At 37.6% G+C, this 54,797-nt stretch overlaps 1 protein-coding gene across 1 annotated transcript; it reads left to right on the plus strand.

Annotated features, from left to right (window-relative positions):
- The first annotated feature begins 4,061 nt into the window (after positions 1-4,061).
- On the plus strand, positions 4,062-21,977 carry LOC124268044. Its single transcript, XM_046703050.1, has 3 exons — positions 4,062-4,153; positions 17,493-18,370; positions 21,322-21,977. Exons 2-3 carry the CDS (start codon positions 17,569-17,571, stop codon positions 21,876-21,878), a joined length of 1,359 nt encoding a protein of 452 aa, XP_046559006.1. The 5' UTR covers positions 4,062-4,153; positions 17,493-17,568; the 3' UTR covers positions 21,879-21,977.
- The last annotated feature ends 32,820 nt before the right edge of the window (positions 21,978-54,797 follow it).

The raw sequence follows: 54,797 nt of genomic DNA on the forward strand, positions 1-54,797 counted from the left end.
AACTTCTTTAATATAATATGAGCGACGTTTCGGTGTAGCTACTAACACCGTTATCAAGCAAATGATGTGTTGAGTTTGTTGATGGCTGACACTGCCACGCCTCTATGTGCCCTTTTCAAAACGTAAAAAATGAGTCACCCCATTTTCAACGCTTATGTGTGTGTTGATATTTCGTGTTAACTTGCTGTTGTCACGAAATTGCACACGCGGTATATGGAACTGAATGGCCAGATGAAAACAGTGTGTTACTGTTAACATGACGCCCATGATTCGACAACAAAGCAACACATACCAGCCAGTCATTGACCGAGACCAGGGCCAGTGTATGAAATCAGGCCCGTCTAGATTTCTAACAGACGGTTTTACAGCTAGCCAGCCCTATGGTCTGGTAAACAATTTATATGTTCCATACCATCTCAGTCAATCAATCAATCTTAATTCAGAACTGAAGGCCACAGGCCTATAGTACAAGTATATACAAAGTTCAAAAGCAGAGTGGATTTCTCTTCAATATAGCATGATATATATACAAAGCAATATTTTCAATAAATATACGGTTAGAAGTTGACAACAGATGGATAAATTTATGTTTTGACGGTTGTTTCGTGAAATAACTGGGTATATATTTGCTTCTAATGTTTCTATAATAATCACAAATGAGCAGAACATGGTATTCATCAAAACCAGGGAGACTATATAACTGTATGATATCTTTCAGTGGCATTTAGAAGTTGTACATTGATGTCCAAGATATTTTTATGGATTAAACTTCTTTTTAATTTCTCTCACGACGTTTCGAGACCATTCCAGGTAGTTCGATTAGACAGAGATTCAGATGCTACATGGAAATCTATTGGAGGAGGTGTATGTATGTATATAAATGAAAAATGGTGTCGTAACTTTCTTGTGAGAGAAAGGATATGTTCACCAAACATCGAACTTCTATCAGTGTCTATGCGGCCTACTTATCTACCACGTGAATTCGGTCAGATCTTTGCTGTGAGTGTCTACATACCTCCCAGTGCCGATAACAAACAAGCAGCTGATGTAGTTCATAATCATGTTCAATCCCTAGAGCTGATTTGTCCTGATGCGCCGAAATTCATACTTGGAGATTTTAATGGATGTACCCTGAAGTCTGTGCTCCCCACCTACAATCAGTATGTAACATGTTGTACACGGAAAGACAAGATCCTTGACTTATGTTATGGTAACATCAAAAACGCCTACAAATCATATAGTAAACCACCCCTAGGAGCTTCGGACCATAATTCTGTGTATTTGCTGCCCACATATCGTCAAAAGGTAAAAACAGAGAAGGCTATTGTTAAGACTGTCAAATCATGGAACAGAGAATCTATTGAAACTCTACAAGGATGTTTTGCGTGTACAGATTGGGACATGTTCTATGATGCAGAACAAACATTAGAAGGAATGTGTGACGTCATTACGGATTATATACATTTTTGTGTCAACAACATAATACCAGAAAAAGAAATCAGAATTTTCCCAAACACCAAGCCCTGGATCACAAAAGAAATGAAATCTTTATTAAACGAAAAGAAACTAGCATACATGAAGAAAGATAGAATAAAACTCAAATGCATACAGAAGGACATCAATCTTAAAGCTCGTGGATGTAAACTAGCGTACAAAGAGAAAGTTGAGAGACAGTTTCAGCAAAGCAATCTGCAACAAGCCTGGCAAGGCGTGAACACGATGATTGGCAAGAGCAGGCGACGACAGACAACCAACGCCGGGGATAATAAACCTTTGCTGAGGACCTCAACACTTTCTACGGCCGCTTTGATTGTCACGACTTTACCGATGAGAGAGCCCAAGTTAGTGAAGCCGTACAGGATGGTGAAAGTCGTATCCATATATCAGAAGCTGACATCATTCAAAGCTTCTCCAGAATTAACATCAGAAAAGCAAAAGGACCTGACAGCCTTGACGGCATTGTGTTGAAGGTGTGCAGACTTCAACTGTGTACAGTTTTCACTAGGTTGTTTCAATTCTCAGTGAATACACACGTTATTCCTTCGGTCTGGAAAACATCAGAAATTGTACCAGTTCCTAAAAAGACACAACCTAAAGAACTCAACGACTACAGGCCAGTTTCTCTCACATCTATAGCAATGAAGTCGCTGGAACGTATCTTGTTGAGACATCTCCGTCAGGAAGTTGCCGACATACTGGACCCGCTTCAGTTCGCCTACAGGTCAAGGAGAGGAGTTGTTGATGCCACACTGTCACTCCTGAATAATGTCTATAAACATCTAGAGACAACTAAGTCATACATCAGGATCCTCATCAAGTGGATCGAAAACTTTCTTGTGGACAGACAGCAGTACGTGAAAGTTAACGGGGCTGTATCGAGTAAACGTAGTGTAGAGGGGGAAAAGAACAGGAGTATTACACAGCCTTGTGGTGCACCAGTGTTGGTGGTCCGTTTACTCGATACAGTCCCGTTAACTTTCACGTACTGCTGTCTGTCCACAAGAAAGTTTTCGATCCACTTGATGAGGTATGAGTTAACGCCCATGCTTAACAGTTTCTGTATCATGATATGTGGCTGGATAGTGTTGAACGCAGATGAAAAGTCAACGAAGAGGAGTATAAGTATCTGGGAACCTTCATTGACTCTAAGCTGAACTGGAATTCAAACACTGAAGCCCTATACAAAAAGTGTCAACAACGTCTTCATCGCATGCGTTAACTGAGATCTTTTAATGTTAACCCATCTGTGATGTCATCTTTTCATGTAGCATTTATTCAGAGTATTTTAACATTTTTCTTCCATTGTTGGTACGGGTCTCTCTCAGTTCATCTCAAATCTAAAATAGACAAAATTGTTAACACTGCAAGTAAAATCGCTAGAGTCAGATTTGAATGTTTATCATCAATATATGAGCGGCAAATCGTGAATCAAGCTGTCAAAATCATATCTGACCGTACTCACTACTTAAATTCGGAATACAACCTTCTCCCTTCAGGCCGCCGATACAAAGTTCCAATTGTGAAAACTAAGAGAGCCCGTACATCCTTTATTCCAAGTACCATATCTCTCTTTAAACAAATGTGAAGATGCCTAAATCAAAGAATTTATGTAAATATGTTGGGTATCTCTCTAATGTGTCAGTAGCTCTGCTGATGTAACACAAATTCCTGAAAAGGCATTAAAGTATTATTGTAAACCAAAAGTCACTGTGTTCTTTAATCTGATTGGTTGAAAAACGTGATCAAATGGTATTCGATTCCCGGACATTTGCTGCGTATTAATACATACAAACATCGCTCACACCATTGTATTGTTACGTCGTCAGCTGAGATGACGTCATTCAAATCATATTGTGACGTAAAGTCCGAATGACGTCACAAATGAGCAGTTCCAGATGCTACCATGGGAGACAGCCGAAACGGCCGGCTGATGACATTGCACTGCTGTACCCGTACTCTATGTCAATGAGTGCAGACACAAAAACGTGTGTGGACCTTTTGGTTTACTTTTGTGTTTACAATGTCGATAAACATCATGTGTTGACGCCGTAGGTTCCAAATGAATTCCCGTGCTTCAAATACTCAATAACACCCGGAAATTGGCCAACACATGATGTTTATCTCCTAATTCTATTCTATTCATCAGGTGAACTGGCAGTTAGGACTATGACGTCGTCACTATGACGTCATAACTCAGTTATGACGTCACAATGCAAGTGACATGCCAGTTCACCTGATGAAGGGACCTGGAATGGTCTCGAAACGTCGTGAGAGAAATTAAAAAGAATTTTAATCCATAAAAATATCTTGGACATATATAACTGTATATTATACCTGGCAAAACATACCAGCCAGTCATTAACCGACACCAGGGCACCTGCCCATTTCTTTGCCCCGCCCCCATCGTTCTACGTTGTCAGTCCCATTAGCTTACATTTGCCCATTACTATCCCCCAATCAGTACCAAATCCAGATTGATAATCAATCCATGCCGCGCTTCTCATGAGCTTTAGTTCACCAGTTTTCTTTGGTAGGCCTGTTCACGTTCCCGAAAAGTATCGCTTCGCGCAAACGCACCAACAAATTGTCTAACGCTGAGGCCCCCGTCACACAATTCGGACGTACTGCGCGCTTGACTCCAACTGTTTATGAGGTGAGATGTGTTTCATTTATAAATGAGATTCTTTACACTATTAAGTGGATACTAACTACATGAAGGGTGATTTTCTTATGTTCAAGGATGGTAGTTCAAAACGAAATTGTTTCCGCTTATATAACAATAGTTTGAGTTGCATTTTTAAATCTGCATTGTGAACACATTCTCCAGCCTATATCCAGGCCGATATGATGACAACGGAAAAGTCTATTACCAGAGACCATATAATCTATTATGTGGTCTCTGCTATTACTAGAGTCCATCTGTAAATCAACTTCAGTATGACAAAGTCACAATCAACTCCATCGTCTAAACAATGGACTCTTTCAATCAACTATTTAATCAGCATTCAGTAAGCTTGTTTATCGCTTGTACAGCAAAGCGTCTATCACTCAATATAAGAAGTCATTATCGCTAACGCTGACATATCCCCGTACTGTTTATTTGCATGACATAAATGGCGGCAAGAAGCCCTCGGAGTTCTGCTTAAATATGTCAGTTGAGTATAACCGACATAAATCTACCTGTCCCAAGTTGAAGTTTCTGGTCATGCGTTAATTAACGTAGCTATTATATATTTCCCATCATAACATGTGATTAAAACAATATTTTATTTCCATCAATGTTTACATTTTACATGTTCCGTGATATAGCAAAATGGAAATAGGATAAGCAAACGGCAGGGCAAAAGGCCTATATCAACGCTCCTCCGCATATAGTACGTCATGCCTTATAATCAATTCTACTGAGCAAAGACATTAATGGATTTATCAAAGTAAAAATGAAATAAAAATAAAGAGCAGGACATCAAATGCATTTTATATCCTTAGGTTGTCACTTAAATTTCGTAAAGCGGTTAGTTCGAGGTATGTAATTTTGAACTGATTTTATAATGTTTTCATGGTCTGAAGGAGATGAATCGTCACTGCAGTGAAGTATACATGTAGTGTATTGGTAACCATTTGTAAACGCAGTTTGTAGTCATGTAATTAAATATATATACCACACTCCATTGTTGCTTACAAAGCTGTGGTATGTTATTTACTACTATCTGTTTTAGATATAATATAGTGCCTTGTGTCTCATAGGCCATATGGCCGGATGTTATATTTTATTGAATGTTTTAAAGTTTATGTATGTTTTATATATAACATGTGACACAAAAATAAAAATATTTTCTTCTTCTTCTTCTCATGTAGTATGTGTGATAAGTAGGCTTACTAGTACACTCAATGTTATTTGTAAATTCACATAGCCGAATTGACCGGAATGACGTCATATGGTCATTAGCGTTGTAAGGTCCATCTTATGTTGGTAAGTTAAATTGTTTGGTTTTGGGTTTTTTAAACCTGTACGTTTCTAATGTTATGAAATTGTCATAAGTGTACATGAATTGTCTAAACTATGTGAAAACTTTGAACTTTAACCGATCTGGTTTCTTTATACTTTCATTGGTTTGATATGGTTTCCGTCACATTTTGCCTTTTGCACCCGTAGGATCGTGTTTCGACAGATACCGACACTGATCGTTGGCAACAATGCTATTTCTTGGACGCATATTTCCACCTGCCCGACCATGTCTCCGCGTTCTCATGTTACCTCATTGTGTTTGGGCTTGCTACACACAACGCCCTATGTTGGATCCCCATGAGGGCAAACATCCCATTACTATCACCGGGCGCAGAACGTCTGGTTAGTGACGTTAGGCCACAGGAAAATAGTTTCTTGTTTCTCATTACCGACCGAACATAAAAATGGTCCAACCCTATTTTTTTGTTTCACTGGTAAATTTGCCTGTATAGGAAAGAGAGTATTTATGGATGTCATTTTCTTTATTATGAGGACTGACTGACTGACTGAGTTTGGTTTTACGCCGCTTCTAGCAATATTCCAGCAACATCACGGAGGACATTTTTACCTGTACTTTTTTCACCGAAAACGGCTAATGTACGGAGATATATTAATGATGAACAAAATCCGTTTAGTTACACAATGAGTGAGTGAGTTTAGTTTTACGCCAAGATTCCAGCAATATCACGGCGGGGGACACCAGAAATAGGCTTCACACATTGTACCCATGTGGGGAGTCGAACCCGGGTCTTCGGCGTGACGAGCCAACGCTTTACCCGCTAGGCTACCCCACCGCCCTTATTATGAGGAACACAGCGTTTCGGAGTATGTGTGTTGTGGTCCTCAAAATAAAGAAGATGACATCTCTAAAAACTCTCTTCCATATGTGTATCACTTCTAAATGCCATTCAAAGACCTTGCCTGTGTAAAGCTGGCAGAATTCCTAGATCCGTCTCAGCTTCCGACATTCCAAGTTTTCAACTAACATTGTATAGGAAGTCACAAAAAAACAAAAACGAAAAATCCGCCCTACCTATTTATAGGGGTGGGTATTGCAGAGAATATTCATATTGCGATATATTGCGATGCAAAGCATGTATTGCGATATGCATTGCAATATATTGCATGAAGTATTTTTAAACAAAAAACTACTTATAATCGAGTTACTGCTTGATTTATAGAGCAAAAACACAACAAAATCACTATGCTTGATTAAGCTTAAATGACAAATTTTAATCATGATAAAATAAAAATGTGAATAATATTTGGCACAAATGAAACAAGGAAATATCCGAAGATTTCCGAGTGTTACGATGTTTTCCGAATGCATGTCAAAATACCGGTTTTCGATCGGCGTATCGCAATACGTATTGTTTTCATGTCTGAACCGATAAATACCGGTAAACCGGTTATATTGCGCAGCCCTACCTATTTACTTTTTTTAAAAAAGTGATGAGAAACAAGACAATTATTTTATGTGGCCTTATGTTGTACAGCAGTGTTCAGTATATATTTGTCTTCCCACTTAGACGATTCATATTTGTGTCAGGTACGAGAACCCTAGATTATCCCTGGATAAACCACTCACCCGTTATGATTATTTTCACCCGAGTTTCAACTTTCAGAACAAAGGGACCCAACCCCCTCTGGATCCGCCTATGTAAACACCTGTGGACGAAAGCCCACTTGGACCTTGGACAAAACCCCGCCCATGTAGGACAAAACCCCCAAAAGCTCCAAATGCATATGGTTCAGGCTCATTTCTTCAGGCGTGAATGACACCCTTCAAGGTGAAGGTGGTTGTTTAAAGGGTTTAAAAGTGTGTGTGAGTGGGGTGTGGGTGTGGGTGTGGGTGTGGGGGGGGGGTTGTTAGGAAGCAGAGATGGCGAGTTGGCTTGGTTGGGTGGGTGAAGAAGATTGGGTGATTGGCCTTGAATATAAGTAACAAGTAAATAAAAGATTGTTGGTGAGAGTTATAAGTGAGTCGGGTCGAAATGGAGTGTTTTGGTAGGGGCGCGGACGTCGGAGAAGACAATGTGTGTTGAAGAGATGACGACGACGACGAATTAAATGGTTTAACGTCGGTTTCTGGCGGGCGCCAATTTCGCCGACGGGGCAGGTGGGAATAGGGAGTAAACCAGCATTGACGTAAACCACCATGCCCCAAAAAAATGTAAATGTAGGGGCTTTAACCTAGATGAATTTGGAATGAAAACGTTGAAAACATGAGATGAACAGAAAACTAAAAAGCCTAAGTTAAAAAGGGAAAGGGATGAAGAAAACAGTAGTATTTGTTAATAAATGAGAGATAGAGTGAAAACTAAAAATAGATGTAAATGGGGGCCATGCATGGGATGGGGGGTACTAAATAGGTATAGCAAAGTGGGACATATAAATGAGTGCAGGTAAGCTGCAGGGGCTTATAAGAGAAAGAAAATGGGGTTAAATTGGTGGGGGTGGGGGTATGGGGAGAGCGAAGAAGGCAGGGGGGCGTGGCTGTTGATATAAGGCTGCGACTGAGCTGGCTGGGGTGAGTGGCCTTGACCTTGTACTGGAGAGGTTGGACTGGTTTGTTTAATATTTAGTGGAGGCTGATTGAGTCCCAGGTCTAAATGAGTAGGCTTATATTGGTGATAGAGATATAGTATGGATAAGTGAAATTTTGAAGCCTGGTCTAAATGTATGAGCTAGTGAGCAGTGGTGTTGTGGAAATTTGTTTGGAGGTTCTAAATTTTATGAAGTGGGTTAGAGTTTTGTAGGAAGGTGGCTATGGCTTGGAAGATAATGTGCGGATTGTAGGGGTTGAGGAGTAGGTGTAAATTATTATGGTATTTGGGTGGTATATTGCTGTGAACCTGCCTAATGTTTGTTTGTTGTAGGTGGCATTGTGTGAATATGTGGTTAATGTCCTCTGGTGTGTTGCAGTGGGTGCATAGTCTATCTGGGTGTCTATTTTGTTTGTATAGTGTATAATTGAGATTTGTGATGCCTGTAATAAGCCGGTTTATGCATGTGTCAATGTTTTTGGTATTGGAGAATGTAGGACATTTCTTAATAGGTGTTTTGATGATGTTTTTAACCCATGTTGATTTGTTGGTGTTTATGTTGTGTTGGAAGTTTGATTTGGTTATATTTGTTTTAATGAGTTGTTTGATTTCTGTTTTGGATGTGTGGAAGTTGATACTAGGTGAGTTGTGTGTGGTGGCAAGCTTAGCAGCTGTGTCTGCAGTGTTGTTTCCTGGTATGTTAGTGTGGCTGGGTATCCATAGGAATGTTATGTTTTTATTTAAGCGTTTAAGTGAATCGGTTTGAATAGTGATATTGTGAATTAGATTCGGGCGAGATTTTGAGTACATATTATGTAGCTGTCTGATGGAGCTGAGCGAGTCAGAGAGTATGACGAAGTTTGTTTGCTGTAGAGTGGGGATTAAGTGCAGTGCAGTGAGGATTGCGGTTAGTTCTGCAGTATTGATGGTGGTATGGTTAGTATAGTGCAGGTTTGTTGTTAAAGGGGGAGTTTGCTGCACATGGATGCCTATGCCTGTTTTGTTGAATATGTTTATGGATGCATCTGTGTAGATGTGAGTGCGGGAAAGGTAGTATGTGTTGATGTGGTTGTCTATTATGTCTAATTTGGTGTGATTATCAGTGTTGTCTGGTAAGTTTTGTAGAGTGAAGGCTAGGGTGGTGTCTGTATTTAGTGGTGGTTTGTCATGGATGTAGCTTGTAATAGGAGGTGTGTGGTGTATAGTGTTTAGCTGTTGTGCATGTAGCAGACTGTTGAGGTGGGTGAGGCATGGAGCTTTGGATGGGTTACTTGGATTTTTTGAGTGTTGATTTTTTAGTGTTATTGTATTTGTTTGTGATTAGTTTGAAGATAGGGTTGTGTTGGGCCCCAGCCCTGTAAGTGAGTGTGGTTTGGTTGATTCTATGGGTGATTGAAGATGTGCCTGTGATGAGGAGAAGTGTATTGAGGGAGGTACCACTCCTCGTGCCCGTTGCAAGTTTGAGGGCCTTGAACTGCACTGAATTTAGTTTTATATATATACCAACACTGCATATGTTTTCCCCAATGTCAAGCTTCCAGGGGCGGTGGGGTAGCCTAGTGGTTAAAGCGTTGGCTCGTCACGCCGAAGGCCCGGGTTCGATTCCCCACATGGGCACAATGTGTTAAGCCCATTTCTGGTGTCCCCCGCCGTGATATTGCTGGAAAATTGCTAAAAGCGGCGTAAAACTAAACTCAGTCAGTCAGTCAAGCTTCCACTGTAAGTTGTACGTTGTATTATGTAATAATATGTTTAATTGTATTTAGGGAGAAGACGATCATAAGTGGTGCACTTGTGCCTAATCCCGTTGTCTTTTGGACAATAAAATATGTTTAAACCAATTTAATTTTTGAAGGTTATTAGGGGAGAAGTTATGGAGGACCGGGGCAGCATAATCCAGTTTCGACTGTATGAGCGTTTTATATATATTGGTAAGTGTGTGTTTGTCGCCACCCCAGTTTGTGCCGCTGATGGCTCGCATTAAGTTTAAATCTTTTTGACATGAGTTGACCAAGTTATGAATGTGGGGTGTCCATGTCATATGGTGGCCAAAGTTTACTCCTAGGAATTTAGCTTCTTTTTTTAACTCAATTTCTTGGTTATTTAGGTGTAGTTTGGGGGTGTAAATTCGCATACGCTGAGTTTTGAATAATATGCCCACGGGTTTTTTAACATTTATGTGGAACCCCCATTTTGGGGCCCAATTTTGTATATAATTTAGCATTTTTTTTATTTTTGTGGATGTCTGTTTTACTGCAGTGGACGAAGTCCAAAATGAGATATCATCAGCAAATTTAGCAGTTGAGATTTCAGGCCATTTATCTGGAAATATGTCGTTAATCATGAAGTTGAATAAAGTTGGGGATATTATGCTCCCCTGGGGGGTTCCATTCTCTAGAGGATAAGGGTCCGAGATGGTGTTGTGAGATTTGATTGTTATTTGTCTGTCGTTTAGGAAAGAGTGGTTGAAATTTAGAATTTGACCGTGTATGGCATGCTTTTGGAGTTTTTGTGCCAAACCATGTCGAATGTTTTGCTAAAATCAGTGAAAATGGCCATAGTGTATTGTTTCTGTGCCTGAGCTACTTTGATACCTTGTTCTAAATGTAAAATGTGGTCTAAAGTTTTTCGATTGGGAGTGAAGCCGCTCTGGTCTTCTTTAATGAGGTTTTTACTTAGGATTTGCTGTTTTAGCCTGTTATTAATGATGGGTTCAAGAGTTTTGCAAAGGTGGGATGTGAGGGAAATGGGGTGGAATGAATCGGGGATCGTTGTTAGGTTTGCCGGGTTTGAGGATTGGTACCACCCTGGCAGTTTTCCATGTTATAGGAATGTTTCCTGAGGTCCAGATGTGGTTGAAGAGTGAGAGCATGAGGTTTTGCATGTTTGGTGTGAGTTTGTTTAGTATGGTGTAGGTGATGGTATCTGGACCAGGGGCTGAGGCTGACTTTTTGTTTCTAAGTGCTGCTTGTAGTTCATATATGTTTATGATTTTGTTTATTGGGAGGTCTGTATGGGGGGGGGGGTTTGGGGAGAGTAGGGGTGGTGGTTTTTAATGGTGTTTTGAAAGTGTAGTTGGTAGTTGGTGGAGCTACTGATGGCCGAGAAGTGGGCAGCAACTGCGTTAGCCTTTTCTTTGTTTGTGGTGAGGTCTGGTAGGTTAGGTGAAATAGTTTTTTTGGAGATGCCCTTTATGGCTTTAAATTTATTCCACATTTTCCGGGTATTATTTTGTTTAGCCTCAGGGGTTGTACAGAATTTTTTCCACTGTTCAATTTTGCTGCCTTTATCATTTGTTTGGTTTTATTTCTTAGTTTTTTAGCCAAATGTAATTTGGAACGGTCTCTTTTGGATTTATTAAGAGCCTTTTTTCTTGCCTTTCTGGCATTAATAATTTTCACCAGGGGACTGATTTTAGTGCAGGGTTGGTCCGAATGGTGGGTATGCATTTTTTTGTGATATCTAGGATGGCGTTTGTGTGATTGTTGTTGAATATCTTGGTTGTGGAGGCTGTTTGTGTCAATTTGGTTGCAAAGTGTTTTGAATTTGTGCCAGTCTGCTTTTTTTTGTGGGTGTTGTTTATGTTGTTTGTTGGAGCGGTGGTGTCGTGTGTTGTAATTGTGATTTTGATGGGGCAGTGGTCGCTGCCCCAGATGTCATCGTGTACCTCCAATGTACAAGATTGTGTTAGTTTGGTGAATCCAGTGGCCATTCCATATATTTAAGCCAAAGATATGAGCAGTGTTCAATATTGGCATTCTGCTAAGTGTTATTGTAAACTTTTCAATCAATTGGAAGTGACATGTGCCACGAGTTCACCTTATCAAAACATCTACAGTAAACTATCCGCAACGCTAATTAAGCCTAATCAGAACCTAACCTTCAAAGGAAACCGCAGGTCGGCGTCCTGAGACTAGTGGAAAATCGAAAGGTCGGCGTCCTGAGACGACACCAAAAAGAGTTATAAATATTTGGAGCCATATTTTCATAAATATATGAACTATCAGCCAAAGTCATGCCATTTATATTCACTACAGTTCTCAATACTAAGTTGATTAATTAAACTTTTTATACTCTTTAAGTCAATTAATCCTCGTCAATAATAAAACTTCACCCTTAATAATGTTTACAGACAAAACATGAAGTTAATTAATGAAGGCTGTTAATCCCTGTCACTGATAGTCTCTTTTACTGATTCAATCAAAACATGTCACTTAAAGTCAATCACTCAGTAGTTGAAACATGTTTGGGAGTTTTGTCCAAAGGTCCTCATAGGGGTTTTTGTCCTAGGGGGCTTTCGTCCACAGGGTTTTTATCCTACAGTCTTTGATGAGTTGGTGGTCAGCTTGGGCTGTGTACCCTTGCCAGGGATGATTGATGGTCGAAAAACCTTAAATGTAGATGGCCTCTTAGAGTTTTCTAATTTTGAAGTCTTTGTGGTCATTAGTGAAGGCTTTGGTTTTGTTCAATGCTGTGATGGAGGCTGGTGCTGATATGGTCATATAAAGCGGATTTCGGGTTTCGACACTGAGCTGGGATGTTTCATTAATTCGGGTTTGGGGGATCTGGGCGTTTCACCCGTGCAAGGGTGTCCACAAGACTTCCCTTACTTAGTGCTCCAACGTCTATGTGCCTCTTAAAGAAAGTTATCTCCATTACAGTATCAACCATTACAATCCATCAGATCACATGGCATACTCCCAATCAGGTATGGTCATATCATTTGCATTTGTCAATGCCATATGGATCGGAAGATTGATGAATCCCATGCAATAATTTTGGTCATAGTATATTTGCACTGCAAAATCTTGAATATGAGCATGTGTACATATTTGAAAAAATAGTTCGTTCTCAAATTCATAAAACATGCTCATGACACCGATTTGTCTGCAAGTTAGTATTAATTATGAGTGAGTGAGTTTAGGTTTGCGCAACTTTTAGCAATATTCAAGCAATATCACGGTGGGGGACACCAGAAAAGAGCTTCACACATTGTACGCATGTGGGGAATCGAACCCGGATCAAAATTCGGCTTGACTAGTATTAATTATGATTCGGCACCATTTCTAAATGTGTTTGATTAACATACGTTAGTAGGTCATGGTTATTTATTGTACTTAAAGCCTCCTACCCATAAACAAGTAATACAAGTATATATATAGCACATGTTACAGACATTTCACAATAGAAATTACAGTTCAGATAAGATATTGTTTCTAAGGATAACAGCATGTTTTACATAAAGCGCAAGATTACATATTACATTTTCATTTTGGAGGATAGAATGGAAACAAAGGCAGCTGAAGGATACTTTGACAGGTAATTATTTGGGATATATTGTTTTCTTAAATCAGCATAATGTGGGCATACAAAAGCGAAGTGAATTTCATCTTCTATAGCCGAGTTACATAATGGACATATCCTGAAACGTCTCTCTATTGAAAATCGTCTGCCCTTATTTATTGATAAGTCTAATAAGCCCAATCGAAAATTGACAAATGTGCGTCTGATATTTCTAGATGTCAATACAGATAGATATAGTTCTGGTTGAATTAAGATCTTATGTGATCTACATGTGTACAACTGATATCTTGAACTATTGTTTGGACAGGAATGTCATTCTTGATAATACATGCTAACAGATTGTTCTCGAAATTGCTTAAGAAATAGATTAATATTACCATCTGTTTCATTTAGCCACACAAATCCAAAGCCATGAGAAAATAAAAGATCTCTAATATGAGACGCCCATGTTGTCTTACGCCTATCATCTAAATGTACAAGCATGTTATAAGCTAGTTTTGGGATTCTTTGTTCGTGCATTCCAAGGATCTTTAACCAATATTTTGAACATCTGATTTGTGAATTTATATACATCGGAAATCTACCGCATTCTCCATAAACCATACAAGTTGGTGTTGCTTGCGCTACATTTAAAAATCTTTTACATGCTAACAGGTGTAGTTTCTGTAGACATTCATGACGTTGAAATCCCCAAATTTCAGACCCATAAAGCATAATCGGTAGGATTTGTGCATCAAACAATTTAAAATATATTTTCGGGATTAAAATTCCAAAATTCTGGGAAACTGACATAACATTAATAAGAGCCTTCTTTCTTAGCACGTGATTTCAGATCTATGACACTCTTTTTAAAGTTCATGGTATGGGAAAACACTAGTCCGAGATAGGTATAGTAATTAACAATAGATACATTTTTCCCATTCAAAAAACATTTTTCTTTAGAGGCGACAGGCCCACCTCTTCTAAAGATAACTATGTTTGCTTTTTCAAAATTAACAAATAATTTCCATTCATTTGTATAACGTTCCAAAATATTCAGTTGGTTTTGTAGACCGACGATAGTATCTGACACTAAAATTACATCATCAGGAAAAAGGAGGATAAAAATGTCAATCATATCTGGAAACATTTGCACACCATGTTTACCTGAATTAGAACACAGTTCGCTTATAAAGAAGGAAAACAATATAGGGCTTAAAATATACCCTTGCCCAACTCCCATGGGACAGTCGAAAACAATCGGTGACATCATCACCACAACAAACACATGATTTAGTATTCAAGTACATAGATTTTAAAATAGAATACATTTTCCCTTGTAAACCAGACTTTCGTAAGCAGTGCCATAATTTACAACGATCCACAGAGTCAAAAGCTTTCTTAAAGTCAACAAATGCTACATAAAAGTTTGTGTTTATTACGCGATAGACACTTTTGTAAGCAGTGCCATAATTTACAACGATCCACAGAGTCAAAAGCTTTCTTAAAGTCAATAAATGCTACATAAAGTTTGTGTTTATTACGCGATAGACACTTTTGTATTATTGCATATAGTGTAAAGATATGGTCAGTAGTTGAATAATCTTTTCTAAAAGCCGCCTGGCATTCAAGAATTAAGTTTCTTAGATTTGACCAGTTTGAGATTCTGTTGTTTAAAACAGTTGTAAATATTTTCCCAATAACACTCATTAAAGATATGCCTCTATAATTATCTGGATTGTCTTGAGCCCCCTGTTTATGTATAGGGACGATAATTGAACGAGACCAGCTTTCTGGAAACGAACCACTTTCAAATACAATAATAAAACACTTATGGAGGAAGGGCATTAGCTCGACTTGAGAACATTTAATCATTTCGATTATAATAATGTCGGGACCAGCTGCTTTTCCGCTCTTTAAGTTATTTATAGTATTCTTTATCTCATCTACTGAAATTTGTGTTTCCAAAATCATTTGATCAACAGTGTCATAGTCATTCGAAGAGATAATATCATCATCGAAGGAATAACCATCACTTGAAAAAACAGCATCATTAGAAAAAACTGTCTTCAAATGTGTCATCCATTCACATTTTGAAATATTAATTTTAGGATTTGATCTCTTTCTAAATGAACGAACTTGTTTCCAGAACACAGCAGGATTGTGGATAGAATCATTCAATCTGTTCAATCTTTGATTACGCAGGTTAGATTTGAATTTTCTGCATAAAGCTTTGTATTTGTTTCTAGTAAGTTATTCATACATTATAGCCCGTGACCATACTACTTGATTGATTCACGTATAACTATCCCGATTTATAAAAAAACTATTGTGAAACTATTATGAACAAATCTGTCATGCTATCTCATTTATTTCCATCATCTCGTCCGAAAGGAAAAAAGAAATGTCTTCTTAGAATATCATTTCTATCTCTCTTGCAGACTTGCCCTGGTTTGCCCTGCTCTTCTATTACCCTAAATGTTGATGAGCGTGCTCTGACTAGCCAGACTGTGTCTTTATTAGTAAATTATAATAATCTGTTATTATCATATATTTATATAGCGCCGAGTACCAGCTAGGTATTTGAATCGATCATTGGATGTCAATCTAAACGGCATCTCGTATTATCAATCTCAACTCCCTGGGCATCATACAATTCTTGCAGCCACCAGGCACACCAAGTAAATGTGGCTCTCCCATTCTTACGAGGTACCCATTCATAGCTTGGTGGACTGGGACACATATTCATAGTACTTTGTCCAAGTGTACTGCACGTTGCTGTACTCGCAACTAGGTGTTTGCACGTATTCATGTGGTCAGGGTTGTGTACTGTACACTAGGGGTTGTGACAACACTGAAGGACTCAGCACACAAAGTTGACTCTAAGGTTCGGACATAAAATCAGGTTGTGTTGAGAGGCAAATTAGTGCTCAGATCGGCTGAATAAATATTTCCATTATTCACTTGGGTTTTTTTGTCTTACATGGTGGGGGTTTTTGTCCCAGGGGTGTGTTGTCCACAGGGTTTTGTCCGCACACCGTTTTTACACACGGTCAAAGGTGGGCTCGATCCCGACACCTCAACCTCGCTGGATCACTAGCCTGGCGTCTGAGACAGCCAGACGCCCACCACGCCCCGTAACTGATTATGACTAACATCGAATTGCCCTTATATCTTCATGAATTGTTCTGAATTTTAAAATGCTTACATTATTAATAAGTTCAGATTAGAATCTTGAATTTATTTAAATAAAGAAGGCTGGGAGAGGATTCAGCCCTTTGACTCTGTATTCAATTGTCCTGAAACCTCCTGAAGCGAAGCAACAGTCGGAATACATCCAATTTTTCAAATGACAATTGACCAATTCATGCCCGTGTTTGAACATTGTAAAAACTTACCTCGACAGGAAAACATGCCTTGAGGCATTGTCCAACACATCATTTCCTTACTATACATAACAACAACGCCCATACTTGATTACTTTGTCATTGTCAACATGTCCATTAAGGCTATCAATGTCATAATGTTACGTAATAAAATGCCGTGTTAGACAATGACACAATTAGTTGCCAGTTAATCAGAACTAATTTGTTAACTCACAGACAAATACAATTACGTCAAAGACCAGGAAGCTTGTTTATATAGGAACCGAGCTAAATGTAAGAGGATTAAACATTATAATATCTAACACAAGGTGTATTCTCTTTTTGCCTGCACTTTAATTGGCTATAAGCGGATTAGGATTGACAGTCGAGTGCTTGCACAATATAGTCTGTTCGAGTAAGTGGAGTTCACTCCCCACCAAGTTCACTCACTGATAACAATGTCACCATATTTGTCAAATGATTCATACTCGTGTATTTATTGTACTGGCGGATGTTATATGCCATAAACAAAACTTACCGTTTCTCCTTATTTGCTGGCATCCTTACATTTCTAATAGGGACTATAGCATTAATCCCAATTGTTCTAAGGATTAATTCGGGCCACTGATATTAATCCCATAACAATACCTGCCGGCAAAAAGAGAACACCCCCCAACACACATGCTCTAAGTTTCTCGCTTTGATATGTAGTTACTGATGAAATTAGTCCATTGTTCACGAGATTACGTCGGCGTGCCACTTGATGCTCTTCACCTATATATATGGTTTCAGGTGAGGTGCACGCTGCTCACATCACGTAGAAGAATCTACTCAGTTCTTATGCTTGTGAGGACGGTATTGTACGACAATGAAACTGCTCCGTCGCTGCTCACATAACATGGGTTATTGTGGTTCGTTAAGATCTGGAGTATTCATTATCAGTGTTCTCAGCGTTGCCACAATAATGCTGAATAAAGTCACTGTGGATATGTATTCCGGGAACACTCCATACACAGCGCCGTCAAGAATCGGGGAGCGTAAAGTTCATATCATAGGATCAGATCGTGTACAATCTGGCATCCAGAAATCAACTCCAAACAACCGGAAGCAGAAATCAACTCCAAACAACCGGAAGTCCAAAGTGATCCCCAGAGGTGGAACTCGTTGCCCCAGTGTTTTGGACAATATGTCAAAAGGACACTGGAAGCAAAGGGTCATGACAAAGCAAGAAGTGTTCACACAAGAAAAGTTCCTGAATCATTCTCGGAAACAAATAAGTATAATTAGTCCTATATCAAGACCAGATGGGCTGTGTGGAAATTTCACTCTTCCCTATAACCGCCAAGCGAGAGCTCTCTGTTACCCAACCAGCAAAACACCCTGTTGTTTTAATAATAGATGCGTCGCGCTACCAGAGGAAAAGTGTCGCTGCAAAAACTGCTACGACGTCAGACAACGTGTACACGCGGAGTATGCTACGTGGATACCGGCGGACAAGAGGTGCTCGTTTCATGTTTTCACGGGAAAGGAAGCCTGTCAACTTTTGGCTAATTCGACACTGTTTCTGTTTGGAGATTCTCATTTTCGTCATTTTTATACTGCGATGCTTATGTTATTGCGTAACGATCCGATCGGCGGTGGACTTAAAGATAAAGATAGACATAGCAACGGTAAGTTGACAATATTTCCAAATTTTCGAGGAATATTTTATTATTAGAGAAATTGGAAAGTATGTATTTCGTTCTACTCAACATGTTTTAACAGGAGTCTTAAAGATGGTGTGGGTTACGATTTAATTCATAAATAGAATATTCAGTTGTTAGGGCATCCACAAACAAATAAAACCTACACTACTTTTTAAATAGTTGGGGGTTTATTTTTTAATTATTTTAATTCATGTCAGAGTTCATTTCATTGTATAGAATTGTATATCATTGTTAGGAAATCAATGGATATAGAGTGTGGACAAAAACAGTTTGAATATATGTTGAGGATACGTCATGAGACCATATAACTATAGCTAATTAAGCTACAGGTGAGGAAATTAACAAAGAAAAACTTCAGCGTGTTATTTAATCATATTCTGCCAAGTGTTTTATTCAACCAGATAAAGGTTTTATTCAAAAATGTGCCTACAGATAAGGTTTCCATTTTCAATATTAGAGTGAGTGGGTTTAGTTAGACGCCGCTTTTAGCAATATTCCAGCAATATCACGGCTGGGGACACCAGAAATGGGCTTCACACATTGTGCCCAATCAATGTTAGAGATATCTTTTTTCCTGAAGTGATATTATGATTCTTTCGAGTTTTTGTTATTAATGGTCAGTGGTTTTGGTGTTTAGTAAGGAATATCATCAGTACGTTATCTTTCTATTGTGACCAAAACTATGTTAGGAAGTGATTCTGCATAACATGAATAAAAGATTCATATTCACAAAAGTAACAAATGTGTCATCAGCAATATTCACTCTAGACAATTCAGTTTGGACAGTTCAGGTAGTTGCTTCTCTACTCTTAACATTGACTGTGTCGTGAATTGTGAAAATACCCATATTTGTTTGTCAAATGCCACAGTTCAGAACATTCCACCTATATGGCATTGGCAAGACATGCTGGATTTAAGGAATTAAATAAGGAACACATATATTATCTCAAGTCGATTATTCAAGCTGATGGTATACAAAGCGGTAGAACTACACAAGAAATAATTCAAGACCCCAAAGGTGCTCTTAATTTAATATTCTCCAAAACTTCAAAGATAGGACTTTTAAGTTCAGGATTATCTCCATATTTCATCATGGCTTCTTTAATATACAATTTATAGCGGTATGTAAATAATGACGAATTCAAGTTATCGATATCATGAGCATCGATCTACTCAGCATACCATGGCATGCATCACCCACGTCAGAGAGCCTGACCATCCGATCCCGTTGGTTGCCAAGCACGTGTTTCTGAAAGTCAGTTCCAACCTATCTCAATGGGAATGATAATGATTTTTGCAATGGTGTGTAATAACAAGAAACGAGTTGATCAATCAATCAATCAGTTTTTATTCCATGTTCTTTGAGTGGCGTGTAGAACCTGAAATGATAAAGAGGAACAATTTTTATGGATAGACAACGTTTTCGTTGCAATATATGCGCGTTTCTGTGCTAGTTTATGAATTATTACGACACGTAAGCTGCATAAGAAAAACAAATTTCATATTCTTACAGCCTTACTTTTCAAACTACAAATGAAATCATGTTCTCACACACATACATCTAATAAAATAGAACTGATAAAATAGAAAGTATATTGGCTATTGATATAAAAGATAAACATTTACAATAATTTACATCATTTATGAAATATCCAACAGGTAAGTCGGAATTCTATATAGGTAAACATAATGTAAATAACTGGAGTTACATGTTATGTATTGTGTAGAGTTATATAAGCATTGTGTCTCAAATGTGTACAAATCTTCTAGGGAAGAAAGTTGTAGTTTTACAATGTTAATCACCCAGGAAACTGAAAGCTATTGTTTTGAGGAGCTTGATAGTTTGAGACAGGCACGCCTAAGCCGTCCACCCCTTGATAAAATCGACCAACTGTTTGGACTCAAGCACATAAAATGATGCTACAACGGATAAAGATAAAACAATTTGAAATGTTAATTCTAAAGCTATATCACAAAAGCATACACACTACATCCCGCTACAATATGACAGTGGCTTGGATAATGTATTAAAGGCTGCATACGAGGCAGGCATTCATGGTGTACAATGCACCCGAATGAAATGCACCCTAATTTTGTGGTAATCTTTCAACCTACATCCTTACTATCTGCTGAAACACGGTCATTGCTCAATACAACCCAAGTATAATGTCTGACCTAGATACATGTATTCACTGGATGAAAGGCTGCTTTGTGTAAATACCAATCCGGGTATCAGGTCACCCCGTGTCTCAGGAGGCGCGCAGCAGTATGGCCACCTCCAGTTTTTCGCCTCTAGGTAGTTTCATGGATTTGTCCCTTTGTGACCAATGACAAAAGATGTGAATGACCACAAAAATGACCCGTGCAGTTCGATAGCAAGTTTTACTTTATTTAATACATCCATGTCTAGGAGAAGTACAATAAGTAGCCGCTTAAGTTTTTGTGAGTGATAAACATCGTTAGCAATACGTATTGTATTAACAATACTATTATACTTTCTTGAGAACATCCTTAAACAGTCATTTTTTACAAATACTTGCTCCCGTATACTTTCTTGATTGTTTGCGCCCTGAAAAACACCGCCATCATCTGTGAATGGTCAAGTTACAAATAATGTTTCCCTATTCATGTCTTTCCATTTCCGCCACTCAACACGTTCACCATTTATAATAATAATAAACATAATAGGCCATTTATATAGCGCCTTTTCACGTCACAGGGATATGCTCAAAGCTTTATCGGATGTTAGCTGGAAAAGGTAACGCCCCTTATTCATATCTATTCATAGCTGGCAGATGTATGTGTATTGGGTGTGGTGGTGAGTTTAGGAGAGAGAGGGTGTGGTTCTCTTTTAACATTAGTGCATCTACTGTACTTAAATTCGAACCTTATTAACCTTTTTCTTCGTATTACAGTGACTCTAAAGAAATGTCCGGGTCCCTACCAGTTCGGATCTAAGGAATGCAGACCAACCCTTGAACTGAAGGCAAAACCTTTGTGCAATGGCAGTTTCAACCTGAAGTATATCAGTCACACGAAGGCTTCGCAGGGTCCGGATCTATATAACAAAATCAAAGCACCTGGTCGTAGAAAGAAAACGCTTGCTATGATTTCACTTGCAGCACGCGAAGGCAACAATGTAACTAAGTTTATGGAATATCTAAAGCCGGCCTTAAATTTTGTCAAAAATACTTCCTTCAAATATCCGAAGTTAATGTGGGCAAACGGCCACGCACCTGGACTTCTCAAATCGCCAGTATATGAACGTCAGGGGCTTCAGTATATGAAAAAAGCAAACGATAATATGCATAAACTGTTGAGGCCTCTTGGTATTCCTGTGTTTGATACATTCAATATGACGAGTACCACCATCAGTTTTGATGGCACCCATTATGGCTACGGTGCAACGACAGCCAAAGTTCAGTTGCTGCTGAACTACCTGAAGGAGCTGCAGGGCAAACATCAGTGGTGAATGGTGATTGGGGATGAACTACCTGAAGGAGCTGCAGGGCAAATATCAGTGGTGAATGGTGATTGGGGATGAACTACCGGAAGGAGCTGCAGGGCAAACATCAGTGGTGAATGGGAACAAACATCAGTTTTAGATGAGCTACCGGAAGGAGCTGCAGGGCAAACATCAGTGGTGAATGGTGATTGGGGATGAACTGCCTGAAGGAGCTGCAGGGCAAACATCAGTGGTGAATGGTGATTGGGGATGAACTACCGGAAGGAGCTGCAGGGCAAATATCAGTGGTGAATGGTGATTGGGGATGAACTACCGGAAGGAGCTGCAGGGCAAACATCAGTGGTGAATGGTGATTGGGGATGAACTACCGGAAGGAGCTGCAGGGCAAACATCAGTGGTGAATGGGTTTTAGATGAACTACCTGAAGGAGCTGCAGGGCATATATCAGTGGTGAATGGTGATTAGGGATGAACTACCTGAAGGAGCTGCAGGGCAAATATCAGTGGTGAATGTTTTGGGGATGAACTACCGGAAGGAGCTGCAGAACAAACATCAGTGGTGAATGGTGATTGGGGATGAACTACCGGAAGGAGCTGCAGGGCAAACATCAGTGGTGAATGTTTTTAGATGAACTACCTGAAGGAGCTGCAGGGCAAATATCAGTGGTGAATGTTTTTGGGATGAACTACCGGAAGGAGCTGCAGGGCAAATATCAGTGGTGAATGGTGATTGGGGATGAACTACCGGAAGGAGCTGCAGGGCAAACATCAGTGGTGAATGTTTTTGGGATGAACTACCGGAAGGAGCTGCAGGGCAAATATCAGTGGTGAATGGTGATTGGGGATGAACTACCGGAAGGAGCTGCAGAACAAACATCAGTGGTGAATGGTGATTGGGGATGAACTACCGGAAGGAGCTGCAGGGCAAACATCAGTGGTGAATGGTGATTGGGGATGAACTACTGGAAGGAGCTGCAGGGCAAACATCAGTGGTGAATGGTGATTGGGGATGAACTACCGGAAGGAGCTGCAGGGCAAACATCAGTGGTGAATGGTGTTTGGGGGTACCAGGAACTATCAATGTGCAAACTATCTTCCATTACCCAGTCTGTAATATACTCATTCTGTTAGACCAACTCGAAACCAGTTTCCTATGCGACTTCACCATTCCCAGGGGCGGTGGGGTAGCCCAGTGGTTAAAGCGTTGGCTCGTCACGCCGAAGGCCCAGGCTCGATTCCCCTATGTGGGTGCAATATGTGAAGCCCATTTCTGGTGCTTGAAAATTACTAAAAGCGGCGTAAAACCATACTCACTCATTCTCTCACCATTCCCACGTTCTAACGAACGTAGCACTGAATTTCTTTGATCAGTATAACTTTATTTTCATTGATACATTGATACAGGTTTCACTGCTTTAAACCCGATGGTATGTGTTAGCGAATGTGCGGAGCGTATTAATCCTAACAGAATGACGACATTCCACCCTGGATAAATAAGGATGAGAAACTGAGAAGATTGTGCTCTCTTCTGTGATGATGGGATGCTTCTTGTAACGGTGTAAGGGCAAACATCAGATTTGGTGTAAGATCATCCTAGACTTCCCAACATAAGTGCAATATATTATAATTGTCTCTGTCAGTGTCCTTGTTAGCAACACAATATACTGCCTTGGCCATGGCCACGTTTGTGTCGATATGCATGTATGAAATTATGAAAACATTTTCATGATTGAAATCACTTTACTAACATTCACACATTTATCTAAACGTTTTACATCATCTTCACATTTTGTCTCTACTAGGATTTTAATCGTATATTTTTTACACATTGTTTACACACATGCTCTTGACATACTAGAATAGAGAATACTGACAGACATATTAATTCAGTAATGTGGGCTTAACGGGCTATAATACAATTGAAAGATACAATATTTTACAATGCCTCGTGATATTTTCATGTATAATGTTTAAAGAGATGTCTCAAAAACAGAGCAACTGATTTAACAGTATTAGAATTAGAGTGTAATACATTTATCATGCTTTATTCACATTGGGGCATGGCATTCAGCTGTGGCAAGCACTTTTGCCGAATTTCATTATATTTTGTACATTGCATAAAAACATGGTATTCATCTTCAATCGCTCCAAGATTACAATTTATACAGATACAACTAGTTATACCACTGTCTTTATTTCTCCTTTAAGTAACAATTCTAAAATTATCCAGGGATATTCTAAATTTACAAACTACTCTTAGAAGAGACTTATCATTCAGTTGTAAAATATAACATTCAGGCTCCAAATCTGCTTTCAGCTTACAGTAGTGCGTTAAGTAATGCGAGTTACAAATAGAATCATGCCAAGTTTGTTTGTACATGTCAGTTAATCTTTCTCTACATTTTAGTATAAACACATTTGCATCACCGACATTTTGTAATATCCACGCAAATGAGAGACCTGTTCTAAACAAGATTGTTCTAATGTTTGACACCCAAAACATTTTACATTTCATGTAAATTTTTAAGTAATACATAACATTGATATGGATAACGATTTACATTCATTTGCAACAACTTAATCCAATACTTAATGCATCGTATTTGAGTTAATATAAATATATCATACCTACCAGTACGTAGTAATGCATTGAAGAACGGTTACCACTATGCTGACAGGGATATACGGATAGGGATGGTGAATCGGCAAAGGTGGATTGTCTGGTCTAGACTCATGTATTTACAGACTCCCAGCTTAAAGCTGAGTGCGGCGTCCTACTACCAACAAACATTGTCGCGTAGGACGTCAACTGAAAAGTGATCCATGTAAATAAAATATATTTCTAAGAAGTAATGTTGTGTTGTACATACATGAAGCATTTTCAGTATTAGCGCAGTGGTACCACAGATATGTAGTGAGTGAACGTGTGGTGTGGTACCACCAGCTAAGGCACGGAGCCCTATTTACCACAGGAGATTGTAACGCTAAGAACTGACATCAAGGTATATATTGTCACTGACGTTAACTTAGTACTATATACTGTCACTGACGGGGTCTTAGTACTATATGCTGTCACTGACGTTATCTTAGTACTATAAACTGTCACTAACGGGGTCTTAGTACTATATACTGTTACTGACGTTATCTTAGTACTGTATACTGTCACTGACGGGGTCTTAGTACTATATGCTGTCACTGACGTTATCTTAGTACTATATACTGTCACTGACGGGGTCTTAGTACTATATAGTTACTGATACTGTCACTGACGTTATCTTAGTACTATATACTGTCACTGACGGGGTCTTAGTACTATATACTGTCACTGACGGGGTCACTGACGGGGTCTTAGTACTATATGCTGTCACTGACGGGTACTATATACTATATCACTGACGGGGTCTTAGTACTATATACTGTCACTGACGGGGTCTTAGTACTATATACTGTCATTGACGGGGTCTTAGTACTATATACTGTCACTGACGTTGTCTTAGTACTATATACTGTCACTGACGGGGTCTTAGTACTATATACTGTCATTGACGGGGTCTTAGTACTATATACTGTCACTGACGTTATCTTAGTACTATATACTGTCACTGACGGGGTCTTAGTACTATATACTGTCACTGACGGGGTCTTAGTACTATATACTGTCACTGACGGGGTCTTAGTACTATATACTGTCACTGACGGGGTCTATATACTGTACTATATACTGTCACTGACTTAGTACTATATACTGTCTCTTAGTACTATATACTGTCACTGACGTTATCTTAGTACTATATACTGTCACTGACGGGGTCTTAGTACTATATACTGTCACTGACGGGGTCTTAGTACTATATGTACTATATGTCACTGACGGGGTCTTAGTACTATATGCTGTCACTGACAGGTTCTTAGTACTATATACTGTCACTGACGGGGTCTTAGTACTATATACTGTCACTGACGGGGTCTTAGTACTATATACATGTCTTACTATCATTGACGGGGTCTTAGTACTAGACACTGTCACCGACGGGGTCTTAGTACTATATACTGTCACTGACGGGGTCTATATACTGTCACTGAGTAAAATAAAGTACTAAGATCCCGTCAGTGACAGTATATAGTATTATATACTTTATAGTACTAAGACCCCGTCAGTGACAGTATATACATACCTTGAAGGCAGTTTTTAGCGTTACAGCCCCTGTGCTATTTACAAGGGTCGCCACATTTAGCAATATTCCAGCAATATGACGGCGGGGGACAGCAGAAATGGGCTTTGTCACACATCGTACCCATGTGGGGAATCGACTGATCATATTTTTTATTATTTTTTTTATTTTATTTTTTCCATATATACATGGGAATGTCCAAAATGGATATTTCAACCATGGTTGAACCTAAGGAAAACTGATGTGTAAAAATATCTTGGACTTTTTTTGATAGAAAATTCTTTCAAATTATCTCTATGAAATCTCTGTCCACACGCTACTAAAGCCATGCATTTTGTTTTACGCAAAAGTTGAATGTTAAATTTATCAATACAACGTCAACTATATATCTTTGATTCATTGGTGAAACCAATTTTGTTGTATGGTTGTGAAATTTGGGGATATTTTAATTCAAAACAAATTGAAAATTACATATGAGAAAAATTTTACCTGTAAAGAAAAGTACCCCATTGCATATGCTTTATGGTGAATTAGGTAGAGTCCGACTTTCTGTTGATGTTAAACAATTGAAATAGTTGGGTTTTTTCATTATTTTGTTCTATTGTATAAAATCTTCAAAATGAAGGTATTCACAGCTGTAGCTGGATTTCATGTACAGAGAATATTTTAAATAACATTGGTTTAAGTGATGTATGGCTTTCACAGTCTCCTATTTCAACTTCCTGGATCAAAATACAGCTCATTCAATTCTAATCTGAGCTCAGAGAAGGAAAATTAAAAAAGGTCAAATATATTCTCTAAATATGTTAAAATTTAAATCACTCTTTATATGTAAAAAGGTATCTGTTATGAAAAATCTCAGTACATTCTGTAAATATATCATGCAAATTGTAAAATTGTAAAAACTATTATTATACTACTACCATTATATTATCATTAATACCTTATATGCCGATGATTATCGGCCTGGGTGCACGTGTAATAAAGTTATGTTCTGTTATTTATTTTATGGGCCATTCAAATTTCATTAGAGGCAACAGGCAGGGGATTAGCTGTGCACTCAACCAGATGGTTTGTTTGTTTTAACCTGTCTGACTATTGGGATGTCTGACAAATGGGAGGATACCCGTCACTGAGTAGGTATACATGTAATAGGTTAAAGGCACCCCAGTCACACATTTTTGACAATATGTTGGGCTATATTTTATATATTGGGGCAATATGCACTCACTCTAGTGATGCAATGAAAGACTTATTATCCCTTACGACTTGTCTGAAATTGATAATTGAAACTTTTTAATTTAATATTGTAATCTAAATGCGTAATTTGTGTTTGGAATAAATTATATGGTAGCTTCCCTGAGGGATGATACTATTATTGAGAGAAATGCATTATGTATTTTTAGAGAAGTGTGTGTAACATTGTGCCTTTACACCATATGTTACTGGCGCAATTCATTCAAATTCAAACTTGGCCATGCAGTAGATTTCAAGTGAAAACTGACTGACTGACTGAGTTTAGTTTTACGCCGCTTTTAGCAATATTCCAGCAATATTACGGCGGGGGACACCAGAAATGGGCTTAACACATTGTACCCATGTGGGGAATCGAACCCGGGTCTTCGGCGTGACGAGCCAACGCTTTAACCACTAGGCTACCCTACCGCCCATCAAGTGAAAACTATTCAACTGAGTCGTGTAGTTTCAAGGTGTCATGACACAGGTGATACAGCGTTATTGTAGTTTCAAGGTGTCATGACACAGATGATATAGCGTTATTGTAGTTTCAAGGTGTCATGGCACAGATGATATAGCGTTATTGTAGTTTCAAGGTGTCATGACACAGATGATACAGCGTTATTGTAGTTTCAGGGTGTCATGGCACAGGTGATATAGCGTTATTGTAGTTTCAAGGTTTCAAGGTGTCATGACACAGGTGATATAGCGTTCTTGTAGTTTCAAGGTGTCATGGCACAGATGATATAGCGTTATTGTATTGTAGTTTCAATGGTGCCATGACACAGATGATACAGCGTTATTGTAGTTTCAAGGTGTCATGACACAGATGATATAGCGTTATTGTAGTTTCAAGGTGTTGATTGTTAGTTTCAAGGTGTCATTTCAAGGTGTCAAGGTGTTGCACAGATGATATAGCGTTATTGTAGTTTCAAGGTGTCATGACACAGGTGATATAGCGTTATTGTAGTTTCAAGGTGTCATGGTTTCACATGACACAGATGATATAGCGTTATTGTAGTTTCAAGGTGTCATGACACAAGGATGATATAGCGTTATTGTAGTTTCAAGGTGTCATGGCACAGATGGTGTCATTGTAGTTTCAAGGTGTCAGATGATATAGCGTTATTGTAGTTTTGTCAAGGATGATATAGCGGTATTGTATGACACAGATGATATAGCGGTATTATTGTAGATTTGTTAAGTTTCAAGGTGTCATGACACACAGATGATATATAGCGGTATTGTAGTTTCAAGGTGTCATGACACAGATGATATAGCGGTATTGTAGTTTCAAGGTGTCAAGACACAGATGATATAGCGGTATTGTAGTTTCAGGGTGTCATGACACAGATGATATAGCGGTATTGTAGTTTCAGGGTGTCATGACAGATGATATAGCGTTATTGTAGTTTCCAGGTGTCATGACACAGATGATATAGCGGTATTGTAGTTTCAGGGTGTCATGACACAGATGATATAGCGGTATTGTAGTTTCAAGGTGTCATGACACAGATGATATAGCGGTATTGTAGTTTCAAGGTGTCATGACACAGATGATACAGCGTTATTGTAGTTTCAAGGTGTCATGACACAGATGATATAGCGTTATTGTAGTTTCAAGGTGTCATGACACAGATGATATAGCGTTATTGTAGTTTCAAGGTGTCATGACACAGATGATATAGCGTTATTGTAGTTTCAAGGTGTCATGACACAGGTGATATAGCGTTATTGTAGTTTCAAGGTGTCATGGCACAGATGATATAGCGTTATTGTAGTTTCAAGGTGTCATGACACAGATGAGATAGCGTTATTGTAGTTTCAGGAGTTTTTCTCTGTTAAATTGCGAACGACTTAATGTTTTTTCATGTTTAAATATCTACATAATCAAAGATTTCATTATCACTGTAGATTCCTGTTTTTATGGTGTATAGTACTCTCATACCAACCAAACAGCAGACTTTGCTCTTGTAGCATCCAATTAATTCAAAATGTATTTCTGAATATGATGATGATGCACACGCGCGCACACACGCACGCACACACACACAAACACACACATAACCACACAGGTATATCTTTTCATGAAAGACAAGTTGTAACAACGTCGAGTGAAACTTGGCATCAAGGCAACATCAACAGGATCTTAATTTCAAGTCGTCTTACAATCGTCTGAGATCAGCTTGTTCAAGCGATGTGCGCATGACAGTTACATGGTGATTGTAGGGGCCAAAGATCGATTTTACTAAGTTGTTCTATGCAAGTTGGCCCAGATCGATAGCTTCGTGCTCTTTTATTCCAAATTCTCTCCATTCAGTCAACACAACACAACCCTTCACCGGGCAGTTAATTGAAGACCTAGGGTTTCTGCAAATGATAATGCCCTGAAAAACAGCGTTGCCCCTATATTCAAGCCGCGAAAGTCGCAGTTTCATGGGCGAAGTGTGAACAATGACACACACCCCATTTTCAGCACCGACATGTACGTTGATATTTCGTGTCAGCTCGCTAGTGTCACACAGTACTATACGAGATTTTATGGATTTTAAAACTCGTATTTCTGATGATTTACGAAATACACGGACTTGATAGATATGATAATTAAGAAAAAACAGAAATAGGACCAAATGTCAGTTCACATTTCAAGGGGCTGTTTTAAGGGTTATACTAAAAGAGTAATTGTGTGGGTATGTTTACGAAACGCACAATTCATTGATTCAAATCTTCAGCACCCATATCTCAGCGGGGATGCTGAAAAGACCTGAATGTTTAGATGGATAGATTCCTAGTTTAACATTGTCATTACATAGGACAAAATGACACTCATAAATCATGAGTAAAATTGACATGATATTACATGATCTGCAAACGCTTGTTTACTACATTAGATTGTAGTAATGTAAAGGTGATTATCGCATAGAGACGCACAGACAATATACCACACGTATACATGTATTTAAAGAAGTACAGTTCGCTCTACGCAAGCGTCCTCGTTATAAACTATAATAGTTTAGGGCGAAAGTGTGCTTTATTACACTATACATGGTGGTAGAGCGAACTGTATTTCTTTTCTAAGATGCCAAATTTAATACTTTCTAAGGATAATTACGATTCATATAAGGCAGAAAACAGGCGACTTTGTCGGTGACCTAAATTAAGAATCCTCGCACAGGGCTAACTGACGCGCTGTTCTATCATCCCCCCACCCCCGGACACATACACACATACGTTAAGACGAACGTTTTCAGAAAAAACAAATGATAAACAGTTTGATGACGGTTTACTTTCGGATTAAATATCTTCTCTGAATTATTTTAATTACATATGTGATTCATGTAAACCATATAAGGCAATATGAACATCGCAACCTAATACCAACCTAAGTTTAGATCAGTACATCCAGATGAAGCTGAGCAATCAAGCGACATTCAACAATAATTGTAAGCTATGTGGGAATATAAACATTGTGAACGTTACCGTGTCGCTGAAAAAATGTGAGTCGAATTGAGACATTTTATCCGTGGGAAAACATAAACGTAATGTTAGCTGCGTGAAGCAACTGCAAACCAAGGAGGCATGACAGCTGACATGCATCGTGATGTCGCTTACATTGTGACGAAATGCAAAAGTGTTCAATTACGAGGGAGCTGACTAGTGCAACAGATCATAAACTATGTTGTTATAAGCTGTATGGGTAGTGGCATGTAGGGGTAATGGGGGGTTACCGAATGGCGCAGTGACGCCAATACATTGTGACGTAATGCAAAAAGTGCACATTATCGTCTGATAAAGTACTGTCGGCGCCTTTGATCTTTCAACGCAGCATCTTAGAAATCACAGTAACTGTAAATGATGTCCGTTTGATAAGCTGATATTGGGCATCGTGTGTCTGGGCCTATGATTTCATTCGGAAAAAGTCAATTGATAACGACAGAGTACAACTAACATGCTGTGCCATTGTGCATTCATCGTTGTGTTCTGTGATTCGACAGTTAACCTTTATTGTAGTCATCGCTCTGATGTTGATAGACCCCCCTCCGTGGTGTAGAGGTCAGATCGTCCGCCCGGAGAGGGGAAGGTCGTGGGTTCGATCCCCGGTCGCGTCATACCAAAAGACGTGGCGCTCGGCATAAATAGGTACAAGGACTGGTCGGCTCAGAGTCAGTGAAATGTGTCGGAGTGGGGTATTCATATGAGCGAAACATTCTGAAGTACGACGTAAACCCCATTTCATCTCATCTCAGATGCTGATACCATTACTACGACAGAGTCGTCACTATTTGTGCTACTGTTAAGATACATATATTATATATTTTTCTTATTCTTTCATGAACATGTGACACGTGCTTACAAGAAACTTAACGTCACCTCGGTCATATCTCAGCAAAATAGTGATGAGTTGGTGTATTCCCATACTGCCTACATTTCCAAACTGCCTACAGGTTAAAACAACATGATACGGTCTAGTGATCAGGAAGTGAATACACCGATCTGGCCCCGATTTCTCGAAACAAACTTAAGTCTGAGTTTTTACTAAGTAAGAGTTTTTACTCAACTTTGATAAAAGGAGGACAATGCATATCCCAGAATGAACTGAAATCGATATTACACCCAAACATAGTTGACAATTTGAGTTGGGTAGATAGGCTACTTAAGTTGTTTGGGCTTTTTTATTAAAAAAATGTAGTTAAATGTAGTTAAAAAATCAGCTGTTTCAAATTGTCAAACTCAGTTTGAAATTTGAGTAAAAACTTAAGTTTTTTCGAGAAATCGGAGCCTGACCCCTACATACCGTCTTACCTACATACCATCTGTGAAAATGAATGAAAGCTGTGGTTCATCCTGGGTTTCTAGAACTACAACAAGCGTCCAAACGACTTAGTGTTAGATACACAGATTCCAAATGGTGCCTTGGTACCTTGGCTTATCATCAAAACAATGCCGAAACAATCAGACCAGTGTTCTACCAGCGAGTCTTTAAAATAGTTGCTCCTTTACTGTTAATTAGCGTGACAGTTCACATAAACTATCTGCTTAAGCTGGGATTGATTGAAACACTGAATGTTCATAGACTGAAACACTTGACACAAATGACTATGTTAACATTGAATGTTAACAATTAATTGTTAATGTCCATCAAAGAATCATGATGACGAATTATTGTTAATTCTTATTTAAATCTTGATGATGACAAATGATGATCACTTTTCCTTAAAATCATTCTCTCAACCTTTTATTTGTGTGTTGTTATGTCTCTTAAGTGGATTAGTCCATTGTGTGGAATAGGTAACAGGCAGTGGATTAACAGTGCAACAGACCGTAAACTATGTTGTTATAAGCTGTAGGGGTAGTGGCAAGTAGGGGTAATGGGGGGTTACCCAATGAGTTAATGTTCTTCGGCACCATTACAGGCATAAAGTAACGAGAACAATTTCTACATTAAAATGAATAAATGTAGAACATGAAAACCCGTCGCCAATGGACAAAAAACCTGCTTGAGTATCAAATATTTTGACTGAAAACTAGCATGTTATCATAAAGAGACATCACTATAGAGAACGACTCAATATAAAATGGGCTGTAGATCACCAGCAACTGAAGCTTGATCGCTATACTAGGGACCAAGGGGACTTACAATACGAATGCTACATGTATGGGCCCTAGCTGGATTGACATCATCCCTTTAGCTGTTGGCGAGTTTTGCGCAAATTAGTCTTATGAAAGAAAATAAACTGTGTATATTCTACGATTAAATCATGAATGGAAACTACTTTGAATGAAAAAGAATTTCCTGATGCAGACTGAATAATATTGCTTACATGCCGCCATCTTGTAGTAACTGGAATATTGCTGCGGTGTTAAACAACAGAAAAAACTGAAATCAACAAAACGTTTCAGATTCAGCTGCTTCACTCACTACTGCTGCACATGCTGTTGATCACTGGACTGTCTAATCCAGAGTTTTTATTTACAGACGGCCGCCATATAGCCGAAATGTTGTTGTGTGCGGAGTTAAACAACAAACAAAATCATTCACTTCTGCAGAGACTTTCCGGCACAGGAGGCACCACGAACTTTCCACTTGCTCTCATTGGTCTGGTGTCCATCGAAGGGATGTTGCTGGAATATTTCTAAAACGTGGTGTAAAATTATACTCACACTATAGTCTGTTTGCAGTGAAAACGTACCGATGAATTTCACTTTAAACAATAAAAAGTAAATCAAATAAAGTGAAATCAAGATTACCAATCCTCATAATTTTACCTTGCCAATTGAACATTTAAACTTAGGATAAACGTTGTTAAACAAACGATCATAGTTTCAAATCGCTATTATTGGTTGGTATTACAAGGGGGTAAGCGCAGTAGTTGGAACAGTGAAACAAATGCACGTGCAGTACGTAATGAGCGTTAACTCAGACCAACCCCACTTGCTCTCGGTGTTTCATTTAATGTGCATTCCCCCTTGTAATACCAATAAACGAGAAACGGGTCTTCAGCGTGAAGAGCGGCCGCTTTAACAAGACAAAACAAGATTTTTATTATGTCAAAGGCCAATACAGTTGGATCAGCCGAATATGTGCCTGTGCACATGGCGACGTACGCGTATAGACAACGATCATATTATTATTATTGTTGCCCAAGAGTGAGGATATGTGTAAACGATTCACAAAAATTCAACTTTGTTTCTTTCATCTAAGATATCATAAATACACTTCACAGCTTTAAATACTTCAAAGCTGTTTTCACATTTTAACAACTTGATAAACTTAAACATACACTTTTTTTCCAATAAAATATTACTTAAATTTTGTTTACATATTTCTCGATATTTTGGACAAATCAAGAGTACGTGGTACTCATCTTATATTTCGTTAGTACAAAAGGGACATAATCTATCAACAAGTGGGATTTTAGGCACACTCCATCTTCCTTTTTCAATCATAAGCATATGTGAACTGAGTCGGAAATGTGTACATGAAATTCTGTACTTCTTTACATCAATATAAGTTAAGTATTTCTCGATGCACAGTGTTTCTTTAATATGATGATACAATCTAGTTTCACTGAGAGTTGATAACTGATGTTATCACATTTGAGAATAAATATCCTTAGCCCTTTGTGCAAATTATATCACAAAATCGCTGCTTTCAGGAACATACTGGGCAACCCAAATATAACCAAACGAAACCTGAAGAGCGTATCTCTCAATGAACTTGCCCAATTTTCAACATCAGGGTTCTCATTTGAACTATCCAATAATGAATTGTATATCAAAACTATATATCTATCCTGATTTACTTCGCAGATGAATAACTTTCAAAGGAAATGTACCCAATTCTCCATAGGAGAAAGCTGATGGAGTTGACATTTTGACATATAGTATATGTTTCATAAATTTCAAGTGTACCCTTTCAATAGCATTAGCTTCCATAAAGCCCCATACTTCACAACCATAAGATGGACCAGGAGAAACAACTGATTGGAATAACTGATACTGAATATCTGGAGTAATGTACACATTATCATTGAATATATTGTACAATGAACCAAGTGCCTTCAAACCTTGTTCTGATAGGATTTTCTGAGCTTGTGAAAAACTGACACCTGTTGAAAATACTAAACCAAGATATTTAAAACTATTGATTACCTCAAGAGGTGAACCATTATAAGAACACATTTCAGCCTTTCCTTGTCTACCTCCTTTACGAAAAATAACAACCATTGTTTTTTTTTAAGTATATATGGTCAATACCCATTTCGTGCAGTAACCATCACATCCAAACCGTCTTGTAAATTTTTAATACTAATGCTAAAGAGCACCATATCATCCGCAAATAAAAAGAGAAGTAAACGTACATGAGAAATAATAACTCCCAAGTCATCAAAAGAAGAAAGTTCTTCTACGATATCATTTATAAATAATGAAAACAAAATTGGCGACAGATTTTCTCCTTGCCTGACACCAAGAGTGAGTGGGTTTAGTTTTACGCCGCACTCAGCAATACTCCAGCTATATGGCGGCTGTCTGTAAATGATTGAGTCTGGACCAGACACAAGACTTAACCTCCTCATACATACTTCGAACTAAAGTTAGAAATTTTGAACTTATCCCAAGTGAAATGATTTTCGATAGTCAATGAATGCACACTATAATTTAACTTTATTTTGAATTGCAATTTTAATTAATCCTTGTAGAACAAACATACAGTCAACAGTGCTGTAAGTTTCAATAATTAAACCATACTTTTCACACCATGAAGAAATACTCGAATGCAAAATACAAGTAAACAACTTGCTCAAACACGACAGTAATGTGACGCCTCTATAATTACCCGGTAATGGGTATTCCCTTGCAACCCTTTTTATGTACATAGGAACCATAACTCCTTTAGTCCGTCCTAATGGGAAATACCCTGATCTAAATATAGCATTGAACAATTTCGTCATTACTGGAATCAATATTGATGCGCCATGAACCAGAATCTCATTGATAATGTCAATACCAATATGTCTTTCTAACGCTGTTTCTAAGCGTGACACGCCCGGGCTGTGACTTCAACCTTTTAACAGTAGTGGAGACCTCGTTTTCACTAATATCGACATCTAATTCCTCTACCCACACCTGTACGTATTAAGATCTATTTCTCTAAGAGCATCATTATCTGTTTCCGAGTGTACCTCAGGATTAAACAAATTCTTAAAATGATGCTCAAAATTACAATTGCCAATGGTAATTGACTCTTTGTTTTGACCTTTAACTTTCTTCCAAAACTGTATAATATGTGTTTAACTCAGAAGTGACAAATCAGTTGCCGCCTTCTTCTCATAAGATTCAACCGTGTTTCTACAACATCGTCGATAAACAGACCGGCGGTGTACCATATCAACCCTGTCAATATCACTCCCAGATTGTGTAAATCCTACCTCCGACTCTTTGAACTTTGACCTCAATGGCCGACACTAATCATCAAACCAATACTTGTCACGTGGTGCACGTGAAGCTGGGTCACTACCGTGATCACTACCGGCACGAAGCATAACATCAATGATTGACGCAACACAGTTGTCAATATCAACCTTGTTCATATTTACTTTAACCATAAGGCTGCCACACCGCCAATGGTTGCCAGTTGTCAGTACACTTGTCTGTTATGAGGCTGGAAATACAAGCACCCCGGGACTTGAAGCAAGGCTAGGAAACACAAAGCCCTCTTACCGGTACGACCTCGTATAGCAGGTCGTAGACCACCTCTTACTTATTTACCCTGTTTCACAAAGACCTCGTATATTTACACTGTGCCGTAAACAGCCCAAAATTTAGGACCCCGATTGACCTGTCGTAAATGCTTTAGGAGGTCGTAAACACTACAACGATGGCGTCAACGATTATGGCACTGCAAGTGAATTAAACGCGCTAACAAAGAAGACCTGAGAAATTTTGAGACAGGTCGAACGTGCTCGACACTCATGTTGTTTTCTAATTGTGCAGAAAGTTAATTAGAGCCCCAACTGAACAAAGCTACAAGGCGTTCACATGCTATTCCGACCTCCCTGCAAGTGTTGTGTACACAGAGGTATTTGGCAAAAGGGGTTTTCCTCAGTGAATTCGGGGATCTCCATGGAGTATCCCGAGCTAGTGTGTCAAGAATACTCCGCGACACCGCTAGTGCTCTGGCCGTGTATCTGGACTTGATTAAAAAAACCTGGGTGCCACAGGGACATATGTTCTCCCTCTTCAACCCTCACTTTGAAGTCCAATAAAATTCTAAATATGTCAGACAAAGCTAAAGTGCTTAAATAACCTTTCAAGTAGGCTTCATCGTAAATGCCGTCATTTATATTAGGGTCGCGAGGCGTTACTTCCGCTACTAGATTTCCGGTGACAAGCGAATACGCAAGAACCAGTTGTGGTGCCAAATTGTGCGACCGCCTAATATGACCTTACTAGACCGGACCAAGTGTACTACCATGCTTGGCTGTCACAGCTGGTGACAGTCGTAATAATTGGATCATTTGGGGACGATAAGATCGAAAAATTATTATTCCTTCAAGGATTATCGGTTCCTTACTGACAACCGACAACCATGAGTCAATTCGAAAACATATGAGTACCTTTTTTTAGCTATAATATATTTTTGACAACCGGTGCAGTTCTATCGCTAAACGTTTCTTTTCAGTATGGCGGACAGTGTTTGTCACAAAACATATTTCGGAAATCAATTACATGGTTAACGTAAAATGCATTTGAGTAATCCGTATTCATATTGAATTAATAAAACTATTAATTAATATACTGCTATTCATAAAACAGCCATGTGTTACCAACTTTATCAAGTTGATGTTCTATTCATATTTGGCCAAATTGACTCTGTCATTTCCCTTTTCAATTAAGTATGTAATTCCAAATTCCAAATTCCATACATTTGTTATGCTGCAGCAATATTTTGTAACTATTCCAAATTAAAAACTATTTTTTTGAGATCAAATAGGTCCTAACAAATATCAATATTGATATGTAAAAAATAGTTTTTTAATTTGGAATAGTTACAAAATATTCAATAGAGACAATTGGCTTTATGCAATGTAAAATGCATGTGTATAAATACTTGAGGTACTAATATAAATACTTTGCAAACTAGTTGGTAGGCTTAATAATTTTACTCTCTTCCAAGTCCAAGGGATGACTGTATGCAAGTTCAGGTGACAGAATGACTCAAAGATACAATAAATAAATTGACTGTTGTTTTGCAAATGTGAAAGAAAATGCATTATAAATTTTACTTTGGATAGATGACTGGGATCTGCATGTGTCAAATTGTTTCTTTGCCATGCTGTAAATATACTGATAATGATATATTGAATACAGGGATTGGGATGAAGACCTTCGACAATTTCAGGATTATTAGCCATTTTCTGAATTTAGAATGGGCCACTGCCCTTGTTTCAATAGTAAACTTCAAAATTTTAATGGGGCATTTTTATTCTAATGTGCAAATTGGCCCCTGTCTTTCCCAATGCCTGGAATATATAGCAGTTCTTGTAACATTATAATATTTTTTATAAATATATCAACTTTCCCATTTATGGTGATGTTTTTATTCACACAAGAAGTCATAGTGTCACAAATCAATCAACAGCTCGACAAAATAACCTTGATGGCATGGTTGCAATTATTTCGGTTACTACTGTCAGATATTCAAAACAAAAATGTGAAAACCCTCAGCCATATGAATATTCATCATGAAACAATTATTTATCAAATTATGTAAACATTATTTAGAGGTGATATATAAAAACTGGTTGTTGGACAATATTTATTACACTTTGTACTAGATGTCTTGGAGTGAGTGAACTATGTACTATGATCTAAAGTACATGAGTGTTACTTAGTTCTTGGTTATGCAGGGGTGAGGTTCTGCTATGCTGTAAACAATATATGAAGCAGCACACAGCACCTTCAAGTCACAATTGGCAAAAATGCAAGACCAAATACACTCAAAATATGGAGTAATCACTCAAAGACATTTCCTGTATTGTAAAATATACTGATCAATACATGGGGAAACTAAATGTGCATATATACTATGTCATGACTGTAGATTCTGCAGACACTGGATGATAGCAGCAGGAGTATGATTACTTGTCATGTAATATAGTGTTTTTCACCCATTTTTAGTACCTTGGATATTCCAAATATTCTGCCAATGAGGCCAAGGTTGGTAACTGGCATTCCATATTTTCCACTATACAGTTAGACCAATATGTTTTAAAATAATGGAAAAGAATAATGTGTACTGGTTATTGTGCTATGAACCAGTGTTGTAATCTTACAGCAAATAAAAACAAAGAATTTCATATTTCAACAAAATTCCATGTCACGTAGAATCACATGCCTATGCCATTGATTAAGTTTAACTTTTCATTGGTAAGCATGTTTTTTCATAGAAACTGGAGTAGTAGGGTAACCTAGTGGTTAAACTGTTGACACTTGTCACACTGAAGGCCCGGGTTTGATTCCCCACATGTGTGCAAAGTGTGAAGCCCATTGCTGCTCTCCCCAGCATGATGTTGCTGGAATATTGCTAAAAGCGGTGTAAAACCCAACTCTCTCACTTGGAAACCTTTGCTATATACACTGAAAATCTAATCTCCTACATCCATCGTTGTATATTTACTGTCAAATCAATGTCATGGCTAAAAGCAGAAATCTTTCAAACCATTCAATTTGTGCTTGCTTTATCCACACTTACAAAACAATAAAACAAGTTTTAGAACTATTCTGCAATTTATTCCAAAGACATAATTACTCATAACATATAAAACATTCTTTGCATTTCCGAGATGCTAAACCTGAAAAATACTGTAACAGTATCATCTGGAATACAAATGTTCTTTCATGGTCACTCATCTAAATTCTCACTGAATTATCTGAGAGTTCCAAGATGTCATTAAGACTTTTCCACAACACCTTGCTGGTTACAAGCATTTCTGTTCCAGCAAGTGTCCGAAGGGTGTTGTGTAGGGCTTTAATATGTTTTATAACTGTATATACAACACTTCAATGACTTGTTGTTTCTTCATTAGCAATGTATATTGCTTTGACCACCAGATGTTAAAAGAAATCTGAAGATCTGTTTCAGTTTGTGTTGCTCTTGATGTCAATGGTAATTGTGGTGATAAAGAAATCTATTCCTCCTTCTTTCTCCTCTTAAAGATGTGCATCTGTTCCAACTGAAAAAAATACATAACACACGCGAGACCAAGTATGATATACTTAATAAAATGTAAACAGTTCCTTACAATGTTGACATCACGATATTATTGATAAATTAAGCATGTGGATGTTATGTTTAACTGAACATGCTGCACCATAACCAAATGCTAAATGGGGTTGTAATAATATATTAATCAAGCTCATATTACAGAATACATTTGTGAGGGTTGTATCCCATAACCCCTACATGCCACTACCCCTACAGCCCAGTACCCCTACAATTAGTTAAAACAACACACGGCATTTAACTGTCTGGCATAATGAACTGACCCAAAGAGAGATTAGTGCATAGAGTATACAGATGAGATCAAGGGAGGGATTAAACTGTACTTTAGTGTTTTGTGTCAAGGAAATTTGGGATTAGCTAAAAGTTGTTTTAGTTTCATGATGAAAGATAAACCTCTAGTGAGTAGAACAATTTTACAAATTGAATAATGTGTAGGTTGTTAAATGTTGAAATTAAGTTGTTTTAGTGCCATGATAAAAGATACACAGTATTATTGAGAAGTGGAGGCAAATGAGAAGGTGAGACGAGAAAGTAAATTGAGATAGTTCGGTATAGTATATAGCTGTTGACAACAAACTAACATGGCATCAACATGGCTGGTCTGCGTAATGTTGAGTTTGTTATGTCACGGAGACTTGAACATGCTGAGAGGGTGAAGATTTCACAAATATACTTTGGTGCTGCGACAAGAAGCAGAAAGCGAGTCTTCAGGAGATTGACAATCGCCCTGTGTAGACTCAAGGAGCAGCTTGAGCTCGGACAGAAATCACCTCTTCAGTTCTTGGACGCCGTCGGCTATCTGCTTAAGCTGGGATAGATTGAAACACTGAATGTTCATAGACTGAAACACTTGACACAAATGACTATGTTAACATTGAATGTTAACAATTAATTGTTAATGTCCATCAAAGAATCATGATGACGAATTATTGCTTATTCTTATTAAAATATTGATGATGACAAATGATGATCACTTTTCATTAAAATCATTCTCTCAACCTTTTAGTTGTGTGTTGTTATGTACAGAAGCAATGAGGTATGTATGAAGGGAAACCGATACTTTTATCTGCATGTTTGATCAGTGAAACCTAGTACAGAAGCAATGAGTTATGTATGAAGGGAAACCGATACTTTTATGTGCATCTTTGATCAGTGAACCCTAACACAGAAGTAATGAGGTATGTATGAAGGGAAAACAATACTTTTATCTGTAAGTTTGATCAGTGAAACCTAATACAGAAGCAATGAGGTATGTATGAAGGGAAAACAATCTTTTATCTGTAAGTTTGATCAGTGAAACCTAGTACAGAAGCAATGAGGTATGTATGAAGGGAAACCGATACTTTTATCTGCATGTTTGATTAGTGAAACCTCATACAGAAGCAATGAGGTATGTATGAAGGGAAAACGATACTTTTATCTGTAAGTTTGATCAGTGAAACCTCATACAGAAGAAATGAGGTATGTATGAAGGGAAAACAATACTTTTATCTGTAAGTTTGATCAGTGAAACCTAGTACAGAAGCAATGAGGTATGTATGAAGGGAAACCGATACTTTTATCTGCATGTTTGATCAGTGAAACCTAGTACAGAAGCAATGAGGTATGTATGAAGGGAAACCGATACTTTTATCTGCATGTTTGATCAGTGAAACCTAAAACAGAAGTAATGAGGTATGTATGAAGGGAAAACAATCTTTTATCTGTAAGTTTGATCAGTGAAACCTAGTACAGAAGCAATGAGGTATGTATGAAGGGAAACCGATACTTTTATCTGTAAGTTTGATCAGTGAAACCTAGTACAGAAGCAATGAGGTATGTATGAAGGGAAAACAATACTTTTATCTGTAAGTTTCATCAGTGAAACCTAGTACAGAAGCAATGAGGTATGTATGAAGGGAAACCGATACTTTTATCTGCATGTTTGATCAGTGAAACCTAGTACAGAAGCAATGAGGTATGTATGAAGGGAAACCGATACTTTTATCTGCATGTTTGATCAGTGAACCCTAAAACAGAAGCAATGAGGTATGTATGAAGGGAAACCGATACTTTTATCTGTAAGTTTGATCAGTGAAACCTAATACAGAAGCAATGAGGTATGTATGAAGGGAAAACAATCTTTTATCTGTAAGTTTGATCAGTGAAACCTAGTACAGAAGCAATGAGGTATGTATGAAGGGAAACCGATACTTTTATCTGCATGTTTGATTAGTGAAACCTCATACAGAAGCAATGAGGTATGTATGAAGGGAAAACGATACTTTAATCTGTAAGTTTGATCAGTGAAACCTCATACAGAAGAAATGAGGTATGTATGAAGGGAAAACGATACTTTTATCTGTAAGTTTGATCAGTGAACCCTAATACAGAAGCAATGAGGTATGTATGAAGGGAAAACAATCTTTTATCTGTAAGTTTGATCAGTGAAACCTAGTACAGAAGCAATGAGGTATGTATGAAGGGAAACCGATACTTTTATGTGCATGTTTGATCAGTGAAACCTCATACAGAAGCAATGAGGTATGTATGAAGGGAAACCGATACTTTTATCTGCATGTTTGATCAGTGAACCCTAAAACAGAAGTAATGAGGTATGTATGAAGGGAAAACGATACTTTTATCTGCATGTTTGATCAGTGAACCCTAATACAGAAGCAATGAGGTATGTATGAAGGGAAAACGATACTTTTATCTGTAAGTTTGATCAGTGAAACCTAATACAGAAGCAATGAGGTATGTATGAAGGGAAACCGATACTTTTATCTGCAAGTTTGATCAGTGAAACCTAATACAGAAGCAATGAGGTATGTATGAAGGGAAACCGATACTTTTATCTGTAAGTTTGATCAGTGAACCCTAATACAGAAGCAATGAGGTATGTATGAAGGGAAAACGATACTTTTATCTGTGAGTTTGATCAGTGAAACCTAATACAGAAGCAATGAGGTATGTATGAAGGGAAAACAATACTTTTATCTGTAAGTTTGATCAGTGAAACCTAGTACAGAAGCAATGAGGTATGTATGAAGGGAAACCGATACTTTTATCTGCATGTTTGATCAGTGAAACCTCATACAGAAGCAATGAGGTATGTATGAAGGGAAAACGATACTTTTATCTGTAAGTTTGATCAGTGAAACCTAGTACAGAAGCAATGAGGTATGTATGAAGGGAAACCGATACTTTTATCTGCAAGTTTGATCAGTGAAACCTAATACAGAAGCAATGAGGTATGTATGAAGGGAAACCGATACTTTTATCTGCATGTTTGATCAGTGAACCCTAATACAGAAGCAATGAGGTATGTATGAAGGGAAAACGATACTTTTATCTGTAAGTTTGATCAGTGAAACCCTAATACAGAAGCAATGAGGTATGTATGAAGGGAAACCGATACTTTTATGTGCATGTTTGATCAGTGAAACCTCATACAGAAGCAATGAGGTATGTATGAAGGGAAACCGATACTTTTATCTGCATGTTTGATCAGTGAACCCTAGTACAGAAGTAATGAGGTATGTATGAAGGGAAAACGATACTTTTATCTGCATGTTTGATCAGTGAACCCTAATACAGAAGCAATTAGGCATGTATGAAGGGAAAACAATACTTTTAACTGTAAGTTTGATCAGTGAAACCTAATACAGAAGCAATGAGGTATGTATGAAGGGAAAACGATACTTTTATCTGTAAGTTTGATCAGTGAAACCTAATACAGAAGCAATGAGGTATGTATGAAGGGAAACCGATACTTTTATCTGCATGTTTGATTAGTGAAACCTCATACAGAAGCAATGAGGTATGTATGAAGGGAAAACGATACTTTAATCTGTAAGTCTGATCAGTGAAACCTCATACAGAAGAAATGAGGTATGTATGAAGGGAAAACGATACTTTTATCTGTAAGTTTGATCAGTGAACCCTAATACAGAAGCAATGAGGTATGTATGAAGGGAAAACAATACTTTTATCTGTAAGTTTGATCAGTGAAACCTAGTACAGAAGCAATGAGGTATGTATGAAGGGAAACCGATACTTTTATCTGCATGTTTGATCAGTGAAACCTCATACAGAAGCAATGAGGTATGTATGAAGGGAAAACCGATACTTTTATCTGCATGTTTGATCAGTGAAACCCTAGTACAGAAGTAATGAGGTATGTATGAAGGGAAAACGATACTTTTATCTGCATGTTTGATCAGTGAACCCTAATACAGAAGCAATGAGGTATGTATGAAGGGAAACCGATACTTTTATCTGTAAGTTTGATCAGTGAAACCTAATACAGAAGCAATGAGGTATGTATGAAGGGAAAACGATACTTTTATCTGTAAGTTTGATCAGTGAAACCTAGTACAGAAGCAATGAGGTATGTATGAAGGGAAACCGATACTTTTATCTGCATGTTTGATCAGTGAAACCTCATACAGAAGCAATGAGGTATGTATGAAGGGAAAACGATACTTTTATCTGTAAGTTTGATCAGTGAAACCTCATACAGAAGCAATGAGGTATGTATGAAGGGGAAAACGATACTTTTATCTGTAAGTTTGATCAGTGAAACCTAATACAGAAGCAATGAGGTATGTATGAAGGGAAACCGATACTTTTATCTGCATGTTTGATCAGTGAAACCTAATACAGAAGCAATGAGGTATGTATGAAGGGAAACCGATACTTTTATCTGCATGTTTGATCAGTGAAACCTAGTACAGAAGCAATGAGGTATGTATGAAGGGAAACCGATACTTTTATCTGTAAGTTTGATCAGTGAAACCTAATACAGAAGCAATGAGGTATGTATGAAGGGAAAACAATACTTTTATCTGTAAGTTTGATCAGTGAAACCTAATACAGAAGCAATGAGGTATGTATGAAGGGAAAACGATACTTTTATCTGCATGTTTGATCAGTGAAACCTAGTACAGAAGCAATGAGTATGTATGAAGGGAAACCGATACTTTTATCTGTAAGTTTGATCAGTGAACCCTAATACAGAAGCAATGAGGTATGTATGAAGGGAAAACAATACTTTTATCTGTAAGTTTGATCAGTGAAACCTAGTACAGAAGCAATGAGGTATGTATGAAGGGAAAACAATACTTTTATCTGCATGTTTGATCAGTGAAACCTAGTACAGAAGCAATGAGGTATGTATGAAAGGGAAACCGATACTTTTATCTGTAAGTTTGATCAGTGAAACCTAATACAGAAGCAATGAGGTATGTATGAAGGGAAAACAATACTTTTTATCTGTAAGTTTGATCAGTGAAACCTAATACAGAAGCAATGAGGTATGTATGAAGGGAAACCGATACTTTTATCTGCATGTTTGATCAGTGAAACCTAGTACAGAAGCAATGAGTTATGTATGAAGGGGAACCGATACTTTTATCTGTAAGTTTGATCAGTGAAACCTAATACAGAAGCAACGAGGTATGTATGAAGGGAAAACAATACTTTTATCTGTAAGTTTGATCAGTGAAACCTAGTACAGAAGCAATGAGGTATGTATGAAGGGAAACCGATACTTTTATTTGTAAGTTTGATCAGTGAAACCTAATACAGAAGCAATGAGGTATGTATGAAGGGAAAACAATCTTTTATCTGTAAGTTTGATCAGTGAAACCTAATACAGAAGCAATGAGGTATGTATGAAGGGAAAACGGTACTTTTATCTGCATGTTTGATCAGTGAAACCTAGTACAGAAGTAATGAGTTTGTATGAAGGGAAACCGATACTTTTATCTGCATGTTTGATCAGTGAACCCTAATACAGAAGCAATGAGGTATGTATGAAGGGAAACCGATACTTTTATTTGTAAGTTTGATCAGTGAAACCTAATACAGAAGCAATGAGGTATGTATGAAGGGAAAACAATCTTTTATCTGTAAGTTTGATCAGTGAAACCTAGTACAGAAGCAATGAGGTATGTATGAAGGGAAACCGATACTTTTATCTGCATGTTTGATTAGTGAAACCTCATACAGAAGCAATGAGGTATGTATGAAGGGAAAACGATACTTTTATCTGTAAGTTTGATCAGTGAAACCTCATACAGAAGAAATGAGGTATGTATGAAGGGAAAACGATACTTTTATCTGTAAGTTTGATCAGTGAACCCTAATACAGAAGCAATGAGGTATGTATGAAGGGAAAACAATACTTTTATCTGTAAGTTTCATCAGTGAAACCTAGTACAGAAGCAATGAGGTATGTATGAAGGGAAACCGATACTTTTATCTGCATGTTTGATCAGTGAAACCTAGTACAGAAGCAATGAGTTATGTATGAAGGGGAACCGATACTTTTATCTGTAAGTTTGATCAGTGAAACCTAGTACAGAAGCAACGAGGTATGTATGAAGGGAAAACAATACTTTTATCTGTAAGTTTGATCAGTGAAACCTAGTACAGAAGCAATGAGGTATGTATGAAGGGAAACCGATACTTTTATCTGCATGTTTGATCAGTGAAACCTAGTACAGAAGCAATGAGTTATGTATGAAGGGGAACCGATACTTTTATCTGTAAGTTTGATCGGTGAAACCTAGTACAGAAGCAACGAGGTATGTATGAAGGGAAAACAATCTTTTATCTGTAAGTTTGATCAGTGAAACCTAGTACAGAAGCAATGAGGTATGTATGAAGGGAAACCGATACTTTTATCTGCAAGTTTGATCAGTGAAACCTAATACAGAAGCAATGAGGTATGTATGAAGGGAAAACAATACTTTTATCTGTAAGTTTGATCAGTGAAACCTAGTACAGAAGCAATGAGGTATGTATGAAGGGAAACCGATACTTTTATCTGCATGTTTGATCAGTGAAACCTCATACAGAAGCAATGAGGTATGTATGAAGGGAAAACGATACTTTTATCTGTAAGTTTGATCAGTGAAACCTCATACAGAAGAAATGAGGTATGTATGAAGGGAAAACGATACTTTTATCTGTAAGTTTGATCAGTGAACCCTAATACAGAAGCAATGAGGTATGTATGAAGGGAAACCGATACTTTTATCTGCATGTTTGATCAGTGAAACCTCATACAGAAGCAATGAGGTATGTATGAAGGGAAAACGATACTTTTATCTGTAAGTTTGATCAGTGAAACCTAGTACAGAAGCAATGAGGTATGTATGAAGGGAAACCGATACTTTTATCTGTAAGTTTGATCAGTGAAACCTAATACAGAAGCAATGAGGTATGTATGAAGGGAAAACAATACTTTTATCTGTAAGTTTGATCAGTGAAACCTAATACAGAAGCAATGAGGTATGTATGAAGGGAAAACGGTACTTTTATCTGCATGTTTGATCAGTGAAACCTAGTACAGAAGTAATGAGTTTGTATGAAGGGAAACCGATACTTTTATCTGCATGTTTGATCAGTGAACCCTAATACAGAAGCAATGAGGTATGTATGAAGGGAAACCGATACTTTTATTTGTAAGTTTGATCAGTGAAACCTAATACAGAAGCAATGAGGTATGTATGAAGGGAAAACAATCTTTTATCTGTAAGTTTGATCAGTGAAACCTAGTACAGAAGCAATGAGGTATGTATGAAGGGAAACCGATACTTTTATCTGCATGTTTGATTAGTGAAACCTCATACAGAAGAAATGAGGTATGTATGAAGGGAAAACGATACTTTTATCTGTAAGTTTGATCAGTGAAACCTCATACAGAAGAAATGAGGTATGTATGAAGGGAAAACGATACTTTTATCTGTAAGTTTGATCAGTGAACCCTAATACAGAAGCAATGAGGTATGTATGAAGGGAAAACAATACTTTTATCTGTAAGTTTCATCAGTGAAACCTAGTACAGAAGCAATGAGGTATGTATGAAGGGAAACCGATACTTTTATCTGCATGTTTGATCAGTGAAACCTAGTACAGAAGCAATGAGTTATGTATGAAGGGGAACCGATACTTTTATCTGTAAGTTTGATCGGTGAAACCTAGTACAGAAGCAACGAGGTATGTATGAAGGGAAAACAATACTTTTATCTGTAAGTTTGATCAGTGAAACCTAGTACAGAAGCAATGAGGTATGTATGAAGGGAAACCGATACTTTTATCTGCATGTTTGATCAGTGAAACCTAGTACAGAAGCAATGAGTTATGTATGAAGGGGAACCGATACTTTTATCTGTAAGTTTGATCGGTGAAACCTAGTACAGAAGCAACGAGGTATGTATGAAGGGAAAACAATCTTTTATCTGTAAGTTTGATCAGTGAAACCTAGTACAGAAGCAATGAGGTATGTATGAAGGGAAACCGATACTTTTATTTGTAAGTTTGATCAGTGAAACCTAATACAGAAGCAATGAGGTATGTATGAAGGGAAAACAATCTTTTATCTGTAAGTTTGATCAGTGAAACCTAGTACAGAAGCAATGAGGTATGTATGAAGGGAAACCGATACTTTTATCTGCATGTTTGATCAGTGAAACCTCATACAGAAGCAATGAGGTATGTATGAAGGGAAAACGATACTTTTATCTGTAAGTTTGATCAGTGAAACCTCATACAGAAGAAATGAGGTATGTATGAAGGGAAAACGATACTTTTATCTGTAAGTTTGATCAGTGAACCCTAATACAGAAGCAATGAGGTATGTATGAAGGGAAACCGATACTTTTATCTGCATGTTTGATCAGTGAAACCTCATACAGAAGCAATGAGGTATGTATGAAGGGAAACCGATACTTTTATCTGTAAGTTTGATCAGTGAAACCTAGTACAGAAGCAATGAGGTATGTATGAAGGGAAACCGATACTTTTATCTGTAAGTTTGATCAGTGAAACCTAATACAGAAGCAATGAGGTATGTATGAAGGGAAAACAATCTTTTATCTGTAAGTTTGATCAGTGAAACCTAATACAGAAGCAATGAGGTATGTATGAAGGGAAAACGATACTTTTATCTGCATGTTTGATCAGTGAAACCTAGTACAGAAGTAATGAGTTTGTATGAAGGGAAACCGATACTTTTATCTGCATGTTTGATCAGTGAACCCTAATACAGAAGCAATGAGGTATGTATGAAGGGAAACCGATACTTTTATTTGTAAGTTTGATCAGTGAAACCTAATACAGAAGCAATGAGGTATGTATGAAGGGAAAACAATCTTTTATCTGTAAGTTTGATCAGTGAAACCTAGTACAGAAGCAATGAGGTATGTATGAAGGGAAACCGATACTTTTATCTGCATGTTTGATTAGTGAAACCTCATACAGAAGCAATGAGGTATGTATGAAGGGAAAACGATACTTTTATCTGTAAGTTTGATCAGTGAAACCTCATACAGAAGAAATGAGGTATGTATGAAGGGAAAACGATACTTTTATCTGTAAGTTTGATCAGTGAACCCTAATACAGAAGCAATGAGGTATGTATGAAGGGAAAACAATACTTTTATCTGTAAGTTTCATCAGTGAAACCTAGTACAGAAGCAATGAGGTATGTATGAAGGGAAACCGATACTTTTATCTGCATGTTTGATCAGTGAAACCTAGTACAGAAGCAATGAGTTATGTATGAAGGGGAACCGATACTTTTATCTGTAAGTTTGATCGGTGAAACCTAGTACAGAAGCAACGAGGTATGTATGAAGGGAAAACAATACTTTTATCTGTAAGTTTCATCAGTGAAACCTAGTACAGAAGCAATGAGGTATGTATGAAGGGAAACCGATACTTTTATCTGCATGTTTGATCAGTGAAACCTAGTACAGAAGCAATGAGTTATGTATGAAGGGAAACCGATACTTTTATCTGTAAGTTTGATCAGTGAAACCTAGTACAGAAGCAATGAGGTATGTATGAAGGGAAAACAATACTTTTATCTGTAAGTTTGATCAGTGAAACCTAGTACAGAAGCAATGAGGTATGTATGAAGGGAAACCGATACTTTTATTTGTAAGTTTGATCAGTGAAACCTAATACAGAAGCAATGAGGTATGTATGAAGGGAAAACAATCTTTTATCTGTAAGTTTGATCAGTGAAACCTAGTACAGAAGCAATGAGGTATGTATGAAGGGAAACCGATACTTTTATCTGCATGTTTGATTAGTGAAACCTCATACAGAAGCAATGAGGTATGTATGAAGGGAAAACGATACTTTTATCTGTAAGTTTGATCAGTGAAACCTCATACAGAAGAAATGAGGTATGTATGAAGGGAAAACGATACTTTTATCTGTAAGTTTGATCAGTGAACCCTAATACAGAAGCAATGAGGTATGTATGAAGGGAAAACAATACTTTTATCTGTAAGTTTGATCAGTGAAACCTAGTACAGAAGCAATGAGGTATGTATGAAGGGAAACCGATACTTTTATCTGCATGTTTGATCAGTGAAACCTAGTACAGAAGCAATGAGTTATGTATGAAGGGAAACCGATACTTTTATCTGTAAGTTTGATCAGTGAAACCTAATACAGAAGCAATGAGGTATGTATGAAGGGAAAACAATACTTTTATCTGTAAGTTTCATCAGTGAAACCTAGTACAGAAGCAATGAGGTATGTATGAAGGGAAACCGATACTTTTATCTGCATGTTTGATCAGTGAAACCTAGTACAGAAGCAATGAGGTATGTATGAAGGGAAACCGATACTTTTATCTGTAAGTTTGATCAGTGAAACCTAGTACAGAAGCAATGAGGTATGTATGAAGGGAAAACAATACTTTTATCTGTAAGTTTGATCAGTGAAACCTAGTACAGAAGCAATGAGGTATGTATGAAGGGAAACCGATACTTTTATCTGTAAGTTTGATCAGTGAAACCTAGTACAGAAGCAATGAGGTATGTATGAAGGGAAAACGATACTTTTATCTGCATGTTTGATCAGTGAAACCTAATACAGAAGCAATGAGGTATGTATGAAGGGAAACCGATACTTTTATCTGTAAGTTTGATCAGTGAAACCTAATACAGAAGCAATGAGGTATGTATGAAGGGAAAACAATACTTTTATCTGTAAGTTTGATCAGTGAAACCTAATACAGAAGCAATGAGGTATGTATGAAGGGAAAACGGTACTTTTATCTGCATGTTTGATCAGTGAAACCTAGTACAGAAGTAATGATGTTTGTATGAAGGGAAACCGATACTTTTATCTGCATGTTTGATCAGTGAACCCTAATACAGAAGCAATGAGGTATGTATGAAGGGAAACCGATACTTTTATCTGCATGTTTGATCAGTGAACCCTAATACAGAAGCAATGAGGTATGTATGAAGGGAAAACAATACTTTTATCTGTAAGTTTGATCAGTGAAACCTAATACAGAAGCAATGAGGTATGTATGAAGGGAAACCGATACTTTTATCTGCATGTTTGATTAGTGAAACCTCATACAGAAGCAATGAGGTATGTATGAAGGGAAAACGATACTTTAATCTGTAAGTTTGATCAGTGAAACCTCATACAGAAGAAATGAGGTATGTATGAAGGGAAAACGATACTTTTATCTGTAAGTTTGATCAGTGAACCCTAATACAGAAGCAATGAGGTATGTATGAAGGGAAACCGATACTTTTATCTGCATGTTTGATCAGTGAACCCTAATACAGAAGCAATGAGGTATGTATGAAGGGAAAACGATACTTTTATCTGTAAGTTTGATCAGTGAAACCTAATACAGAAGCAATGAGGTATGTATGAAGGGAAACCGATACTTTTATCTGCATGTTTGATTAGTGAAACCTCATACAGAAGCAATGAGGTATGTATGAAGGGAAAACGATACTTTTATCTGTAAGTTTGATCAGTGAAACCTCATACAGAAGCAATGAGGTATGTATGAAGGGAAACCGATACTTTTATCTGCATGTTTGATCAGTGAAACCCTAATACAGAAGCAATGAGGTATGTATGAAGGGAAACCGATACTTTTATCTGCATGTTTGATCAGTGAACCCTAATACAGAAGCAATGAGGTATGTATGAAGGGAAACCGATACTTTTATCTGCAAGTTTGATCAGTGAAACCTAATACAGAAGCAATGAGGTATGTATGAAGGGAAAACAATACTTTTATCTGTAAGTTTGATCAGTGAAACCTAATACAGAAGCAATGAGGTATGTATGAAGGGAAACCGATACTTTTATCTGCATGTTTGATCAGTGAAACCTCATACAGAAGCAATGAGGTATGTATGAAGGGAAAACGATACTTTTATCTGTAAGTTTGATCAGTGAAACCTCATACAGAAGAAATGAGGTATGTATGAAGGGAAAACGATACTTTTATCTGTAAGTTTGATCAGTGAACCCTAATACAGAAGCAATGAGGTATGTATGAAGGGAAAACGATACTTTTATCTGTAAGTTTGATCAGTGAAACCTAATACAGAAGCAATGAGGTATGTATGAAGGGAAACCGATACTTTTATCTGCATGTTTGATCAGTGAAACCTAATACAGAAGCAATGAGGTATGTATGAAGGGAAACCGATACTTTTATCTGTAAGTTTGATCAGTGAAACCTAATACAGAAGCAATGAGGTATGTATGAAGGGAAAACGATACTTTTATCTGTAAGTTTGATCAGTGAAACCTAGTACAGAAGCAATGAGGTATGTATGAAGGGAAACCGATACTTTTATCTGCATGTTTGATCAGTGAAACCTAGTACAGAAGCAATGAGTTATGTATGAAGGGAAACCGATACTTTTATCTGTAAGTTTGATCAGTGAAACCTAGTACAGAAGCAATGAGGTATGTATGAAGGGAAAACAATACTTTTATCTGTAAGTTTGATCAGTGAAACCTAGTACAGAAGCAATGAGGTATGTATGAAGGAAACCGATACTTTTATCTGTAAGTTTGATCAGTGAAACCTAATACAGAAGCAATGAGGTATGTATGAAGGGAAAACAATACTTTTATCTGTAAGTTTGATCAGTGAAACCTAGTACAGAAGCAATGAGGTATGTATGAAGGGAAACCGATACTTTTATCTGCATGTTTGATTAGTGAAACCTCATACAGAAGCAATGAGGTATGTATGAAGGGGAAACGATACTTTTATCTGTAAGTTTGATCAGTGAAACCTCATACAGATGAAATGAGGCATGTATGAAGGGAAAACGATACTTTTATCTGTAAGTTTGATCAGTGAACCCTAATACAGAAGCAATGAGGTATGTATGAAGGGAAACCGATACTTTTATCAGCATGTTTGATCAGTGAAACCTCATACAGAAGCAATGAGGTATGTATGAAGGGAAAACAATCTTTTATCTGTAAGTTTGATCAGTGAAACCCTAGTACAGAAGCAATGAGGTATGTATGAAGGGAAACCGATACTTTTATCTGTAAGTTTGATCAGTGAAACCCTAATACAGAAGCAATGAGGTATGTATGAAGGGAAACCGACAACTTTTATCTGTAAGTTTGATCAGTGAAACCTAATACAGAAGCAATGAGGTATGTATGAAGGGAAAACGATACTTTTATCTGCATGTTTGATCAGTGAAACCTAGTACAGAAGCAATGAGGTATGTATGAAGGGAAACCGATACTTTTATCTGCATGTTTGATCAGTGAACCCTAATACAGAAGCAATGAGGTATGTATGAAGGGAAACCGATACTTTTATCTGTAAGTTTGATCAGTGAAACCTAATACAGAAGCAATGAGGTATGTATGAAGGGAAAACAATACTTTTATCTGTAAGTTTGATCAGTGAAACCTAGTACAGAAGCAATGAGGTATGTATGAAGGGAAACCGATACTTTTATCTGCATGTTTGATTAGTGAAACCTCATACAGAAGAAAATGAGGTATGTATGAAGGGAAAACGATACTTTTATCTGTAAAGTTTGATCAGTGAAACCTCATACAGAAGAAATGAGGTATGTATGAAGGGAAAACGATACTTTTATCTGTAAGTTTGATCAGTGAAACCTAGTACAGAAGCAATGAGGTATGTATGAAGGGAAACCGATACTTTTATCTGCATGTTTGATCAGTGAAACCTAATACAGAAGCAATGAGGGTATGTATGAAGGAAAACGATACTTTTATCTGTAAGTTTGATCAGTGAAACCTAGTACAGAAGCAATGAGGTATGTATGAAGGGAAACCGATACTTTTATCTGCATGTTTGATCAGTGAAACCTAGTACAGAAGCAATGAGGTATGTATGAAGGGAAACCGATACTTTTATCTGTAAGTTTGATCAGTGAAACCTAGTACAGAAGCAATGAGGTATGTATGAAGGGAAAACAATACTTTTATCTGTAAGTTTGATCAGTGAAACCTAGTACAGAAGCAATGAGGTATGTATGAAGGGAAACCGATACTTTTATTTGCAAGTTTGATCAGTGAAACCTAATACAGAAGCAATGAGGTATGTATGAAGGGAAAACAATCTTTTATCTGTAAGTTTGATCAGTGAAACCTAGTACAGAAGCAATGAGGTATGTATGAAGGGAAACCGATACTTTTATCTGCATGTTTGATCAGTGAAACCTCATACAGAAGCAATGAGGTATGTATGAAGGGAAACCGATACTTTTATCTGTAAGTTTGATCAGTGAAACCTAATACAGAAGAAATGAGGTATGTATGAAGGGAAAACGATACTTTTATCTGTAAGTTTGATCAGTGAACCCTAATACAGAAGCAATGAGGTATGTATGAAGGGAAACCGATACTTTTATCTGCAAGTTTGATCAGTGAAACCTAGTACAGAAGCAATGAG

This window comes from Haliotis rubra, unplaced genomic scaffold, assembly GCF_003918875.1.
Source record: "Haliotis rubra isolate DU_JTF1 unplaced genomic scaffold, ASM391887v1 Scf1359, whole genome shotgun sequence".
NCBI lineage: Eukaryota > Metazoa > Mollusca > Gastropoda > Lepetellida > Haliotidae > Haliotis > Haliotis rubra.

Coding starts and splice junctions, on each gene's coding strand:
- LOC124268044 (XM_046703050.1), top strand. CDS start 17,569: ATGAAACTGCTCCGTCGCTGCTCACATAACATGGGTTATTGTGGTTCG. Junction 18,371..21,321: donor TAAAGATAGACATAGCAACG/GTAAGTTGACAA, acceptor TTCGTATTACAG/TGACTCTAAAGAAATGTCCG.